This window comes from Amblyomma maculatum, chromosome 1, assembly GCF_055883805.1.
Source record: "Amblyomma maculatum isolate TAMU_Amacu chromosome 1, ASM5588380v1, whole genome shotgun sequence".
Lineage (NCBI taxonomy): Eukaryota > Metazoa > Arthropoda > Arachnida > Ixodida > Ixodidae > Amblyomma > Amblyomma maculatum.
Genome location: NC_139344.1, coordinates 7,204,365 through 7,276,453, shown reverse-complemented (window position 1 = coordinate 7,276,453; position 72,089 = coordinate 7,204,365). Strand labels below are relative to the sequence as shown.

At 44.9% G+C, this 72,089-nt stretch overlaps 2 protein-coding genes across 2 annotated transcripts in view; both read left to right on the top strand.

Annotated features, from left to right (window-relative positions):
• The window catches only part of LOC146201577 (endothelin-converting enzyme 1-like), a 13,063-nt gene extending 9,935 nt beyond the window's left edge, over window positions 1-3,128 (top strand). The window contains exon 5 of the mRNA XM_084598528.1: window positions 1,397-3,128. Within this exon, the coding sequence (XP_084454654.1) occupies window positions 1,397-3,128 (1,732 nt within the window). The remainder of the gene's footprint in view (window positions 1-1,396) is intronic.
• A 16,614-nt stretch (window positions 3,129-19,742) lies between these two features.
• Window positions 19,743-68,260, top strand: LOC146201576 (lysosomal alpha-mannosidase-like). The gene is made up of 25 exons (XM_084587660.1): window positions 19,743-20,131; window positions 29,014-29,116; window positions 33,421-33,594; window positions 35,051-35,244; window positions 36,007-36,112; window positions 37,476-37,573; window positions 42,101-42,172; window positions 42,617-42,733; window positions 46,792-46,992; window positions 47,693-47,759; window positions 49,093-49,132; window positions 51,396-51,465; window positions 51,563-51,685; window positions 53,068-53,184; window positions 55,954-56,113; window positions 56,788-56,855; window positions 57,555-57,770; window positions 58,746-58,870; window positions 59,929-60,030; window positions 61,145-61,232; window positions 62,768-62,854; window positions 64,029-64,259; window positions 65,145-65,297; window positions 66,482-66,608; window positions 68,001-68,260. The coding sequence occupies exons 1-25, from the start codon at window positions 20,030-20,032 to the stop codon at window positions 68,129-68,131; spliced, it is 3,072 nt and encodes a 1,023-aa protein (XP_084443786.1). The 5' UTR covers window positions 19,743-20,029; the 3' UTR covers window positions 68,132-68,260.
• The last annotated feature ends 3,829 nt before the right edge of the window (window positions 68,261-72,089 follow it).

Genomic DNA, 72,089 nt, shown 5'->3' with positions numbered 1-72,089 from the left:
ACAACATTATACAATATTAGACGACGCCTGGCGTCAAAATGAGCACTGGGGAAAAAAAAAAATGTTGAATGCTGCAAAATTGTTACGAATTCCTAAGCGACTCCGTAAATGACTCCACAGTAGAAGCCTCTGCAATATTCGCTTTGAGGACATTCCCTTCCCGCACAGCACGGGGGAAGAAAGAATTCTTGTATGTTTCAGTGCGGCATGAGTATTCCTTCACTTTTAAAGAATGGTAGGATCGTGTCGAACGACCCGGGACGAGCTCAATGTACTTGCTGCTGTTAATTCCTAATTTGTTGTGAACAATCATGAACATATATTTAAGCCTCTCGCGGTATCTCCTGAGCTGCAAAGAATCCAAATTTGCTTTCTCAAGTAGCATGGTAGGGGACGTCTGCCAGGTGTATGAATTATAAATAAATCGCACTGACTTTCTTTGAATATTTTCGAGTGTTTTAATGTTTTCTTTAGTATAAGGGTCCCACACAACAGAGGCGTATTCTAAAACAGGTCGGATAAAAGTTTTGTAAGCTAGTAACCTAATTTCCTGCGTAGAGTACCGGAGAGATCTTCTTAAAAAGCCAAGTTTTTTCATAGCTTTATTTTTAATATTAGAAATGTGTTTGTTCCACCGTAGGTCAGAGCTAATCGTTAATCCCAAGTACTTGTAGCTGTCCACGGTAGACAGGGGATGGTTATTAATAGTATAGGCAAAACTTAATGGCCGCTTCTTCTGCGTAATAGACATTGAAACTGTTTTTTTTTAGTATTAATACTCATCTGCCCCGTTGAGCACCAATCATGAATTTTAGCCAAGGCGTCATTAAGAAGAAGCTGGTCAGCAGGAGTTCGTATTTCATGATATAATACACAATCGTCGGCAAACAGCTTGATTTTGACAGGAATTTCTTTAACAATGTCATTTATAAAAATTAAAAAGAACAATGGCCCAAGTACTGAGCCTTGTGGGATACCGGAGCTTACCAAAGCTGGGCTCGAACATGCATTGCCGATTGACATGAACTGATATCGAGACGATAGATATGCTTGTATCCATGTCAACAGTAGATCGTTTTTAAATATAGTATTTAGCTTTAGCAAGAACTTTCTGTGTGAGACCCGGTCAAATGCTTTTTCGAAATCTAAAAAAACGAGGAATGTAGTAATTACATAGCATCCAACTACAATATGCCCTTTCAGGATGACTTGTATGACATAGGCGCATGCTTGCAGTCAATAAAATAATATCCGGTCTATTATTGTTTTTTTTTTCTGGGTACCATTTGGGCAGCTTATTTGCAAAAATAAACAAAAAAGGGAGAGAGCTCCATTGGAGTGAGCCGATAGACTCCTTTTAAAGCAATGGGTGACCGACGGCGAACTTTCTTTGCAGGTTCAACAACTTTCTCGACTCGTTATCAAATGCTACAGGAGTCATACCTACGGCCCTTAAGCTGCAAGCAATGTTCAGCGCTTGCATGACCTCCACCAGCGGGCCACAAAGGTCTGCTTTGCACATGCTTAAGGAATTTATGAAAGAACGGAAGATACCATGGCCCGATGAGCCTCTTCCAGATGCCACTCCACTGGGCGTACTTCTTGACTTCGCTCTGAACTGGGCTATAGACCTTTGGTTCGACGTAAGGATGCTGCGCAATGCCAGGGGCACCATGAGCATCACATTCGCTCCTGGAAACTTCTTGATGCTCTGGGGCAAGCCCCTAAGGGACGGCGTTCCACCGGACCGGTACTTAGGATACTGGAACGGCTTCTACATGGCGTTTGCTGTGCCCAGAGGCCAGCCTCCCCGCCCCGCCAGAGAAATTAAGAGAATCGCAGGCATTGAACAGGACGTGGTCACGACATTGTCCAGTGCATTCGAGCGGCGGAACAAAGTACCTATTCGAGTCATGCTCCAGGACATTCAGAAGTACACAGGCAACATTCCGTCCAGAGAGTGGAGGGAAGCGTTTAAGACTAACGTCCACCTATTGCCCGACCATGTGGATGCAAGCGATATTGCTGTTCTCGAAGCAGTCAACAAGTTGTTCGCAAAGTACAGCAGAGAAGACCTGTTGCGCCACCTATCCTGGTTTTTTGTTCAGGTCTTCGCCCCATTTGCAGACGTTGGGTCGAACGTGCTAAGCATCGATGCCGAGAGGGCTGTCAAGCAGCGCCAAGTCTTCTGCGTCACCCAAGCAGAGGGAGCTTATCGCGTGCTTGTGGCGGCGCTGTACCTGCAGCCGCTGTTGGCGGACGATATGAGGAGAGCAGTCGACGGCCATTTTGAAAGGATACTGCGAGTGACCATGCACAAAATCGCCAATATGTCTTGGAGTGACAACTTGTCTAAGTATATGGCAACTGTAAAGCTGCAGCAACTCCAGACTTTCCTGTGGCCGCCCTCCGACATGTTGACTGCGAATGGCCTCTCTTACCTGTACGCCGATTTTGCGTTTACCGCGGACAGTGCCTTCGAGTACTGGCGCGACGCCCATGACCATGTGCGTGCCTTGCGGGACAAGTCCTACTACGGCACACCCATGATGAAGCTTCCCGATGCAACATCCCTTCCCCTGGTCCGCTACGATTATCTCCGCAACACGGTCACCCTGTCCGTAGCAGCACTGTCGGCGCCGCTGTACTCCTCAAGCGCAACCCCGGCGATGCTGTACGGCGGTCTCATGTTCTCGTACGCGCGTGAGGTCGTGCGCGCCCTGGACAGTACCGGCATAAAGGTAGATCCACAAGGTGACGTGGCGGCCAAGTGGACGTCGTTAAACTGGGAGAAAGGTGTCGCCAGGAAGCACAGCTGCCTGGCGCCCGCCTTCTCGTCGCCCTTTCCGGAGATACCAGCACTAGAGGTGGCTCATGAGGCCTTCGAGATAGCCCTTACCAGCGCTGCCTCCAGTGGGAAAGCGTGGCGCACCACGGACGCCTTCAGCGAGCAGCAGATCTTCTTCATAAGCGCCTGCTTCACGCTGTGTCGTTTGAACCACACAGCGGCCTTCCTTCGTGGAGACTGCAACAAGGCCTTGTCAAACTCCCGGCAGTTCGCAGATGCGTTTCAGTGCGTGCCTGGTTCGCCCATGAACCCACTGAGGAAGTGCACTTTTTTTGACTAAGCTCTTTCAGTGTGTATCCTTGTCAAAAAGTGGGCATCAATGCCGGCATTTTATGTCTTCTCTCGTCACGCTTAGTCTAAAGTCGCAGTTGTGGTAAAACAGTTGATGCAGTTCTTATACAGAAAGCCTGCATTTTCGCTCTACAGGCTAATTTTACTATAGACCTTCTTCATACTTGCAAACAAACAAGACGATTGAGGTGGCGCTGCTTACGGTAGGCAAAAAGCACACAAACACACACACACACACACACACACACACACACACACACACACACACACACACACACACACACACACACACACACACACACACACACACACACACACACACACACACACACACACACACACACACACACACACACACACACACACACACACACACACACACACACACACACACACACACACACACACACACACACACACACACACACACACACACACACACACACACACACACACACACACACACACACACACACACACACACACACACACACACACACACACACACACACACACACACACACACACACCTGCCATTTTTGTCGAGAACAGCTCCCCTTTAGCGCATCCTCTTCGCCATGCAAAGAAAAGTTACCTGCAATGCCGCATGTTTAAAGCATATTTTTTTTCCTTCATTAGCACTAACACGAGTCACGCAGAGCACCACACACTGTCAGTGAGGATACAACTCACAGCTCCCAGAGGGCGCATACGTGACGATTTAGCATTTTTGGGCACCTATCTCTTCATCTCCGCAGCACGCACAATCGCGGCGCTTTCCGCAAGAAGTTGAAACTCTTCCTAGCGTTTGGTGTATAGATTATCGCCCATAGTCCTATGGAAGAAGAGGCTGCCGCTCGCACTATATTCTTGCTGCTGCTTCTTCTCGCGGCCAACTTCACGCTCGCAGTAGAGATAACAAATTCTTTATTAAAATATTTGTTTAGCTTTGTTTCGAAACCCTGAAGAGGTCGCTACGGCACAAGCGCCGGTGCCCCCTGTAAGCGGTCTTCCATTTGTGACAAGTAAAGATGCTGGACACCATGTGCGATCAATAGGTTAATATCCTCAGTTGTGAGGTACCGACAAGAACGCGGTATCAGCACTTTTGAGATGTGTATGAATACTAAACTCTGTATAGGCTGCGTAAATATATTGTCCTGCTCAAGGAGAAAACTTTAACAAAGCTAATGGAGACGGTAAGTTTTCCTTATTGACGCAGGATATATGTGTGCAACACAAATCAGTATTTCAGATGGCGCTTAGTTCAGGCATGGAACTCTTCACCGTCTTGCCGACAAGGCCGCTGCTGAAATCGACTCGGCCTAATCTCTTTATCTTCCAGCACAATTGGTTGGTCACTTATCGGAATTATTAACTTTTGCAGGCAACTTCATTGACGTTATAGTCGAGGTCGCGTGGGCTTGCTTCTCTCATTCCTTGCATACGGCACTCTGCGTACTGTCGTGCATATCTCTTGAATGTTTGCCATCACTCTGCCATTTCATTAATCGGGTAATGATTTAAATGATTAAAACTGATCAAGAAAGGAATAAACAGAGCTAACATCTATGAAGGAGCACGCGAAACCTGTCTCAGAAGCTACAGGGTGTGTGCTTTGGCGGAAGAGGTAAAGCAGGCCGAGCACTAGGTCCCAGCTTACAGCACGATGCCCTCAGCAGCCGGTGCCAGCGCGTGCCGCGAGCAAAGCAGCACAGTGCCGATGATGGCAATGTGGTGCTGCTGCAGTTACGTAGCTGTCGGTAGGTGTAAAATTTGAGCATAACGCTCCCGTCACGTAAAATCCCACCCAGCCTTAGCCTGGTGAGATGCTGATCTCACCAGGAGACCACGATAAAGTATCTGCATAGGTTAAAAAGGAAGGAAGCCTAAATTTTCTTTCACAGTGTTGTTGGGCTAGACTGCCAACTTACTAAGCTATAGGATGCATAAGAATGTTCTTGCGCAGCTCCCGGCCTCCCTGTTAGTCGCGTTCCACGTTACACTGGTGGTAATAGAGGACTACTACATCCACCGCTGGAGTTGAGGGTTGCACATGTGAACACTAAAATTTCGCTACACGAAACATTTATTCCGAAAAAAAAAAAAAAGATCGAGCTGCCGTCGCAGCAGATTAGTTGGTAAGAGCAACGGACGCCAAATTCGGACGCCGTGGGCTTGGATACTACCAAAGGCGCGTTGTTATCTGTTCTGATTTGTATTCAGTTAACTATATTTCACATACAAAATGATTACAGTACTAATCCATGTCAATGGCAAAAAAAATTAAAAATAGAAATAAACAATTGCTTATGCTTTGCTTGACCTCGCTGACGGTATGCTTTTTTCAGCTATACACGTGCATAGACTATAAAGTATAGACACCCTTGACAAAGCCCTGGCTCCGGCCTAAACGTCGATAACAAATATGTCTCAAAGAAATGGCCACTTTCTTCAACTCTTCCCTTCGGAAGCCAACGCAAATTGGGTGCACGAGGTATTTGAGAACACTATATTCCCTATCGCCAGAGACGCCAGCAGGCTTGCCATAGCTATCTGGGTGTGCGGCTTCTTGTTTATTGACGCCTTAGCATTCTTACTGCGTAGTTTGTTCCAAGATGGAATTGTACAGGTTGACATAGAAAATTAAAATGCCATCCAGTACTCGGCGCCCTGGTCGTGCCCCACATAGAATTGGAAATTGCCACGTTTTTGAATGCAGCGAAATATTTCGTTCATAAGAGGCGGAATGAACTGACGCGCTCTGGCGGTGACGTGGCATCAGTGGCGAAATTAAAAAAAAAAAAGCAGTCACCGGTTAGATGGCATCAAAACACCCTATTTTCTCCAGTGGCTGCAAGTTGTACTGCGTGAAAACTCAGGGAAGCTAATGAGCGCCATTGCAAATGAGCTCCAAGTCGCAGAGTAGACTGTCAGGCTCGCCGTGCACGAGGTCTTGACGTATCGTTCCTACGTCATAAGAAGGTGGCAATTCATATTCCGTAAAACCTGGGAGAATCGTCTGCCCCGGTCAATAAGCGTTTGCTAAGCAAGCGGAAGGACTCGATTGCTCTTTTTTTTTTTTTTTTTTTCTCAGATGAAAATAATTTTGACCAAGGCCAGAACATTTACCACCGTAATAACAGGGGGATTTGCAGAAACGCTGAGGAGGTGCCTTGAATGATGCACATAAAATTTCCGTCTTCTGTGATGGTGTTAGCTGTTGCCAGCAACGAGGGTGACGTTGTGTTGCCGTATTTTCTTTCAGGACTCCGAGTTATGCTGCCATGGTACGTGGAATTGCTTGCCATCTTTGAAAACATTGTCTTTCAGCAATATTCGTCTACAGCCCACAGCAACTGCGTCACCCAGGATTGGCTGGCTGGCAACTTTCACGCCGTTCCCAACTTGTGGCCTCCTAGTTCTCCAGCCTTAAATCCGCTCAGCTACTACATCTGGGGCGCCACATAAAACGAAATAATCGCTAAAGGCCACCACTGCTGACTTAATGACAAGCATGTCTAAGGACGACGCGATCCGTTCATGCAGCCGTTTCCGAAGCCGTATTGAATGGGCTATTGGTGCAAATGGCGGATTCATCGAGTGATTTTGAAAACACTTCGTTGGAGGCACTCAGATCTTTCTTAAGTGCGGTAGGGTGAAAGCCTTTACTGCGATTCTTTTCACTCAGTTGCTTCTTTTCTTCTCTTTTTTTTTGTTTTTTGCTCCTTTCACCATATTTCTTGCATAATTACGACGTATTTTGCACAATTTCGACATCCGTGGCTGTTCTGCGTATCCACATTACATCGTCGTCCCTAACAAATTTGACGTCTAATTGACTTATTTGGCTACAAATAATTAACTAATTCTGCACATCAACTAATTTTTGCACACACATTTTTTCACTCTATACTTCATACAACCATTGTTTTACTAATCAGTCAATTCATTTCTCGACGATGATGGTGTGACACCCTCCGCGGACGCACAAATCCTGTCCATACTCTTTTTTCTTTTTTTTTTTATTTCGCCAACTTGCCATAAGGCATACCATAGAATGTCATGAAACTCGTTTTCTGCCAGAAACTGGAGAAGGCTTTTGCTTTTAGTGTTGTCTATTTTCCACTTGGAGAAATTCTCCTCCCTCGTCGCCGACAGTCCCACTTCCCAGAGAATCCGTGTCCTTGACGCCCTCGTCCCTGCACAAGTCCATCTGCAGCCGGTGTAGAAAATTTCGGGCAGATGGTCGGTCCTATGTTTTGGGAGTCCCATGGACACTTCACCGACGGGTTAAGGGCCGCCCCAGCCCCTATCCTTCTAAGGGATACCTCCTCCAGTCTACTTAAGTTATTAGGGAGGGGGTAAGTACACGGCGGGATGGGGCACGTGTACTTATCCGCAAAGTGGATGCTAGGATGGGACAACGGAGCGGCATCAAAAGGTAGCTTGGTATGAGCCTATAAAGGATTTCGCCTTAATAAACAGTAAGGACCCCGCCGGGGTGGTGCACTGTTTACGGAGCTCGACTGCTGTTCCCAAGTATGCAGGATCGAATCCCGGCCTCGGCAACCGCTTTTCGTTGGAAGCGAAACGCAAGGCCCCCGTGTGCTGTGCGATGTCAGTGAAAGATAAAGAACCCCAGTTGGTCGAAATTTCCGGAGTCCCCACTAAGAACCCCAGTTGGTCGAAATTTCCGGAGTCCTCCACTACGGCGTCTCTCATAGCCTCAATCGCTTTGGGACTTCAAACCCCACAAACCAAACCAAAACCAAACCAAACAGCAAGGAAAGTGTCAAAGTTTGGTGAAAAGTTATTTGATCTATTTTGTTGTTGACTAAAGTTAATTGAGAAAAACAAATGATCTATTTTTAATTATTGGCTTGAGGAGAAAGATGTCAAAGTAAATGTTCTCGATAGACTTCAAAAATGGCTAACTACGTTGTTTCCATCTCGCTACGATTTACGCAGCTCTATTTATTCGCCTTCAAAGAAACCTGTCACGTGGCAAGTGCGTACTCAAAGCTCCATCGGAGAGAACACTGCGGAGAAAAGCGGATTTTAATGAGGCGCCACCAGGAATTTTTGTAGCGCCAGGTATGGTTTTCGACTGGAAAAAGATTACGTAAATGGTAGCCTGATGGAAAGAACGTAGCTAGCCGTTTTTCGAGAAAATTTGCAACCTATACAGTGACACTTCTTTCCTGAAGCCAGTAAGGGAAAATAGCTAATTATTTTTTTTTTTTACTATTCATTAAGTCTTGGTAACAAAAACTACTGCAGACTAGTCCAGGCGACTCTGAACAGCGCTTAGCTGATTGCCTTCAGCTAATATATATATATATATATATATATATATATATATATATATATATATATATATATATATATATATATATATATATTTTTTTTTTTTTTCTTCTACTTTGTGTCTAATTATCTTTCCCCTAAACAGATTACATTACTAATTTCTGTGATTATCCAAGTAAACGTTAAAAAAAAAAAGAGACATAAAGTACCATCCCCAACGCTTTCCTTGGCCTCGCCGACTGTTGGCTTCTTTCCTTCACACACACATATATATATATATATATATATATATATATATATATATATATATATATATATATATATATATATATATATATATATATATATATAATTTGGACAAAAACACGCACTGCAAAAGAAAGGGTACATTGACACCGAACATATAATAGTTATGCTTTCAGCTTCATACACTCGTAAAAAAAGTATAAAAGGCTCTCTCTCTCTCTCTCTCTCTATATATATACCAAAGCGTGGTCTTGTGGTAGAGCATCCTCGGGAGGTAACAGGTTTTATCCCTAGTGCCGCCGGGTACCCACCGGTTTTTCAATGGGTACAAGCTTTCCCCCGGCCTGGTGCTCGGCTCTTTGGGGTGAAATGTTTGGGAAAGGGGTCATAGTTCCCATATAGTTGCTCCGATGTGGCAGTGATCCGTTCCGCCATCGGACAACAATAAGTCCGCCTCACGCGGCAAAAGCCCAATATGTGGCCCTTTTATCTTCTTGAACCAACATTTTGTTTGGTTCATGGCCCCTTTTTCCAAGCATTTCACCCCAGAAGAGCCGAGCACCAGGCCGGGGGAAATCTTGTACCCATTGGAAACCGGTGGGTACCCGGCGGCACTGGGGATCGAACCCCGTACCTCCCGAATGCACGCTACTGACGACGATGAAGGATTGTGCTGGTGTGCCAGAAGAAGAGGAAGAAGCGTTGGTGTCTGGGGGCTATTAGACTTCACCTTGTCCCGCTGCTGCAGCACTGTAAAAAAATACGCCCTTTCTTATTTCACCGTAACAACATACATACATACATACATACATACATACATACATACATACATACATACATACATACATACATACATACATACATACATACATACATACATACATACATACATACATACATACATACATACATACATACATGCATACATACATACATACATACATACATACATACATACATACATACATACATACATACATACATACATACATACATACATACATACATACATACATACATACATACATACATACATACATACATACATACATACATACATACATACATACATTATAGCCTTTCATATTTTCGATAATATTTTTTATGACCGTCTCAATTCAGTCTACATATATACTTTCTTTATACAGTGCGTTTTTTTTATTAAATTTATGGATTATTTAGCTCTATCGACGTGTGAACGATTTAATAAGCGGTTAGATTTGTGTACACAAGTAGTGTCATGAGTATGCTTTGGTTAAAGGCGCATCTGTGCTTCCTCATTAGGATTTCATATAATGCACGCTACATAAATATACTAACGAGGAAACACAGATGCGCTTTTAATCGAATACGTTTGCGAAGGTGCTTTGTTCGCATCTGCAGCTTGTGGCATTATTTTTATTAGGGCCACACCAAGTGTGCGGAATCAAATGCCGTAGTATCCAAAATCATATCCATACTGCACGTTCTGTGTTAGAGATAGTGTGAGATGGGTCAGTCAAGGGGCCTTTTTTCGGATTAATTTGGCAAAATCTTTTGATAAGGTGAGTCATAATTTTTTGTTTCTGTATTTTCGATGTTTGGTTTAAAGGCATCAAACTATGCTATAAAGCGGCCGCTGCAAGCCCGATTGTGAATCAGAACTTTACCAAGCCAAACCTATTCCACTAACATCATCTGTTCAGGGCTGCCCAGTATCCCCTTTGTTATTCGCTTTATATTTTGAGCCTCTGTGTCGTATATTATCATCAAGAACACAGCCATTCGTGGCTTCTCTCTATCACGATGGGTAATCAAGATTTCGGCTATGCTGATGACACTGCCCTTTTCTGTTTTGAGAAAAAGAGCATGAACGAGGTTTTGCGTATAGCTACGCAATTTTCTGATAGTTCAGGAGTGTCTGTTATCTTCATAAATCAAAGGAGTTCTGGCTATCTCACTGGGGTACAAAACTTGGTTTCTAAGTAGCATCAGGTCGGACTTTGAAAATTTACAGTATCTGAGGGCTCGCTTGTTGCAATATCGCAATAGTGGGTCGGACACGCAGATCTCGACAGTTATGCGACAAACTTAGGCTTTGATGGGTATTCGCCGCGAGCTCGCCCTAGAGGTGGCGCCACCGTCACTCCGGTAGTGTGGATCGGCAGCCGGCGGCGTTCGCAGAAACGCACGCTGCGTAGGTCTGCTTCCGAGTGTACGCCGGGTTTGTTGGCAATGAAAACGTGTCTTCTACAGTATTTCTGCAACATTGCAGAAAAAAATCTAGGGATTTCGCCAATGCAGCAGAAGAAGAGCGGATTTTAGGAAAACAAAGCACGCAACCACCAGTCTTCTAGATTTACTTTGCACGTTTCTTGCGCTGTACCGCGCTCACGCGCCTAATGCTTGGGCCTGCCTAATGACAGCTTTTTTTTCTTATCGACTTTTAAACAGTTTGCGCGTGTCTCATGCGAATGAGACCGGCGAATTTAGTGTCAAGCCCACGCAGATACAAGGTTCGTGCTCTGACCTGCAGTAATTTAGATTGAATCGAGAAAGCCTGGTTCATTATATCGTACTTGACTAGCGGATTAAGCAGGTTAAATGTAGCATTGGCAGCGCACTGCATGGCGAGTTGCTTTAGTCTGAGGGCACATCAACTCTGGCCCAGACAACCACGCACAAGTATTCCCCAAAAATGAGATCACGCCGACACTATACAGGAAACATCGACGCACAGGAAAGCTGATTGTTCACGTGTACAGCGCTGAGTGGATTGAATTTGCCGAGATGCATTTTGCGGCCACTGTCATAGAATGTGATAGTGTATTAATGCATGCGCCCCTAACTGTAAATGATTTCCTGAAACCGAGGAAAGTATAAGGGATTTATGATGTGTGTGATATTAATATATAACGGTAAATTAGTGGTGTAATTATTTTGTTTTGCAATGCAAATAAATTTCACCGTGTGAGAGAACTTTTACGCACTTGACAAAATTTACAATAATCAGCGATTAATTTTCAGTAACGTTAAAGTGCAAGCTACGAATTACTCGCTGCGAAGACATCGTTATAAACTGCGCATGGGCATTGTCATGTTCTGGGAAGCAATTTTAACAGGCTGAAAATTTCTTTATCACTAATTATTTAGTAGTGACTAAATCTTATGCGAAGTAAAATATTAGGGTTGCTTCCAAAACAGATGCCGGATATAAAACTATTCCGAAAGAAATGGAGGTAATCCTATCATGTGACTATAGAAATGTATTTATTCCCGAACTAAACACTGATATTTAAACCCGCATGAAGCTGTTTTACTCCCCTTGTCAGAAATGACGAGTTTTGTCGGAAGACAGCACTTGGACGAAAAGGGATTATGATTATAATAGGTACATTGATCTAGGTGTATTATGTAATATTTAGGGTAACAATTAGGTGCAGGGAATATGTTCCCCAAACATTCGAGCATTTCTCTAAAGCAAAATGTGCTCACTAAAACTTTTACGGATGCACAGAATTGCCTTCAACAAAAAAAAAAAAAAAGAAAAGAAATGCATGAAAACGGCATCAGCTATGACGTATGATTGCAGAGGGTGGTTTTGGTGTCGTTTTTTTTTTTAAATATTAACACCACATTTACCACGTGGGATTGTTTATTGTGCAGTACAATCCCACAGCAGAGGAAGGCCTTTCGAAACGGTTGTGATTGAATCCCCCGTTCTCGAAATCAGCAGTCGAGCGCCCTTACCATTGAGACACAGCGACAGAGATTTAAAAGCAAAAAAAAAAAAAAAAAGTACTCACACAACTCTATCGTGCATACAGACGGCATAGTAGGCATAGAGTGGTCTGTTCAAACTGCATTCTGCTATATGAAGCAGTCTGCGGTAGCATATGCTTTAGTAGCTTCGGTATTCCAAACAGAAACGGGAATATGCGATTTCTTAGCGTTTGCATTAACTTTTATTGACGGCAACGACCTTTTTTGCTTTGACACGGCGGTAACGACCGTATCACTTCGTTTGAGACATTGCATGTCAAAGGATCTCAAGCGCCGAAGACCGCGATGGATGATGTCCTTATCCAAGCATGACATGCTCGACACGGACAAGTATATATATTTTTAATGAAGCGGGGGGTTATAGACTGTTCATATTTATTTTGCAAGAGGCACATAGGTAAGCAAAAGCTCGCAGGAACTGCGAAAGAAACAAAAGCGCTCCTGTACACGCCGCATGCGCGCGCGTAAATCACTGCGGGCTGGCACGCGACGCGAAAACGCATCCACACTGAGTAGGTTTCGCCGCTGAGCCGCAAGGTGGCGACTCTGCTCGATCTCGAGGCCAATAGCTGCTTTCTCTATTTTTACGAGCACAAGTTTGCGATGTGTTCTTGGTTTCGAAGCTTATATAGTCATGCAGGTGTTGCATTGTGGAAGGAAAAAAAAAGTATGGGCAATGCATATAATTTTTGCTTTTTGTATGGCGCTCTCAATGGGAGCATATTTGTCTGTACAATTTTTGTATGGCGCTCTCAATGGGAGCCTATTTGTCTGTATAATTTATTCCTCCCTTTGGAGGCTGATGGAGCCGGTATTCAGCACTTGCTTATTCATTAGCTTGTTTCAAGGTTTTCGTTTTTAAATCGAGAGAATCCTCTCCTCTTAGCTGTGTTTACCGGACGATAAAGTGCCCATTTGCCTATTCTTTTAGCGCTCACTGGTTATAGGAGTGAGAGGCCTCTGTAGGGTTTTATTTAAAAAGTTAGACACATTTCATTTCCTCGCAGTAGGGGATTCCGTAGAATATCTATACTGTCTATCCAGAAAACAGATGATAAAAGGTTTGGTTGAGACGTTAATTCCGTTACCAATGCAGCAACGGATGTATATTCACGCGTCATCCTTACCAGTCAAAACGTACTTCGTGCAGAAGGAACTTTTGTCAGTGGATCGTCAGTGGACCGTTGCCTGTGCCAACAGCCAGAAAATAGATTGTTGCTTTGTGTATTGTCATGATGCCCTGTTTTCTTTCTTTCTTTTTTTTTTTTTAGGGGGAAGTGCGGGGCGGCGATATTTTTCAACACACTCTCAAAAATGACATTTATATTGCGCAATATATTATAAAGTTTTACTTACAGTGGAATATTCTAAGATTTCATAGGACCTTTTTGTGCTCATGGGACTAGCTTGTAGAAGAGCGGCATAACAGATGGCCACGCAAATCCACCACGTTCATTGAAGTCTCTGTTCAGAAAACAGTGTGCGATGTTGCGGGCGATATGTGCTGCTCAGGATCGACCTCCTGCCTGCCTGTCTTTGCCCGATGAATGTGTATGTCTACCGAAATTTTGATGTGGGACCGAATTCAGTTGGATGCTGGTGCGACTGTGTACGACGCGTTGCGGGATGCAACCTCGTTCATTCGGGCGTAAAATCTGTCAGGTTTGGTATGCTTCAATGCAATAAAGAGAAGAAAAAAAAAAACTCCCCATTTTGTACAGTGGTCAGTATCCCCGCTTGTCTCGCGGGAAACCGGGGTTCGATTCCCCGATGGGGATTTTATTGGTTGGATTGGACAAACTTTATTATCGGCGTCTTGTAGACCTTGCTAGACGAATGTCAGTCGATGCTGGCGACGACTCCTTGGGCTCTGGCCACGATCTCGAGTTGAGTTTCCAGGTCACAGCTGAGTAGCAAGGTTTTTTTTTTTTTTTTTTCTTGTTGAAGTCCCGGGAATTAAAAGGTACAAGGTGTGCTTTTTTTTTGTGCCCAAGGGGGCTTCTAATGTTGTACGTCGCATTTAAACGAAGCTCGCAACTCTTGAGCCTCTTCTGCAGCCCGCTCTTTGGTTTTTTATCCCCTCTATACCTCCGGGTTCTTGAATTATCCTCGGCATGGGCATGCATAAATAGATGTGTGTACTATCATCATCAACAACAAGCCGCGTCACAGAGGTAGGCTCTCGTGCAGAGCCGCTCTACATGCACTGAAGAAGACAAAGTGGTGAAGTTTATATTCTTCATCACTTTTCCTTTTTTTTTTTTTTTCTTAAATAGACAGGGTATATTTTTCTGGGCCCTATATATATACACGACTCGTACATCGGGCGCCAAAAACACTCAGGCGGGTTAAGCTATTGCCTGTACGCACAGTTAACAGGGCCAGAAAAATAGCTGTAACAGATGGCACACACATTTGGCGCTGTGCGTGGTGTTTTGCGAGCTTTGACAGTGGAACGCTCCATCTCGTGTCGTCGTTCATTCGTGCTTCAAGAATTAGCAACCGCTGTGCGTTAGCAGACCTCAGGCTCATCTTTCGATGGACTCATAGTGGCGATTTTTAAACTACGCAGACGGCAGGCTTAGCCGCTACCGTCTGGCATTCAGCGAAGAGCCGCAGGGCACCAAGGGAGGAAATGACGACGAAGTCAACGTATACAAGTCATGTGCGGGAACTGGGAATCTCAACACAAGGCTGCACTGGTCCCAGTGCTGAGAGCGAGCCAGGCCACAAGGCCGGCTCTCCGCCTCAGGAGGGCTCTGAATGCCTGCAGTAAGCTGGTGGACGAGCGCATTACTATGCGTAGCCACGCGGGAGCTGGAGCGGCGACTTAATGTAAGTTGAAAATGTCGTACGAGTACTCTGTCTTTGGGTCCCAACACGTGGTTTGTGTGTGTGCAGTGCAGCAGATAGCGGTAAAAGAAGAAACACTTACGGGGGAAGAAAGAGCGACGCACAGGCGCTATTCAAGTAAAAAATCAGATTGTGTATGGTAAATGAGACTTAATTAATGTCCCAAAGCGACACCGGCTGTGAGGGACGCCTTAGTAAAGGGCCCTGGTAATTCCGACAACTTGAGGTTCTTCGATTTGCATTGACGTGTCGAACTGTACACGGGAGCCATCCTTGCGCTTGGCGCGGCCGCGATGGCCGATATGGAGCGCGCGTCCTCCAGATCAGCAGTAGAGTGTCATAACCACTGAGCCACCGCGGCGGAGTGGCTACTGGGTAATGAATTCTAAGTCACATGGCAAGACAATACAGCTGCCAAATAGGTATACAAGCACCTTTTCAGAAAGACATATAGAAACTGTATTCTTTAGCTTTCCATCACGATTCATTTGATGTGAAGCGAGTGACTATTACTTTAAGGAACTTTCGATAGTGTGGGGCCAGAAATGTTTGTGGGTTAAGAGAAGGCAAACCGGGAGGGTCGACGAAATTTCTGCTGTACGCTAGAGTGGTCTTGGACTATACCCTCCCCCATTACCCCTGCCACTAAGGAGGATTGCTTTGGAAACCGCCTCTGTTGGGTTTGTGATTTGCCGATGTCAATACATAGGCCAACCACAATATCCGAAATACCGACGGCAGAGGCGAGAATTTCGGTTACCCCGTGCGCTGACCAGTCACGATTGCCAATGGCACAGTGGGTGAGCGGCCGTCCGCTTGCGAACTCGTGTTGCACTCTGTCTCACAGTTAGTTCGCACTGAAGTATAAGCTGCAGCTCTTATAAGGATTGTGGCATGACATGGGCCATTCGTAAAAGTTGGAACACAATACCATTTTAATGATACGAACATAATATACGGACAGGCCGCCATTGGAAACTGACCCTCGCAACATTTAACGCTAAATCCTAGCTAGTCAGGTCAGTATAGCAGTGCTCTTCAAATAACTAGCGGGCATGAAATCGGATATCATAGGGCTTAATCAGGTTAGGAGGCCACGTGAGGCATATCTTCTATTAAAGAGTGGCCATGTATTACGTTAACGAGGTTTACCTGAGAGACGACAACTAGGAGTAGGTTTCCTTGTCAATAAGGATAAAGCTGGTAACCCATGAATTCTATAGCAGTAATGAGAGGGTGGCAGACACCGCAATTAAGTTTATTGAGCGATATAAACTGAAGGTTGTACAGGCCTACGTCCCTACATGTAGCCATGATGACCAGACAGTCGAAAGCTTCTACAAAAAGGTAGCATCGTCAATGGAAAAAGTAAAAATGGAGTATGCTGTACTGTACTTCAACTCCAAGGTAGGCAAAATGCAGGCTGGAGACAAGGCGATGGGTGACCGTGGCATTGATCCTAAGAATAACAGGGGGGTGTTATTGGTTGAGCTCGCAGAAAGCAGTAAACTTACGAATCATGAATACTTTCTTCAGGAAACGGAATAACCGAAATTGGGAATGGAAAAGCCCTAACGGCGAGACTAAAAATGAAATTGACTTCATACTGTGTTCTAATCCTGGCACTGTGCAGGATGTAGAGGTGATCGGAAATGTGCGATGCAGTGACCGCAATGTGGTAAAATCTCGAATTAGTCTAGATTTGAAGAGAGAACAGAACAGATTAGTAAGAAAGAAGTCAATCAATGAATTTGTGGTGAGAGGTAAGGTAGAAGAATTCAGGATCTCGCTACAGAATAGACATCTGATTTTAACCGAGGAAGACGACTTTATTGTAGAAGCAATGAACGATAACTTCAGAGATATCGTTACTCAGTGCGCTGTAGAAGTAGGCGGTAGGATAGTTAGAAAGGACACCGGCAAATTGTTTAAGGAGGAGACGAAATATTTGATTAAGTAACGCCAAAGTATGAAAGCTTCCAACTCAACAGAACACGCAGAGATATCAAAAGTAATCAAAAGGTGTAAAAATTCCGACATAAGGAAATATAATGTGGAGAAAATCGATCTCTAAAGAACGGTGGTAGCCTTGGCTGCGCTTGGGTGGTTCCCAATGAGTAATTACTCCCTTATTACGATGAACAAAAAATTTAGCATAGGCAGAAGTCAGACTGACGCGCTAAGGGGCAAGGCGGGCAATGTCATTACTGATATGGACCAGATAATCAAGTAGCTGAGGAGTTCTATACTGACCTACACAGTAGTCAAAATAGTCAGGACAGTAAAGAGATTGACAGTAGTGAAGAACACTCATACGTTTATTCAGTAACGAAGGACCAGGTGAAGAACGCTTTAGAAGTTATGAAAAGGGGGAAAGCAGCTGGGGTGGATCAGGTAACTACAGATCTGTTGCAGGACAGTGAGGATATCGTGCTAGAAAAGCTGGCCACCCTGTATACTCAATGCCTGATGACATCGACTGTATCGGAATCTTTAAAGAACGCTTACATTATCTTAATTCACATGAGAATGCTAAGGACTGCAAAAACAACAGGCCAGTCGGCTTACTATCCGTTACGCACAAAGTATTTACTAAGGTAATCTCTAATGGAATCAGGGCAAACTTAGACTTCAATCAATCAAAGGATCAAGCATGTTTTCGGAAAGGGTACTCTGCTATCAATCATATCCACACTATCAACCAGGTGATAGAAAAATGCTTGGAATATATACCATCCACTATACATACCATTTTTTTATTACCCGGAAGCATTTGACTGAGTCGAAACTTCAACAGTCATGCAGGCATTGCGAAATCAGGGTGTAGATAAGGCATATGTGAAAGTGCTGGAATATATTTAAATATCTGCACAGCAACCATAGTCCTTCCATGAAGAAAGTAGAATTCCCATAAAGAAAGTTTTCAGACAAGGAGGCACGATCTTCCCAGTACTATTCACAGATTGCTTAGAGGAAGTATTCCGAAACTTGGATTGGGAGCAGTTAGGGATAATGGTTGATGGAGAATACTTCAGAAGTCTACAATACGCTGATGACTTTGGCTTGCCAAGTAAATCGGGAAACGAATTGAAACAATAATTGTTGACGTAGACAGAAAAAGCAGAAAGGTAGGCATGAAAATTAATATGCTATAGACTAAGATAATATTCAACAGCCTCGGGAAGGAACTGAAGTTTACAATAGGTAGCGAAGCGCTGCAAGTGGTATGCGAATATGTTTACTTAGGACAGGTAATAAGCGCAGATCCTGACCACAAAAGGGGAATAACTAGGAGAATAAGAGTGGGATGGAGTGCGTTTTGTAAGTAGTCGCAGATATGACTAGCAACTTACCGGTATCGCTCAAGACGAAAGTATACAACAGTTGCATCTTACCTGTACTCACCTATGGGGCTGAAACGTGGAGGCTAACGAAAAGGGTTCTACTTAAGTTGAGGACAACGTAGACGGATATGAACCGAAAAATGTTAGGGGTAATATTAAGAGATAGGAGAAGTGCGATGTGTGTCAGATAAATGACTCGAGTTAATGACATTTTAAAGCGCTGACTTGGCTTAGCGTATGTCTGGGTTCTCGTTTACTACATGCGAATCAAGTTTGTTTTCCTTAAGCCACCTGGCCCTCTTGCCGACGCATGATAACACCGGACTGCCCCTCTCAGCAGATCTGAGCACTCGCAAGCACACGACCAACGACGCTTGTCAAGACAGCTGCGAAGGCGAAATATGATAGTAGCTGCGGAGTTCAACGTAAGACGCTGGCTTGGTTTTTCGACCTCAGCGTAGATCGCCCTACCTTTGGCCCCGCATACTTGGCAGCTATACGTCACCCCCAGCATCAAACTCTCTATGCCAAGCAAAAGAGGTGATGACGGCTTTAGTAAGGCATTTGTAGCTAATTCCGAGTCGTGGCTGCAGTAAAAAATCCTATATAGATGTGATAGTGATGACTATATGGTGATAAGGGCTAGCCTGCATCTCCCGTTCGAGATATTTAATACAAGAGTAGAAATGTACGTAAACGGCCCGGGATCTGTCCTCCAATGCGTCAGTTTGTACTGCGCGCTGGCATTATCAATACAGCATGCACGAAATGGAACAACCCTTCCATCATTGGAGTACTGCCGTCCAGGCATCGTCGATCGACACCGAGAGCGTATCGCGAACGCATGCACTCTCGCTCTCAACCTCCCCGCGGGAAACAATAGAAGCGTCCGATAATGCCTCCGGCTGGGCACGCAGGCACGCTGAGCAACACCCACGAGCACTGTCAATTGATACCAGCGGGCGCTGTCTCTTTTTATTATTAGTATTATTATTTTGCTTCCCAGTCAGCTCGTCGCTGCCCATTGTGTGAAAGGGCAGACGAGTTACCAGATAGAGCACGTGCTCCCCCCAGAGGACCGCGTTTTATCGTCGCGACATCTGATTGCGAGAAGAAACTTGAAGCCGCGGAGGGCCCGGTCGAGCGTTAGTCGCCTGCTGCGGAGTTCTGTGCCGCCCGCCTTCCTGCCGCCCCAGACACATCACCGAGGGCAGCGAAAGGGAGCTGCTCTGACTCCTCACTCATACTTTGCGAATTCTTGGTGGCGTCGCAGGGGGCAGCGGAAGAGTGAGCCAGCACAGGGAGCTGCGGAGGCCGCTGAAAACCCTCTATATTCCTCCTTCCGGGCTTCGGGCCTGACGAGAAGCGACAAGCCATGGGGCTGGTCCGAGCCGTCGTCCTGGCAGTCGTCTTTATGGGTGCTGCGGTATCTTCGGCGCCTTCTCCAAAACGAAACGAGCAGAAGTGTGGATACGACGTGAGTTCATTGAAAATTTGGTCGAGTTCACATGGTAAATACCTCTGATGACAACCACTGGTGGGTTCCTCTGCAGCGACTCGCCTTCACGCGTGGCAAAACAGGCGCGGAGCAGTAACTTATTAAGGTGACCGTTTGGATTGCGCTCGTCGTTGTAGGTGATAATTAACTGAGTTGTCGCGAACTGCGATCAAGCCCTTGAACGAACAGGACGGTCTGCTGACGAGGACATGGAATTGCTTTGAATATTGGCGACCAGGCAATGCGAGTCTCCAGGAACGCGGAAGTCGCACCTTTTGCGAGAGCGTTCGTGCTGGAACTCGCTGCGCTTGTTGAGATTCTCTGAGCGCAAGTAGCCCTCAAAATATCCGTCTGCACCCTTCTAGTGTTTAAGGGCTTTGTGTTGAGAGAACGAATCCCTTTTTTCAGCTATGAAAAGTCCTGATCTTGTTTGTTAGGGATTTCCTCTCCAGTGTTCTTTTTTTTGGCCTAGCCATGGAGATGCTTACGATGACCCGCCTTTGTGTAGCGGGAGGACAAAAATACTTTCTGAGCTGCCGAGAACAAAAACCTGTATATCCAATTTGAAGAGGAACGAAAAAAAAAAAAAGCGCGGGCGATCAATCAGAATCATGTGGCATACACTTGATATCGCTGCTTTTCTACAGCAGCTTCACGATTTGAACATCCCTGAGGTAAAATAAAACTGACAGAGACATTAATGTTCATTTCTGAATAATTTGTTATACGGAAGCGGTTTTCTTTTAATTCACTTAGACCACGTGGGATGTTCTGTGAAGGTTTCAGGTGAAGGTTTTTAGCTGAAAAGGATCATGATGACCTTGTGGTCAAGAAGTGGACACGATCATATGCTCATCCCAGTGGCATGCTGGTGATTCTTCGCAGGCTGCGAGGCTTAAAACGCTCGATGCCTATGTTGCCGCCGGACAATGTTTGCCGACGTGGGGTTACTAACACTATCGTTTTGAAAGCCTGCCAGAGGCCTGCCCTTGATTTGTCATGGCTGCGAGGTTTCAAACGGCTGACGCCGCCTACGACGGACAATATTTTTCGACAGGGGGTAACTCTTCCGAGTTAAAATTTGTTGCGACACCCTAACTGCAGTTTCTGCTGAGTTCCATCTTAAGTTTCGTCTTGATTGCTTTCATGCGGGTTATAAAACGCACGGTAAGCAAACTTGGATACCTTCGATTATTAATGCTTTCCGAGCATGGCGCTGTCAGCTGACATGGCTGAGCACTAACTGGACGTAGGGTTGCATGACGTTGTTTGGCAGGAGCTGCCAACTCGATGCTCTCCTTTCAAGGGGGAGGGTGATTCAGAATCAGCCTACCAGGGCCCTTGCATTCACATTACCCCTAGGTGGTAGCCTACGCTATCGCATCGTGCCCCTAAAAACTGAACTTAAGTGTCCTCCACAATTTTTGGTTCTGTATCGATTTTTACAGTTACTTAAGTGTGTGCACAGGCAAGCACTCGTCGTTTCTTTTGTTAAGGCGAAAACTGTTATAGGCTCATGAGTGTGCGTCCGTCTGCAGAAAGTGTCACACTCAACATGTCAATCAAATGACTGCGGGGCTCTGTTTAACCTTTAAGACAAAAAAAAAAAATCATCCTCCATCGGGAATCTAACTTCTATCTTTCCGATTACCAGCCGAAGGCGTTAATCGACTAAGCCACGCCGGACATTTAGAAACACATATTCGTTCTTGTCTAGCGTTCCTGCCGTCCCCGTGCAACATGGCATGGAAAAGGGGTGCGCTCGTGGTGACGTCATGCCAACGCGGTTGCCATAGAGACTGCCACTGCTGACGCCATGATGCATCCTAGTAACAGCGTGACATCATGAGAAAGAGCTGTGGAGCAATGCAAAAAAAAAAAAAAAAAAACTAGAAAATTCGAGCACGTCGCCTTCGCTCCAGGCGTCTTCGGCTTAAGTCAGAATGTCACGTGACTATGAGAGCGCCGTAGAGCCAATCTCACACTTGAATGAGAACTGCAACGAACGCGCGCCAAAGAAAATTTCCACTATGCGGCGCGAGCCTCGACCTTGCTACACTGTTAAGGTTCCACATACGTTCCGCTTATAAGTGGAACTTATAAAAAAGTTTCACTTAACAAGCGGAACTTTTTTAAAAGTTCCACTTATAACTGGAACCTATGTGGAACGAGAATAGAAGCTCTGCAAGCTGCGCGAGATATACCGTGTGCAGCAGCAATGCTGAGGCTTTAACATCTCTGCAGTGCTATCGCAATTTTTAAGAACAGCTATGTCAACTTATTGTGAAGCGTCGTAATTATTTCTTTGTGTTTTTTTTTTCAGTTTTATAAAATAGCACGTACGCGTGGTTAATCGGTCATTACAGACTTAGTATCCGTTTCTAAAATATCTGATAGGATGTATAAAAGGGACGTCATGGGCGCTATTTTTTGGTGCAGAGCACAGCTTCAGGAGTGAAAGGTGTAGGAGGCAATGATAAGACGATTAGATATGCCTGCACGATTTAGTCGTGCTACATGCAGCACAAAATGATCGTTATTGTGACGCAGGTGCATACTCTTTATAGGAGGACTAATTTCTTAATCTACAGAGAGCGTGCGAATTTGCAGTGAAAGCAACGCGTGTTCATTTTTGAGAAACGTTATATCTATATTCCGTCTCACAAGCTGTTTGCGGCACTATATACGAAAGGTAAGGGCAACGTGTGCCATTAATAAGGGTAGCGGATTTCATGATTGTGTTCATACGCGCCTGTCGACCACGGTGTAAGGATGTGATAAGAACACAATCATGATGTGCCCGCCATTCTGATTGGCCCAGGTACCCCTCACCATTCGTAGCGCTGCAAGGAGCTTGTGAGACGGAGTATAGGGTCTCTGTTTCGCTATGATTTCTTTTGTTTCTTCTCGCTTCATTCCTTTCTCCCCCATTGGCTGCCAGCGCCTGTGACGTCGGGGTCCAATCGCTGATGAGTAATAAAGGCTGCACTTACTATCTAAAAAAAAAAAAAAGAGCAATGAATGGGGAGCACGATCATCACAAAATGCGGGCCCGCAGTTTTGACACGCCGCGTTCTGGGTGAGTTCACGATGGCTTTCATATATATAGACTGGTCCCTATAGGTTGGGCGGCAGTCTTGCTTTGGAAGGGGAAGACGTGGTAGCCGAATCAGCGCCATATGTCCAATATGCCTTCGGCAACGTAGCCTCAGAAAAGCATTGCTTGTTGTCAATGCCGACATCATAGGCGACAGTCGCCAATGGGAAGTACCAAATGAATCTCGAAAAGATGATAATGATCATGTTGGCGCGCGTGAAGCTCGTCATCATGCCCTTCAAGTTGTTGCAGGTTTCCTACAGGGTCCAAATAATCCCCATCGAAGCCAAAGAAAACCAACTGAACCATAAGAAATTTCATGCCGTATGAAGACAAACGTGAGGAGACCAAGAGTACTCCAGGAGAACTTAAGAGGGCACCAACTAATTATGTCCGTCTCTCATGAGAAACGGGCTACAGCGCTAATAGCAACTTAATCGAACGGCGGGCCCCTGTGGTCACAGGGCACATCAAGCGAAACTCACTGATACTCTGAACTCTGTGGTCACTCTACGTGCGACAGATTAATGAAACAAAAATACTTGCAGCTTGGTAACTTGCATATAAGCATTTTTATTTTTCATTCATTTCCAGATTTCTATTGCATTGCGATTTCCGACATATATATATATTTTTTTTTACCTTTGCGTATGCCGCATCTAAACAGCTAACAAAGCCAATTCCATCCACTAGAGACATGTTTGGCTACAGCGAATAGCCTACGTTTTTCATATGGTCCTTTACATATTCCCATAATTATGCGCGCGTTACAGTGAATGCTGTAGATTGGTGTTCTGTCGTAGTCGCGGCCGCCGCTTAGCCGCCGTTCACCTGACGCCGTTTGACACCGTCCATCGGTGGAGACGAGACGTCTGCTCGCGGCGGCGAGAAAACAAGACTTCCTGTTTTTTTTTAATTATTATTATTTTGTTTTTGTGACCGCCGGGGACATACTACACGAATAAACTACACATGATCACATGGCCGTCCCGCCTGCCTTGCTATTACAGCAAGGCGCGGGTATGAAAGGGCTCCAAACACATTTACCTTTTCCTAGTATGAATTACAATAACACTTCCGACACCTAACAATAATTGCTTTCGCGAGAACCAGCCCAAGGATTTCGCCATACACCATTGTCGACCACAGAATAAGAGAAAAATCTATTTTTTTTTCATTAATCGATACAAAACCGCAGGAGGAGGAGACAACATTTAATTACGATGATATGATTTGGGAAGGGAGGTGCGTTTCATTGTGGAGCTGAGTGGCAGACCCTATTCCGGGCAAAACCGGTTTACTCTCCTGGACGGTGTCACGACTTGAGTTGGTCACATCCTAGGGGATAGCTTTTGACACCTTACTTTTCGACATACAGTGCACGAGCTATATATACTTCTTAAGGTAAATCGCACCAGCGTTCGTTTCCGGCTTGAGCGGCGTCGGCGACGCCATCTGCGTAACCGGTGGGCAAGTACATGGTGGCCCAGGGGCCGTCGTAGCATCGCACTGAACAACCTGGGGTGCAGTATTCTCGTCCTCGTGCAACCTGCCATGGTCATCCGTAACACAGACGTCTCGAACAGTGCAGAGAATGACAGCGCTGACATCGCGAGATACTCCCAACGCCATCACGTCCTACTATGATGTTGCAGGCATTGTAAGCTGCTGCAGGCATAATGAACGTTGCTACTGTGACGCCTGGAGAGTGAGGTGGGCAGTGACGGAAGAGGGAAAGGTGGAAGCGTAAGGTGGGAAGCAAAGGAGGAGGGTATAATGGCCGCGGTGAGCGAGAAATCTCGACCATGCATCTGGAATGTGGGAGTCGGCAGGTCACATAGACTGCAGGCATGGAGGTGCTCGTATAGGTTGCTACCCGAACGTCCAGCTGTTAACTCGGTAACGTCTGATGGGAAATTGACATGGGACTCTAATCCAGGACCCTTGGACCCTATAGTCAAACATGCAACTCCTAGGCCATGCAGGAACGTTCGGGAAACTTGGTTAACGAGTGGCTTTATTCCTATGTTGGACGGTCTTTAACATAACGTGTCAGTTTACGACGGTATGCTATGATGTTTGAGATAACGCGTGATACAACAGGGGAATAAATTAAGAGAGTACTGATTTAGCGAGAAGCAATGCGTGTGAACGGTAACGTAAACAGGTAAGGGAGCCGATAACGCGGTCGCATCAAGCCATTAAAGGCTTACTGGCACGAGCTACTTTCGCGCTTTCCAAGAATATCGCTAACGAGTGTCCCCTCCACAGTGAAAAATAAAGCACGCGGCTGGTCATCAGTGCCCGTCTTCCACGACGTACTCGCTTAACCTTGCTGATATCAGGAGCGGTCACCGCAAAGCGCAGTCACATGTTTCGCCCCAGGAGGCAGGGAGATAGTGAAAGCAGTGCAGGGCTGCGACCGAGAAACACGGTCATAGCATCTTCGAAAAGAATTTCTGCTCCGTCTTAGGGGTTTAGTACATCTAAACCTTTCGTCGGCAGAAGTTTTGGATGCGCATGAGTGAAGTTTATGCTAGTGGGCTCCTTCCGTCGAGGTTCAGTCTGAAAGGACAGCCTGCACGAAGGGAAACATGAAGGCCGAGGACACTTAGTCGGCTATAACTGCAAGGAAAACTTGCGACATCGTTCGATAACAGCTTAGAGCAGGACGCCTTGTGTTTGCTGTTAGAAACAGAACTTGTTGCTCGTGCGAGGGCTAAGACGGTTTCCAGGAGTCTTTAAATGGTGTTTCCCGGTATTTTAGATTTATAAGATGGCAACAAGGGCAGCTATGCACTACCAGTGACAGAAGGGAACCGAAAAGCTTAGGAGATATGACGCGTAGTTTTTAAGATTTGGTGCAGGCATTTGGGGGAATATAAGCGCGTGTATGGTCGTGGAACAAGTCCTACGGGACGCAGTTGCACGAAAAATAGAAATTGCTTTTTTTTTTGTCTCGCTACCTAGTTACTTCACCTTCATTCCAGTCATGAGGCATCGATGTACTCGTATCTTTCCAGGATTTTCGAAGAACTCGTTCGCGTGACCATGCACGCAGAAATAAGTTTGTTTTTCCTGCGAAACTCGTTCGTAAAGTTTTCGGCCAGAACGGATCCCCTATCCACCAGGTGCAGCTTATAATTCGAAAGTTATGGTACATCGTGAACAACCCCTCTTATTAAGGCGATAGATTTGGTACCTACCTGTAAAAAAAAAAAAAAAAAAAAAATGTCGGTCGGTGGCGTCAACTGTTTGAAGCTTCGTAACCGTGAAAAATCACCAGCATGCCTCTGGCAGGCTTCGAATACGAGAACGTTAGCAAACCAGGTGAGGCAGTGCTAAGGAACGAGGCGAGAGGGGACAAACAGCTAGAGCGCTGTGTTTGTCCTCTCATCTCACCTAGGCCTTGTGCCGTTGCGCTGTATCATCTGAAGCAATGTCTGACCAACTAGCCCACCGGTTCATGTTGTTAGCAACCCCATGCCGCCAAACATTATCCGGCGGCATCGGCGTCTACCGTGTGAAGCCTCGCTGCCTGGAAAAGTCACAAGCCTGCATCTGGTAGGTGGTAGTTGGTAGGTGACGGATAGGCTGGAGGTGCAGTGACGCGCAGAAGCTTATTTCTCTTTCGCTCATGGAAGTCGCCGGACGTTTGATTGGTCGGCGGGTTACGTGACGTCACGAGGCCAGTTAGCGTGGTCGAGTTGGAAGGAGTCTCCAACTCTGTAAGCTCCTTCATATGAAAGAGCGGGCTGAAACTCAAACGCGCGGAAAAGTCGCGTTTCCGCAAAGGGGTATTACCTAACTGTTCAAAATAATCAATAGGCCTCATCTTCAATGCGAATGAAACGCATGAGCGGAACTCTTCTTTGGAAGGCGCTGCGTGCTCATTATTATTCTTACATTGCTAGGAATGCAGCTGCACTCCTCGCTTCTGTGAAGCAAGAATAATGTACGGAGGCCTTTTTTTTTTCTTTTTTTTTTTTGTCTTCAAAAACTGATGCACATATGCAGCGCCTCTTTTGTTCGCCTTTACGACCGCGACGGGATGTATCTTAGTACGCCTGAAGGGTCGAATCATTCCCGTATACAGTCAATCTCGGATATATCAAACTCGAAGGGGATCGCGAAATAGTTCGATATATAGGTAAATTGATATGTAAAACACGCCAGCAGATCAGCTTATTTATAACCCAGTAGCGTGCATATGGTGTACCCACGCTAATAGCGCGCTTCCTGCTGCTATACACGTCCTCCTGGCATACTGTCATCCCACCACTTCTCACCAGTGCAGCTTCTCGCGAGGTGCATGCGTGCGCACCAGGGCTTCGAGCGTCACTTCGCGGCAGGAGTTAAAAAGAGAGGCGCATCTCTACGTGCCGTTCCGTGGACGCGAGCGCGCGCTGTCGGTATTTCATGGGAATTGATCGGGGTGTCAGGCCTCGCGTCTTGCTGCTGCGTGGCACAAATGCTTTCAGGGTTGTGGGTGGCATCAAGGCTGTTGCAGACGGTGCTTCGGGAAAAGCCACTACTGATCATAAGGTGTCTAGTTCTGTTAACTGGTACGTTATAAATGTAGCAATTACTACCTCTCTTTTAGCAGCGAAGTAGGCCACGTGAGAACCGCCGCAAGCTTACTATCAGCAAGACTGGTTTCCCCGCACAACAACCAGTGTACTGAACTCCGGCTTTCTCACATGGCAATAATGTCGCGTTGAAAACTATCACTTCTGATGGAAGGCCACTTTCAATTGGACTCGATGTTCAGCTCTTCCAGCGGTTTTAAAGCGTTAACGCTGCGCAGCCGAACCGGCTCTGCGTGCGAAAAAGTTACTGTCTAGCACCATTAGGAGAAGCGCTTCACGCAGGGGCAGGGCGCACAGTTCTATATATTGAATGTTTCTCAGATCGGGAGTTCGATATAGGCGAACACTACTTCTATACGTTTGCATGGAATTTTGAAAGGGCTATTCTGAAAAATTGATATAAGCAATAATTCAATATATCCGGGTGCGATATATTTGAGATCGACTGTGCTGCATTGCGTGGAACATTCGTACTGCGATTACGAGCATGCATATCTGTATAAGTATTTTTCCAAGTGTATCTTCATCTACCAGTCAGTTATTTCTCTATTTATTAAGGCGAAAGTCTTACTAGGCAATATCGGCAATGTCTCGTGAGCATCGCGTGCCAAAAATGTGCCAATAATATGGTTAGGTAAATAATTCAAGCAAAAAATGCGAATTTAAAATTGATCAGACGTCGAAATAGCCTTACGACTAATGTCGACGTCCAAGGAATGTGACGTAACGCTAACCGGAAGTGGCTGTGTTTCTGACTTAATGAGCCAAATAAATGCGTGATAGTGATCAGAAATGTGTAATGAGTGTCAATTAATCAAACAAAAATACAATCAGTGCTTAAAGGAGCGAGAAAAAATTCTGAGAGCACTGCAGAATCTGCACTGGAGAAATGCGAAAGCGTGAGCGTTGCTGTGTTGTCCGCGAGATGTCTCAGTGGGATTCTGCGAGTGATAGATACTGCTCCCTTTCTTTCCAATTATAGAACGCCAATGAACTTTGATGTGTTCCATAAAACGCTGGTTGTGGTCGAAAAGGGGCGTGCGATCTACCGTGCGCAGTAGCAATAACGCTCAGGTTTTCACATTTCTCCGCTGCAGATTCTACAGTGCTCTCGAATTTTTATTTATTCATGACTTTTGTGTGACACGAATATCTCGTACTTGATGATTCTGCAGAGTTGCCCGGCCACAAAGCCCGACATGTTGAACGTCCACTTGCTGGCTCATACACACATGGATCTCGGATGGCTGAAGACGGTCGACCAGTACTTCTACGGAAGTGAGCTGCGTTTTGTCTTTGTTTGTGTGGCAGACACGGCGCGGAGATGTTTACTCGGCTACAGTTTCAATGGCTCTACTCAGTCCACAATTAATTTCTGGGTTGTGTGTTTATGATACCTGTGACTCCAGTTTTGTGATCACGCAGATATCTAGGAAAAGCTTCCGCTGACACAGCTATTGCCAAACGCTTAAAAAATAACGGTGTCAAATTTATTTTTATCTGGATCATTTCTCTCATAAAAGCCTTTGAACAGAAAATATATTCCTTTTAAGAGCAGTGAAATCTTATTTAAGCGGCAGCTCTAATTCATTGGCTGCTCACAAGCGCTGGCAAGCCATAACTGCCAAAGAAAAAGGCAATCCCAAACTCCCGTACCCAAAGAAGTACGAGAGTTTGGGGAATCTTTTTGTAATGTGCAAAATACCTAATAATCACTGCGTAAAAGGGACGAAACTCAAGGACAAAATGACATGGGGTGCTTTAGTCCTGGCGTCAAGTGGTCACCCCAAGGATTGACTTCCTGACGCGCCGATGCAAACTGTGCACGAACGTTACGCCCAGCACAAGCGATGAACTGCGTCCAGCGCAATTTATATCCGGTTTAGCGGCGTATCGACTTCTTTAAGTACCAGTTTTACAAATGAGAATACAGAAAACAATAAACCAGTGATTTCGGAGCGCTAATAACTGCTAACGCAACGTATGTGGTGAAAGTAACGTTAAGGCAACGTTAGGGTAGCATGGGAACAATGTCTCTACACTCCGCGCCGACATTTGATACGGTATCCCTTCATGAAACAACGCGAGAAAGTCGCTTCCTCTCTCTCTCTCTCTCTCTCTCTCTCACACACACACACACACACACACACACACACACACACACACACACACACACACGCACGCACGCACACACACACACACACACACACACACACACACACACACACACACACACACACACACACACACACACACACACACACACACACACACACACACACACACACACACACACACACACACACACACACACACACACACACACACACACACACACACACACACACACACACACACACACACACACACACACACACACGAGTTCTTTTAAACAGCAGGAAACCAAACTACTAAATGGCGATGAACTAAGCTCTACTTCGCGTTGAAAAAATCTAGAGTCGAGAAACAAGAGAGACTCGCGAGCTGTGTTTCTTTTATGCGTCTTTATGTAAGGCTTTCTTTCACATAATGTAGTAGCTTAGGAGCGTATGCTATGAGTATGTGTAGCATAATAGAGGTACAAATTATTAGTGCTTGAGCGACTAGCAAAGTGCATGTATGCGAAGGGGGATCAGCAAGGGGAGTTGGCAGACGGGAGCTATTAATTCCGTCGCGTCATGCCGTTAAAGGCAGAGCTTACATTTTCTCAAACATTTTTTTTTTTTCGTTCACGACGCCGATAACACAGACGACGCCGGAGTTTCTTGACAACAGGGTCTCAGAATCGAGCTTTTAGTGCTTTTAACTAACCAATCGATCGCTACAGCCAATTTCATTTGTAGTGACTCGTGCTTTATGATTGGCTCGCCCGATGCGGTTGGGTTGCTCGGTTATAGCTTTTTTTGTGAGCATCCAGAAGCAGCACAAACTTGACGTGTTGTTAACCAGCTAATTATATTGGTGGGTAGTGGTTTATATGATAATAATCAAAAAGGAAAGAAACGAACGTCGCCGGCCGCGGTAAATGGCATCTAATATCTTAGCATCCGAGCTGCAGCCGGCGAGAAAGAAAAGGGATATGGATTGGCTGATTGCGTTTGTGTATTTCTTGGCTGCATATGTGCAGAAACTCAACAGTAGCGGCAGTGTTGCGTCTAGTTTAATACACGGGTACACGAGACGGCGCGCATTTCATTCCTTAGTGGTGCTCAGAGCTGTGCATTTCCCGAACAGATTACGATAAACTCACAGTGCGAAGGCATTGTCGGATCTGACCGGAAGTCGCAAGCTGGCAGCGCGGTAATTTGCGTCACCCGCCGATTATCACTGGCGACATCATTGATTATAGCGCATGCACGTTTCCACATGATCAAATTAACTGTCGGCTTCTAGAATGGAGGTCTCAGAGGGTGGTGCAGCGAGAGCAAACTTGTTCGCGCTTTGTTTTTATGGTTTATATCGTTATGAGGCTTCGTGTTAGGCTGGCCAGTAAATCACTAAGTCAATGCTTCATGTGGTGACATCGTACGCAGGAAATTATATTTCTTGAAAGGGCAAATGAAGGGCGTATTACATAACCAGGTTTCCCACCTAACCTCAGCCAAAGATTAAAAACACACGGAGGCAAGATAGATGGAGGCAACTTCAACAACTTTGTTGACGACTGTATGTAGTAAGTGAGAATATTGCTGCATTTCCTTCCATTGAAAAATTCAATAAATTGAAGGCCTTTAGATAGAGAACGTCCGGCGAAAAGTCCAATGCCAAATTCTAGAGTGTCTCCTCAAACGTTTAATGCATCACTGTTTACTTTGAGGTTTGCTACAGATTAGTTTTTTCCGCATTGAAAAGAAAGCGCGTGACATGTAAAGAAAACCAACGTTACCATACTGTAGCGTGCCGATACAACAGCAATCACAAAAGAAAAACCTAATGTGACGGGCCGAAATGACCGAAGTAGGCGTTTGCTGCATTGTCGAAAGTAACTCCGAGTGCTCACTCGGCCACGTTTAGCGGGGGACACAGCAAGTGCGCTGGTTTACTCTAAGTTGCATTCCTAGTCAGCAGACGGCGTTTCGCGTTTGGCGCATTGTATGTGGGACCTTTTAATTACAAAACTTTTGCTTTTCTTATGAAAATGGTCTTTTTTCTCTGGCCTGACAGAAGAAATGCCCGACCAGTGACCAGGAACGCTGCTTCGCGCTTCGGTCTGCGTATAAGGGCTGCCGTGTGATCAGCGTGTACCCTTTTTTCTGCAGTGGACTTGGCCAGGCCACAAGTGCTACTTTCAATTTTGACGCCGTGAGCCCGCTTAATCGTTTCCACCCTGCCACATTCGCGGTACCATCCAACACTTCAAGAATGAAATACACGGCGCACTGTGGTTGCCGGCATCGACTCTAGCTAATAAAATGGACAGTGAACAAGGCTGCTAGCTTCTAAGCTCATCTCTGGCCACTGTCGTGGCTGGTTATCTCTGGCTATCGAAAGCGGCGACGTACGCGAGGGCGCCGGGTGACAACGCGCACCCTCACTCGAAAGTATATTGCCGCGAAACCTTCAAAACTGTATTTGTTGTTTTTAACAGCCGCCTGCCTACGGCCTTATCACTCTGATTCTGGATCGCATATCAGTTCTGTATTCTTTGTTTGTTAATGCTCGATGTCGCGAGTCGCACCTTATCAGTTTCGTTGTAGCGTAAGATGCACCGAGATCTGTCTCGAAGATTCCGGCCACTCGTGCGTCTTTCTATAATGTTCCAGCTTGTGCTGGTAGCTGTTTGCGACGTTATCTAGATTGTTCTGAGCAGCCTTTAAATTGAGCGTTGACGAGTGCGACGGGCATTCTTTGTTCGACGATCGACGAGCACGTTTGTTGCTATCGCCGCCGCCGAGTTGCTTAGTTCTTTTGCGGGCGCAAGCCAGCCCAATAGTTTCTTCAGTGCAATCACCGACTCTTCATTTGTGTCATCGACCTTGTCACCACCACATGACAATATTGAACGATATTAAAGAAAACTTACTATCCTCGTCATCATTGCACAAAACGTTAAAAACTATGTTCCATAAACTTTTGACGGCGAGTGTACATGCGAGCACCTTTGTGAGCTCGTCAGATATTTAGCTGACGCGACCTTTAACATTCCTAACGGTTTATGGTTTGAGTGTGATGGATTTGCACCTGGGATGGTATTAAATATTTGTTACCTAGGGTGACCGGAGCTGTCACGATCAGTCAGCGAAAGAGCGCTTTTTCTTCAAATAAACTGCACTCACGCGTATAGAGCCCGTTCCACGGTCCGATGCTCGCAACACCATATGGAGCTGCGATGGGTCTTGGTCGGGTCGGCATCCTAATGCCCTGCTAACCTTTCCTGTGGAGAGATCGTCTCTCAGTCTGCGCCATACATTTAGGGAAGTCTGCTGGATAGTGGCGCTTTAAGTATATTTTTTATTTGTGCGGCTTTGCATTGATTTTTGCCCATTGCTGATGGCGCCAACTTTTGGCGGCCAGCCTCCGGTCCGCGCGTTACTTTCTCATCCCTACCCTAACTCTGTTTTTTTTTTCCTTTTTTTTTGCAGCAAAGAACGGGAACGCAAACGTGGGTGTGCGTTACATCTTTGAGAGCGTGATGAGCGAACTGGAAAGCGACGAGCGCAGGCGGTTCATCTTCGTTGAAACCGGTTTCTTCAACCTATGGTGGAAGAATCTCAGCGAGGCCAAAAAGGAACGCTTCAATGCCCTTGTGCAGTCCGGTAACGTCTTCCTTCATGTCGCATTGCTTTGTGCATGCCATGCAGTCTGGTGTAACCTCGAAAGGAAAACTCTTTTGCTTGTCCAAGGTGCGGCGTTAACCCTTTATATTACGATAAAATGTGTAATGAACCAACATCACTTGAGCCAATTTTTCAGATGAATAAATTTTTCGGGATATATTGCCGAAATGACACTGCATCCAATTCGAGAGAGTTTCAGTTGAACGTATTCTAGATCACTGCAGTTTTCTCTTCAGTAAATATCTTGGAAAGCACTCGTACTGTGGTCGGGTTAGAATGAATTACTTCGTAAAGCATAAGACTATTTCCATCCACGAAGGTGAAAAGGGTGGAGTCTTCGATACTCTAAGGCGCTGCACTTTCCATTAATAAAGTTAGAAGGTCACATTTCTTTTTGGGTGCTGAGGTCGCACGCCTGCCTTGTACCCGGAGGAGAAGCTCTACCGCGTGCCTATAGCGCACATGGCCTTAGTCATAGTCGTGAACAAGTGACCAACGACATTTTACCGGGAATCGCAGCAAGAGAGGCGCTAACCAATGTGTCGAGAGAAGTTGAAATCCTCTGCCACTCATCACGTGCCGAAAGTAAAAAAAAAAAAAGAATAGTCGCACAATTGATGACAGTGGGAACTTTTCATGCCAAAGTTCAGCGAAAAATTGCCGCATGCTGTAAGAGGTGCTAGGCTCGCACTTAACGCGTAAACCTAAATATTGTGCTACAAATGCTTTGTGAAACCATTAGTTCTTGTCATGCTCTTTGCTTGGTCAGAAAAAAAAAAAAAAAAAAAAAAAATATATATATATATATATATATATATATATATATATATATATATATATATATATATATATATATTTCATCCAACTTTCACCTAAGTAAAAGTTTCGCACCTGAAGTCCGTTCAAGTATGTTGAAGTATTTACTCTAAGCCTGGAACTGCGGGTACTGCAATTAATATAGATCTGACGTGTAAGAAACACTTCGCCTTAGAGTTTTTTCTTGTTTTTTTTTATTAGGGAGAAAAGGAGAAAACTTTTCAACTCCACGAAATAGTTTAACATCGTCCTCCTCACATTTGCTGCATGTGTATCCGCGCGTTTTTCTTGTGCATCATTGATTTGGTTGCGCATTAACCCTGAGTGTCCCGGGCATTGCGTTTTGTGCAGTAGGACGTGCGACGACAACAAACATTCCTCTTCTGAAGTGTTTAGACAAGTTATCTTTCGTTTACAGAACCTCGCAAAGAGGACGAACGGGCAGGGATCAATCAGTTATTTCCCGATAGCTGTTTATGGGGCCTTGATGTAACCGCATGGTGTAAACAAAATTAATCTTTTTCAGAGCAGCGAAAAGTTGTGTTCAAAACAGCATTCGCCAAAACGCATTTGCGGAAACTCCCCAAACGGCACACCTGTGCACTGTCATATGATGCAGGTCTCATGGAATTCATCAGCGGTGGCTGGGTGATGAACGACGAAGCTTGCGTCCACTACTCGAACACCATCGACCAGATGACCTACGGCATACGCAAGCTGAACGACACGTTCGGAAAGTGTGGCGTGCCAAAGATAGGGTGGCAGATTGACCCGTTCGGCCACTCCAGGGAATACGCCTCTCTGCTGGCGCAGGTAAAAGCTCTAACGGGGCGAAAAAGATACGCCACCCGCTGCAGCCGTTGCAAGAGGGGCAAATCAGGCTCGTGATATCCCCTATGAAACTGCATCGCCGTTTAATTTCCGAGTATTCTCCCAGAACAACACTTGCTCCATATATAACTGATTGCCGTGCTTCGTTATTTCCTCGTTAGGTCAGTGTACGTTTGCGAGCTTTACTATTGGCGGAAGGGCTTAAAAGGCAACAAAAATTACTTAGAGAAAATAAAGACCAAGAAAAATAATTTTCAAAAAATTTAGTCTTCGATATTTCACTGCTAGAAAATTAACGTATTTATTGGTCTATACCCACTGAACAACAGACAGGCAGTGCCTGCAGGAGGTATTTAAAGTATTTTCGAAAAAGTTTCAAATACTAGTAACGGGTTTGAGGCCATCAATTGTTGATCAATAATCAATTTCGCGTTTTGTTGCGATGAAAATTAACACTTCTTGCAAATTGTTTTGGGCTCGGAAGTAAACATGGAATAATCACTTGGCAAGCCTTTTAAAGTGTGGCAATATTAGTCTATGAGCTGAGGCTAGGGACCTTTCGGCCCTGCTGAATGCCTTCCTATTAAATGGGAATAACTGATCACTTCGTAGTATATTGTGTTATCAACAAAACTGTAATGCCCATAAACCTCGTCCAAAGATTTTTATTCTGGGAGGCACTGTGCACTTTTCTTAACCTTTAGGAGCGATAGAATGTGAATGTGATTTTTGTTTTGTCTACAGATGGGAATGGACGGGTACTTCTTCGGGAGACTTGACTACCAAGACTTCAGAGCACGCAAGAAGGACCTGCGGCTCGAGTTCATTTGGAGCGCGAGCGAAAACCTCGGTAAGCATGTTCTGCCGGTTACCGGGCACCGCGTGAATTTAGGACTGTGTAGAACAGGAAATTCCCGCGAGGAGAGATTGCTGTTTGTTATTTTTACATCGTCCAAATAGCATGGGAAAATCGTATCAAGCAGTGTGTAAGAGTGCAGACGGTTAGACATATTTAATGGATAGTTCAGAAAGAGCACACAGAATAGCAAACATTGGTGTTTTTCTGCTTATTGTGTGCATCGCCTCTTCAGGTAGTAGCAGGAGCGTTGTAAGCAAGCAGCTAACTTTGCATGTAAGCGAAATCATGCGATCATTGTACAGGAACCACTGGACTGAAAACAGTCCTCATATTAAAATAATAATCAGCGCCTGATGTAGCCTAATGGGTACCAATAAAGCTTGATGGGCACACCAGGAACATGTTTTTTCGTTATTGTAAATATGTAAAATGGATGTTAGGGGGTCTACTATGTTTGTTAACATGAAAGCCTAAAATTATTCTTAGTCTAATGTAGGATTTTTAAAGTCGTAAATTACATGTTCAGCTTGTGCTATTAACTCAAATTGACATAAATTGAAGCCTTTCAGATTTCTCACCTGAGAGAGAACGTTGTGTTTCTTTTCTAGCACAAAAATTGCGCTTATCCCTTCAGCAACTTATTCCGCTTATTGCTTCAGAAATTTCAAAAATACCTGCTTTAAAAAAAAAAAAGAGAGAGAGAGACCCGATTAGTACGGGAAACGTGAGCGCGTTCGTCTACCAAACGATACAAACTCGAAATCCAATGCCTTATATTTGCGAGCGTTAATTCGCCACAGTGAACTCAAATCGTGTGCACTTTGTCTAAATTGTATTCTGGCAGACTTAGGATCCTGCAAGGCTGCAATTTAACTTCTGCCTCATTTAGCCGACTGCCACAGGTGACTCTAATGTGCATACATGGGGTATTGCTCGCATTTCTGTCCAATCAGCTGAATTAAGAAGTGCCTGCTTTGTGCAACAGAAAATACGATCTTATTCAGAACGGCAGAGCTGCTTCCTGGAGCTGGAACAATTCCTGGACTTGAGATATCAGAAAAATGTCTAACGTGATTGCTCCTAAAGGCTTTGAAAAAAAAAAAAAAAAAAAGTGTGCGCCGGATAATAGTAAATGCTGTACGGTTTGTTTGCATGCGCAGGAATATAAATAGTCTTGCGTGCTGCATTGCTTAGAGGCTACAAAATAAGCGCATGCAAAGTCGCCAGCGAAAGTTAAGCGCCTGTTTCATGATCCTCGTTCTCGCAAGATTGATGCACTTCTCGTTTTCACCGTTACGGCAAATAGAAGCCAATAGGTTTTTATTTCAAGACCCTTTTTTGTTCCGTTCAACAGGAAAAGCTGCCGAAATCTTTACTGGTATTCTTCCAAACAACTACAGCCCTCCAAAAGGATTTTGCTTCGATATTTACTGCAACGACGATGCTATTGTGGCAAGTACCTTGATTTTCAGCTGTTTCTTAGCGTTGAGAGTTGGAACGATACATATTCAACGAACGGGTAGAGTTCCTCGGGATGCATACTTCGCCGAAAATTTTATTTTTAAGAGCATTAGCCACATGATATCACCTATCCGGTTATAAGACTTGTGCAGATGTGCTGTCAGTGCAGGTAGGAAAAGTTGCATGCAGTCATTGAAAGCTCACGCATCGAAGACGTAGTGCGTGCTGCTGCCGCATCATTGCAGCATACTGAGAACGAGTTCAGAGAGTTTTATAATCTTGACCAAACGTTTAAACATATATCCTTGAAATGTATCTTTAGCAACTTGCTAAGGCATGTAGACTGTGCGTACGGTCTTACTAAAAAGTTCAGATCGAACGGGTGTGCTCCTGAGCCGCACAGTGCGACTCCTGACGGATTCCCAGTCCTCCAAATCTCTTGAAGGCAAGTGTATTTTTGCTCTACCGTCTCCAGTATAGTACGACTCCCTCTGCACGGCCTTCAAGCAAAGCCCACGGGCTCTAAACTTTTCGCAAAGCCTGTACTACATGGACTGGTCAGGCAGACATAGGCTATAGTGCGCTCCTGAAGAACATCCTTACGGGTGCGCGAAGGTTACACGCTTCGGCTAAGAATCGAATAGAAATAATCAGCTTCCAATGTCTAATCGACAACAGACATTGCAGTGGTGATGCGCTTTTAATTTTGTTCAAAAAGTAAACCTATAATTCTTAGCGCGTAAGCGACAGCTCGAATCAGTATAATAATAGTCTGAGACATAATCTTTGTTTGCGACAACATGACCATCTTTTAATTGTACAAGGCCTTGATGGAAAGGAGAGAAAACGTCACCGGTGGAAGTACGGTAGCTATACCTGCAAATATGAAATCAATGTTCATTCCCGAGCCATGGTCACTATACCAGTGCACATCAGCATCCCCGTGTCTCGCCTCAGGTCCCTACAGACCCTGCAAACGGGGGCACAGTTCGCATACCGGGCCAAGCGGGGTCTCGGCTTATACCGCTGGTGCAACGCGGAGGCAAATCCTCCTCGGGTCCAGGGGTTATTACACCACAAGAGGCAGCCCGGTGCTAGGTCTTATAGCAGGGGAACCGCGGTGATATACACCAGCGGCCACCTATCCTCACGTATGTCGTCACCGCATCACTATGGGAACACTTGTCAGAAAACCCACAGATTCCATTCGTGCCAGCCCCCGGGGGCTCATCGCCACGAGCCACAAAGGAGAAATAAAAAGAAGTTTATGAGAAATATTAGAATGAAATGTCATAAGCTTTCATGAACAAAGATCTTGTAAGAATTTATTATGTAAACATTTTTGCCTACAACATGGGGCACATAGCCGCCATGCCGCTGCTATTGAAGCTCTCCAAGCCTTGCACGCGAAATAGAAAACAAATGGTTGTGAATGCACTCCTTGATTTTTTATTCTTTAATGAAGCTAAAGGAAGGTGGAGCCTTGGAGTCGAACACGGATATTGATGATATAACTTGACCCGTGTTGAATTATTTTTTTGAAAATACTCCCACTTACTCAAGTCCCTCCCGCCTGACATATTGATCACAGTTGGCTTAATAAAAAATGAGGTAAATAACTCCGAGTTCAGGCAATACGCTGGCTCTGCCGTCTGACACGAGTGTGAGTTGTTGAATGAGCGCTGACAGTACAAATTACTTATAACCGGGCGTTTCAAATTATTCGATATAGCTTTGTCTTTTCCAAGTAGTGCAAAATGCCTCAGTGCAGTTTCTTCACGTGGCTCGTTTTGCAAGGCGGACATTTTATATGTTATAAAGCTCAATTATTGCCGATTAATAGCTGAAATGAACCTGTCAACTTTTCATTTTCGATTTTCAATTTTAAGGGGTAACTATAGATCAAGGTATTAAAGGCCGTTGGCATAGAAGGTGAGCCCCCTTTTTGTATTTTCTTAACCGGAAACGTGGCTTGAAATATTCAACGTCAAAAACGCGCATCTGAAATCTCGTTGTTTGGGCTTTTCTGGATTGCACATTTATAAAATGACGTCATATGCATTTTTTTATGCATTAGGTAGAAACGCCATTTATGTGTTTGATGATGTAAAAGAATATAAATGATTTTGGCGGCAATATCACGCTCAGCGGCACCCTTGCGTTATTGGGAAAGATGTGAAAGGTAACTCAACGAGCTTTGACACGTTTATTTTTGACGCTCGATATTTCGAGTCACGTTTTCGGTTAACAAAATTTAAAATGACTCACCATTGATGTTTGCCCTCTTCAATTTCTCAATATAACATCGTCTCGAAAAAAAAATTAACGTTTTCTAATCCATTTTAGTTATTTAATTGCCCAATCATTAAGCTCTATAACATGTATAATGTCCGCCTTGCTGTACAAACTAAATGAAATACCGCACTGGCGTATCGTTCAAAGCTTTAGAAGAAAAAAAAAATGTATCGGCAATCTGTTTTGTGCAATACCGATTCGTGCATACGCTTTGCTGCAGCCAGAACACAGCAGTAGACAGCAGGATTCCGGCTTTCCTGCACAGCATGCCTGTTAACAAATTTGCTATTAACCGTTAGTATTGCGGATAGCACACTAACGACGTACTATCGGATAAAAAAAATGGCGGGCTAAACAAATTGTTTATTCGTTCGTTTTTTGTTTTTTTTTTTGTTTTGTTTTTGTTCGTCACAACACGACTTACACATTGTGAAAGGGATCAAGAAGAAAATTCGTTTCATTACAACTTGAAACAAAAAAAAAAAAAAAAAAGAAAGAAATTTGGTCCCTTTGGCATTGACAGTACAGAAGCAACATAATTTGAAAACTAAAAGAAAGATAGCGCAGACTTAAGCGAACAGGACAGAGACAAGCGATCACAATACAATCGAATAAACACATTCCGTTCCTATAAAGGCTCTGCTAATACGGCATTTGCACAATTTCTGGACAGGCTGTGTTGTTTTTAAAGCTTGTAACGTATGATGTTATCATACGATTGAATCACTGAAGGAAGAAGCGCCTTAACGTCACAGATTTGTTATCACATATATCACAGATATCCATACCTGTGCCATACCTGCTTTCAAGTGTTCATTTAGCAAACGAGGCAAGTTATTCGTAAGCACGTGATAGTTGAAATTGGTATGGCATTTTTAAACTTCCCAACGGTCAGACCTTCTAGTTATATACACAGTGTTATAAGGCTGCATTTGCTGTATTAAGTACCCCAGAACAAGAGAAAGAGTACATAAATGAGTTTGTGGCATCTGCATATATGATGAATTTAGATCATGTGATACAGAAACGATGCAATATATGTTTTAATTATATAATAAGGGACTAAGAATGTTCTCTTATAGTTTTATGACCCCATATTAGGTGTCTAATTCGGAGAAATTTTATTCACTGAGAGAGAGATAAGAAATAGCACACTAAGGGAGTGTTCTTGAATGCTGCAGAGGGAAGAGAAAATCGATAGCGTTGGTATTTACCTTCCTTTAACTGAGATTTATTTCGCTGCTTCGATTTCACCTACCTCTGAGCATACATATGCACCCATCGGCTGCATACATCAACCTGACTGTCCACGTATTTCTTTGCAATTTGTTTCCTAGTCCGTCTTTTTCTTTGTACCACTGGACGCTTTGGGATCAAGAGTTTTGAATGGAGGAATTATTGTATTTGCCAGAGGGGACCTAGAACTCATGAGTGTGCGTAGGGGGCACCATGTTAAAATATTCCTACGTAATGAGGATAGCGTAGATAACGGCGTAATTTGTTGGCTGGATTCCTTGCTCCGCATTGAAAATTATTGTTCATATGTAACCCTAAGAGCAATCAGTGATGTGTCGAGTGCTTCAGGATTAAAAAACTAGCTGGTATATCATTTTTTTTCAGTGCAAGCACAAGGGGCTAGCCTAGATTTATGCCATTTTAATCCAGCCTTTATGTTGTGAAAGCAAATCTTAACCTTATTCGACATGACAGAATTTCGTTGCTACGAGACAGATCATAATTCACTCTTAGCAGTTGATGGACGAGTTGATTAAATTTTTTTTTTTACTTAAACACTTAAAAGTTGAAGGGAATAATAATTGGTTCACAGGAAGGGAAAGGCGCAGTATCTGTCACACTTGCTCTGTGGACACCTGAACCGCGCCGTAAGGAAAGGGATGAGGGTGGGAGTGAAAGTAGAAAGAGAGAAAGGGGAGCCGTAGTCGAGGGCTAAGAGAGGCTAGTAAACAAGCTTTTGTCCTCTGTGATGACCTCTGTGTTTTACAAGAACAGTTTTTTTCTGTGCAAAAATACAAAACAGAAACAAATTGCATTTTCAGCTATTCTCCACTTAATGTTCATCCTACAACTCTATCTATTCAGTTTTATATATACTTGCTGTGTTGAAAGACAATTATTAAGAAAAGCAGTTACAAATAACTTTGCTGCATATACGTACAGGTGATTAAAAATTGCTCCTCTCGACTGCTTGTTTTTTCATTACAGGATGACCCTGACAGTGAGGAGTACAATGTGAAATACAAGGTGGATCAATTCGTCACCTACGCCAAGGCACAGGTATACAACTACAACTGCGTCAGTGCTCTTTTCTTGATGAGCAAATACTTATTTTTGTCTCCATTCTCCGCACTGTTGTATTGTTACATGTAGTTTCGCTGACAGGTGCGATCAGTAGTATCAGTTTCTCGAGACAAATAACTGCTTGTTACGAATAACTTGAGACAGACTGGACGTTATTTCACTCGCAGATTTTCAGCTGATGAGATTCTTCACTAAGAACAACTAACGCGAATCAGGTGATCTCGTAGGAAGTAAAATTCTACCCATGCATACACATAACGAGAGAGGCGGCTGGTAGAGTTCCAGAAGTGCAATTGTTGAGAGGCCGGTGCGTAAATGTCGAATATATCCTGTCACCTTATACTGCACTGCTGGCCGATAGCGACTGCTTGCAAAATCAAAATATATTCGCCCCTTTTTTTTTGCGCCTGCATTTGACAGGCACTGTTCTACAAGACGAACAACATACCGGTCACTATGGGCAATGACTTCAACTACCAAAGTGCTGGCCACTGGTTCACCAACTTGGACAAGCTGATTCATCACGCCAATCTGGTGGTAAGATGCCTCACGTTACAGAACTGTGTGCCCGAAATCAAAACGATCACGCTGCTATAAAGAAAACATTGATTCGCATAACCTCGCTCCCCTGAGCTGTAGATCCGGTGTGCAATATCGAAAGCAACGAGGACGTACACTGCGTCGAGCGGATGCAGCAGCTGAGCTGCACGGTCTAAGGATAAGACTTCCGGACATCCTCGTTGCCTTTTTGTGATATCGTTGTGAGGCGCAGCCTGCGTTACTGGAAGGCAAAGAAACTCAATGCTCATGTCCTCTCCTGTGGTGAAGACAGTCGCGTCCTCTACTGCGGAGTCCGTCATGTTTGCGCCCACTCTTCGTGCTTCAGCAGCGCGCACTGGGGCCGACAATACGGCTTCGCAAGAATGGCGTTTCATTCATACAGTGCTACGGATATGCAGCAACGAAAAATCGGAGGATACAAAGGATCAACTTTCATACTTTACAAAACCAGACTCCCAAGCTACACATTCCATGGCAGTCATTTTGTAGGAAAAAAAAATCAGGTTGCTGAACAATATTTTGCACGTATTGGCATCAAACGTAATAACATAATTCGCGACTTTTTCGTGTAAGTTGGGCGCTCTAGCAAGCCTGAAAAACGTTTCTGGCGTTTTCTGAACTGGCGAAAAAAAAACGTTTTCTCTATGAGAGTCATTCAGGTTAGAAATACAAAACCTCCCGAAAAAGCAGAGAATAAGTGTCTACCGAGCGTATGTTGGCGGCCTAGTTGGCTCTGCGTTTTAAATTGATAAATACAAGACACTATCCGTCTTTGCGCCCGGTCGTTTTTAACCAACTATCCCGGCAACGTACGTTATTGAAGTACGTTTCTAATACTGGCGCCTGTCCGTCGTTTCCTAGTCTTCACCTGTGCCTACATGCATGCGCTTTGTCTTTTTCAAGCTGTCCACAGGGTATACTATGTAGCAAAGCGCACGTGTTGCATCGATGAAATATTTTTAGCGCGCACTTCTGGCCGCAATCACGGATTTCGTTGGTGGCGGTCCGACGCCTGTTCTCTCTCTCTCTCTCTCTCTCTCTCCGTGAGCTTGATACGCGAAAGAGACGGTGGCGACGCCTAAGTGGTATTGCGCCGCGTCACGCGTTTTAGCTAATGAGAAGGCGGAGCGGCATCACAGCTGCAGCCAATAAGAGATGCGTCACGCGCGCATCTCAGGACACAGGTGCATTAATAAAATTCTACAAATATGGAATAGCTCTAAAAACCATTTGCCTCCAAGTTCTCAATATAAATTTACACGCTAACTTCAGCCAATAAAAAGGTTATTATTGAATTTTGGTTAATTACTAAGTTTACGGCGACAATTAACACCCCAATTTGTGTCCGCCTGGCCGCATTACGAATGTACAAAAACGGCATAAGCGTACGGCATTTTGCTTTTTTTTTTTTAATATTAAGTAAAGTCTAATTTTGAACAGTGCCCTGTATATTTAGGTCAAAAACACCTGCAAGCAGCTTCGTTAAGACGAACAATGGAGAGAAGGTTTTCAAAGCAGTCTTGTATTATCCTGCCAATCACGAAGACATTGTAACCATATCCGAGCATAAGAGAATGTCGTGCAGGCGAAACACAGTTCTAGGAGTGATTAAGAGATCGCTTTCATTGAGATGTGAAGCCCACATTCATACCTTCAAGCTGAGTCCATTGATGGGAGGTGCGTTTAAGTTGAGCGCAGTGTTGCCGACGTTCTGCAGCGAATGTCCGTTTTAAGTCCATCATGCGACACAGCGCAAATGACACTAGCCACTAGCGTCAGCCGCTGAAAAGGTCATCACACTTGGCACATAAAACTTGCTTTTCTCACAAAATGACGCGCAGAAGATGTGGAATATTGACCACTGGGGGGTCTACTTTCATGTCGATTTCAATTCTTAATAGAGGATGCGCGAGGTTTAGACAAACATATTGCAAACAGCAGTGTACTAGATCATAAATGCCCGATGGCAGCTGCAACATGTACTTGTATCTCATATTTCCTCTGTTTAGATCGAAGTCGTTTGCACCGTAGTCTTCTGCTTGTACGAAAAAATGTCCTTGCCGTGCCACGACTATATGTGATATATGACTATAAAAAAATTAGTCATGTTATTATGCGTGAGTGAGATAAATACACGGAAAAGGGATGACGTCACTTATCTACTAGGGTGGGTATTATTTTAAAGGGGTAGACTTAACTTCGGAATACTAGCAAAGTAAAGAAATAATGCCTATGGTAATTACACTGCATACCCGTGAAGTGTTGATCGGCGGCCACTTGTCTCGTTTTATATTTACTGCCTAGAGGAGCCTTCTTTTGGGCTCTCTTCGGAAACCGAACATTCTGTGATTCGTGAATAGAGGCATGCAACACGTCGGCATGTTTTCAATCATGCGGCCAAGGAAAACAGGGATCTAGCAGACGCAGGTTGTCGCACGTGCGATCGGCACAGGCGAGGAGCAGTGCAGGAGTGAGTGGAAATATGTCGGCCGCTGCCGCGAAAGTGGTACTGATTACTTTAAAGATGGATGACGCCACCCTCCAAGGAGGAGCGATTTGGCGCTCCCATTGAGGCACTAGGGCAGGGGGTAAGTCAGCGCCTACGCTAACCTAGACTGCTGCACTTCATGATATAGGGAAAGCTGAGTTCCCTTTGGCAATGATGCCACATCAGGCCACACTCTTGGGCAGCCGCAAGTCGAGGGGAAACACAAGAGAGCTGAGTTGAATATGAAAAAGGATAAATATTTCAGATTTGGTGCTTGCGCTCCTGATGCGTGTTTAGAAAAATTTCCTTTCGGGGTGACATCCTTTGTGAGGTGTCCTTTGGTCCCTAAAGTGTTTTTTGTTAGCACCAAAGAGGTGGTTCTTCAGGGACCCTGTACCAAATGATCATTTTTGTATTTCATGATACGCTAGTGCGGTAACAAACCAAACTTTATTTACTTTTTTTCACGCCAACAAGAAATGTTTTTTTTTTATTTCATATATGACCACTGTTGTGTTTTAGTCTGATTTCTTGCCATGTGACGAACTCAAAGAGCAGTTGGAAAGGGTTTGGAATTTTGGAGAGCTTAAAGGAGTCGAATGTCTGAAAGTTCCACTTAAATCATGCAAAGTCTAAGTTATAGCACACGAAACTGTAACGTGGGCAGCGAATAAAGACGCGCTGAATTTCAGGCTTCTCCACAGCGCACAGCGGTGGATGGCGTAATGCGTGATGACGTCATATACAGTGGCGATACATTTACAATGCTGAAATCTTTCCTTCGGGAAGAAAACTAACGCTACAGAAAACGCGCAGCGTTCTTTGGCTGCACCCAAAGACTCGCGACAGGGTTTGGGTGTAGGTAGGTATTTAAAATTTCACTGTCCTTGACGTCATTAGTGAGATCATCGAGCTTCAGTGTCATTCAACGCTGTGAGAAGCCTCAATATTTATTATGTGATTACGTCAGCATTTTAAATGTGAGTACAAAAAGGGTTCGCACGTTTTGCATTTAACTTCATGGATTCAAAACCTTGAATCTTGTGGAAGTCCATCTTCTCTTTAAGGGACCGCTGAGAGCGCTGAAAGCTTTCGTGTCGGTACCATTTGTTGCCCCGAGAACGGAGGTTATATTATATGCCGCGTTCGCAGAACACTGTGTCGGACTCTGCGAAATAGCACCGGAGAAAATGTTAGTTTAATGAAGTTAGTTTAAGGACTATTAGGTTGAGAATGATGATTGCGCTGTATTTAATTTTCTCCATTCACAACTGGGAAATCTATGGCACTCATCGAGGGGGACAGTCTTGACGACGCTGCAGTTTGGTTCATAATTTCAGCATCATTTTCCCGATTCTCTGTTACGCTCATATTTGTGCTTTCCAGTCCGTTCGCTAATTATCACCCCTGCTTAAAACGCATCGTTACAACATCGAATCCCATAGACGCGTGGTTTTGCAGAGTTTTGAATTTCTTATTCTGAATGATTATTGAACCGTTTTTCTGCGCCGTCTGCTTACACCTCACATCGTCCCTCTCGCTTCAGTCGAACAAGACTAAAGTGAACCTACTGTACTCGACCCCATCGTGCTACCTGAAGGCGCTGCACCAGTCCAAAACGTCGTGGCCTACCAAGACAGACGACTTTTTCCCGTACGCTAGCGACCCGCACGCATACTGGACGGGCTACTTCACCAGCAGGCCAGCGTTCAAGTTCCTTGACCGGTACACCAATAACCAGCTCCAGGTGCGTGATGTTGTGATGTTCGGTGGACCGGATGTTCCTTAACTGATGTGCCTCGTTCAATATTTTGCTTCCTGTCATTTGTGAGCCAAATAATTGACCTCAGACGCCGCCATCAAACGAAAACTGGATTTCTTCTTCTGTAAGGAAGGCTGCCCAGAATTTTGTGTTGGTCTCTGAGTGTCTGTTGAAGAAGCGTACAGCGTAAACATGAAATTTTATAAATATCTAGAAATAGCCTTCGCGCTTTTCCGTTGTCGTCAGTACATGATTTCGTTGGAGAATAAAAAGTCACCTTTTGCTTCTTAAGTTCGGCGTGGAAGCCTAGAGTTTCTTGAGAACTGAGGCAGATGTAGTTGAAAGGGTAGCTATCATACGGGCATACATGTAGTACACGATCACCGTCATGATTTCTGATGGTGAACAGGGAGGAAAACAGAAAAGGAAATGCAGACAAGGTGCAAGGGCACCGCAAAGCGCCATAAATAGTGCGGGAATCAAGACAGCTGACGCGAAGTCGTTCAGCATGATCTTTTTCTGCGTGAATTCCTGCCTCATGCATAGCCATTTCGCGAAGACAATGAGCTGCTCAAGTTCTAGTGCACGTTGCTCATATGCTGGGCGCTATTTCAACTGGCTACTCGAGTGCAATGAAGCTTCGTATCGAAGTGCGGGCTAAGTGCCCCAACAAACCACGTTTCAGGTTGCCAAACAGCTTGGCGTCCTGGCTGGCCCCAAGGATGTTACAGAGGCCTCTCTCAACGTGTTACGTAAGTTTTTTTTTTTTTTTTGAGGATCCATTAAGCGTAAAATGATTGCACGCAAAGGCCATCCATCATTCAGCCGAGTTTTCATAGTCTCGTTAAAATTGCAGCCAACTTAGCTAAGCTTCCCAAATGCGAACTTTGTTCATGCCTCACGCTTCAGTAATATAAGTGCGCAACAAAGATGTGACAAAGAGGAGAAGTTGACAACTTGTCCACTTCTCCTCTTTGTCACGCCTTTGTTGCGCACTTATATTACTGTCCGTCATGGTTCGCCAACTCGCCCAATCAGCCGTTCTACACGCTTCAGTTCGTTTTCATTTCGGGACCAGGGTTTCAAGGTCAGCCTCAGTGGGAGCGCACCGTAAAACTTTGGGACCTCTTAATGCCCTTGATTAAAAGGGCAATGCGATAGCGGTGTATTCTGGATCCACTGCCTACAAATAGAAGTTGATGAAGACGACGACATGCAACGCAGAGCAGACAGAAAGTGGAAGGTAAACACGCAGGGTGATCGGCTGCGGTGATGTGTCTATGATGTTCCGTACTCGCCTCCCAATTTCGTAATTGAGATGCTTGCTTCGACATTGGTTTTCAGGCGCTTCTTGATCCAGAGACGCTGCGCCGGCACTCATGTCAAAACGGCAGCAATCCGTCCCGCTCGGAAAGGATGTCGGGCTTTTAAATCGACTGACGGGAATATTTTAAAATCCTTTTGTCTTCGCGACAAACGCGTATTTTGCTGCCGCACTAACGTCAGCACAGTCCAAAAGAGGCAGAGAATGAATGTCTCTTAGGAACAGCAATTGCATGGAGCGGTTCTCGGTGTCCGTTTAAAGGTGTGTAACCTCTACAATGGAGTGTGTGAAGCGGGCGGCTAACCTTGTACTGATCTCTGCGGCTTGACCTGATCAATGCGCTGTCAGCAGAAGGAAAAAAAAAATGATGCACCCTAAGGTAGAAGACTTTTACCCGGCAGGGCGCCGCCGGGTTGCAAGTTAGGTTCGGTTGGGAGTGCGAAGTGGTGAAGGGCGATTCAATTCAATTTATCTATTTTTCAGAGTGTTGTGATGGATCACTTAGCCTAAAGGCTGTCACTGCTAACTTGACGAGACTCGGGGCGCGCTTCTGTCGTGATATTGCGTGGGAATTTTGTTCACGCAGATTTGTTGTTTTCTCAAAACCTTTTGCTCTTGATCCTACGCTGGAAAGGACAAGGAGTCGCGGATTTTTCCAGTTTTCTTTTCATTCCGTAACTTAACATCGCCTGCAAGACTGCTAAGTATTGGGAACCTTTGCGAGACAGTTCGTTAAAAACAAACACTTGTCTCTGTTCCAGGCGAAGCGTTGGCGGTCGGTCAACATCACGACGCGATCACGTACGTATACATTACAAAAGCGAATTTTTCAGGCCACTGACCAGCGTTGAACTTAATACCCTTAGCTTCCACAAGGTTTAGGGGGTAGTCTGAACCTGGAAGACTTTTGCAGCCCCCAAAGGGGGGGGGGGGGGGGGGACTTGTCCACTTCACAGCCGGCGTGGGCGTGATGTGTTAGTGGTCAAAGGCTACCGTGTGGGGCGAAGAAAGAATGCATTGGCAACTCGATGACAGCATAATATCTACAGATGGCAGGTTGAACTGGTTGAGGTTTGGCCGCGTGAACATACCCGCACACTGTAAATTAACTGATATGTTAACTGATTATATGTTTATAGTTCTACATTTATTAATGCAATGAAGTGTTTTACTTGAATTGTGACAAGCCCGCTGGGATAGTATTTCGTTCTAGTAAGCCCGCTGAGATAGTACTTCGTTCTAATCCCAATGTCGGGATTATGAAGAGAGCTCTCGAATAGCACGTGGTCAATCATGTGTAGAGAGAAAAAGGGAACTCCGACAGCTATTGGCAGGCTCTAAACGGGATGGTGTCTTTTAACCGTCTTTTGAATTCCCTGCAACCGCGTCTGTGTGCAAGCCCTTTCCCCGAAACCCGACAAATTCAAGGGAGTGATGCTGTTATAGTTCTTCACCGCACCGCTCGTGCGCTGCACAGTGAAACCCAAGAGTGGTGTGGAGGGTGCTATGTACGTGCGGGTCTCTCCATTATTGAAAGGAGCTGTCAGCTTAATCACAGCAACGAATTCTGTGATTAATTCCATTCTGAAGCTGAAAATATGTCATGGGGGTTATCCATCCAGAGGTTAGAACGAAACAATACTTATGGATTGATTGCATGCAATCCCCTTTCCGTAATGGGGTCAAATTGAACATACCTTTCTTCAGAAAATTCGGAGTTATATCGCATATTCCGCTTTGCTGCAAAAAATCAAGTACAGGCGTGTGGGCTGCTGTTTTCATCATTCCTCGGTTCCGCGTACGCAATGCGTACATGGCGATAAAAAACATCGAAAGAGAAAAAGTTAATGTTCTCATTAGGAAATAATAAGCAGCTGGTATATCAACCGCGAAGCTACTAGCACCAGGAATACGCAATATTATTGAGGGACTAATGAAAGTACTTCTTGTCTCACATATTTATAGGGTGTCGAAAGAACTAACCGGAAGGAAAGTTTTGGAAAAGGTTCGGATGATGCCTGTAGAGCAGAATAAAAAACAAATAAGAGGCAGACCTGCCTAAAGAACTCAGTGAACCAATCAGATTCAAGATTCAATCAGGCACTACGAAACATGCACCCCTAATAACAGAAAGAAAGCATAGCAGAAAAGGCAAAGCTCATTCACAGTAAGTGCGCAAAAATGTCAGAAGTCGCATTTTCGGATTCAGCAGATGATGAGGACAAAAAGGCCACGACGGAAGTGGTAGCAGATTAGGAACATCAGATCAAAGCAGGAGCAATCATTAACACTGCTAAATTTGAGGAAGACGAGGAGATTGCGGTCGCGATAGCCATAGCGATTGCAGACAGGCGCCCGCAGAAATGTGATCAGAGGGAAAGTTTTCACGAGTGGGGCGGCAACGATCTTGAATTGATATATACATATATTGCTCACATACATACATAGCAATTGCTCACATGCAAATTACCAAGGAGGAAGAGGCAGCGTTAGACAAGCTCCGAACTAGTACGTGCCCACGCATTCGCATTTTACATTGCATACATTTTGCGTTTTACTCAGCTGAGTATCCGCTTTGTGAGGAATATCCCAATCTATATTATATGATGTGGGCATGTAAGAAAAGTAAAACAAAAAATTGAGCCTATTTTTTCGAAAACCCAAAAGTTGAGCAGTGCGGTGTAATGCTTGCTAACTCACTTCCGCGGAACCAGAAATCACTGGTGCTAGGGGCAAGACAGGCAGCCGTCTCTGTTGGTGTCCTGGACTGCGGACTACACCCACAATTCCTTGCTAAACAATAAAGTTTTATTCATTCAGCGGTGGCATCCCCTGGATCACTAACCAGCTGTAACAATTTTCGTCCCCATTGTGCTAATGTATATATTGTGAGCGCAGTGCGTGAACTTTCACCTCTTTCATCTGTATAGATCCATCATCATCATCATCATCATCATCGCTGACTGCTGCTCGGAGCGTCGCGCTTTGTGTGCCAGCTGGTTCTGAAAAAGAACAGACGTTTGTGCAAGTGCTGTCTCACAATATTTACATTTTTTCCACTTAGGGGAACCGCTAAGCAAGCTGTGGCCAATGATTACGTCAAGCATATATCAATCGGACAAAACGCCGCCGACGTAAGTCCTCCACTGCCTCCCGAGTATGCTTGCGCCGTTAACTTGTGCTTTGATGAAAAGTGGTTGGGTTGCTCTCCTCACCCTTTGCGTTTTTCAGAAATACACGAACTATGCCTTCGAGAAGCTACTGCCCAAGCATGCGAAGGCTCAAGTCCCGTTGCTCGTTCGCTGCCACACTTTGAACGTCAGCGCGTGCGAAATCACGGAAGCATCTGCTCAGGTCAGTTCTCGGGAAGCGCCTAGCTGCCAAAAATATTGACTCGCTAGAACGCCGATAAAGGGAAAGGAGCAGATTTAAGCAACTAAGGCGCTGAACCATGTAGCACTACTGGCTGAATCGTTGAGATATGCGCTTGTCGAAAAATTCTTGGCGTTTACCTTTTTTGTATTAATAAGGGCATAAGATTTGCGCGAATAAAATTTACTGCGGCGTTAGCACTCGATCAGTACTGCATTTAATCGACCATTTATTGAACAACTAGCTTTCTCTGTTCTCTGTTCGCTGTTTTCTCGGCTGAAACGTGACACTTTGTGGCTTTGGAGCAGCACTCTGTAGCAAAAGTAATGTCCAGCCGCAGCAATTTTACCGTGGCTAAAACATGTGACAGCGGCGGGATACGTATACAAGAGTAGTATATTGATTGCCTCAGCAGAAGTCGCTGCTGCGTCATCACTTTCTAAGCAATTCCGTTACTTATTTGTTCGAGCAGTAAGCTCTTCGAAGTGTCCCCTTTCTTTGTCACTGTCTTCTCTTAGGTTACAGTTCGCATAGCACAGCTTTTAGAGGGCATTCACCACCAGCAAGATCTACGTTCTACTCTAAAAGCAATCTGAAGCGAACCTGAAAAAAATAAAAATCAACTTTGCGTGTCATGTCTGCTTAGAGCTGCGTATGACGTAACGTTTGGCCGGTGTCGGTGGTGAACATGAAGTGAAGTGAACATGCTGTGTAATTCGAGAACAGCATACACGTTGCTCACTATCATAGAGCCTTGTTTTTTGCCCTGCTGTCGTGGTGTTTTCATAGCTGCCATCGCCTCATCGCTGCTTTAAAGTTTTGTTCATTGTATCGTTAGTGTTGCTGTGGGCGGTCTGCTAGTTCCCCGGCCCTGAAGAAGAAACTACCAATTGCATTCCATTCAAGGCATTCCATTGAAATTAGCGCATCATTTTGAATAAATTCCAGTTTTTTGTTTTTTTAATTTTGTGCCTCGATTTAATTAACAACCGACAATCACAAAATTACATGCGAAATGTGTTGCAAATGAAATCGTAGCGCTTCGTGGACTGGTATCTTTTTGAAAACTCGCACCTATACTTAGCCTCCGTATGCCAAACAGCGGGAGAAATAAATTACCAGCCGTCTGAGGCAGTGCCGGATTTTCGGGATTCCGGTAATCTCGTGGCCACATTTAGGAAGACAAGACCTCAGCGCAGTAAAAGTTCCCAGCCGAAGGAGCATCCCCGTAGTCCTCGGAACTGCAAATTTTGAAACCATTTCTTGTCCCTTTTCCTCCTATTTCATTTATCTGAGTCAATGTTCCAAGTTCTCTACCTGAGTTCAGCTTCTCCGCTTTGTTACCTTTCTCACGCTATCTCCAGACTCCCGTGTTGGTGTACAACCCGCAAGCGAGACCCGTCGAGACTTACATCAGGATACCAGTATCGGGCGAGCGTTGGCATGTTCTCGATGCCAGCGGTTCCGAGGTTCCTGCCCAGGTAAGTCAACTTGCGTTAATACTTGCCTAAATACTTGTGTTTCCATACGAACATGTGCTCGTTCTCTGCACGTGCTTGCGGCGCAGAGTGGCTGCAATCGTGTCTCTTGCTTTGGCATTGCAGTCCTCCCTTGCTCTCGCGCCCACTCCCTCTTTTCCAAGTGCTAGAAATGACTTTGCGTAAAGAGCGCTCGCGATGTGATGTAAAACGTTTGTCCTTGCACGTCTCGCTTCTGGCACACTTGGTCTGTGCAGCGATCTTGCGGATCCCACTAAGGCTACGCTTGTGCGTTCCAAACATTAGCATGGGCGACTTCTAGTTTTCCCTCAGTGATTTTCCCGCACAAAAATTGCATTACCAAGGTGCCGTCTCCGTGCGAACATGCATGGCATTGCTTTTAATCACAGTAGAACTCTCGTGGAGCTCTGCGAACGTAAATAGTGCAATTGACGTTCGAGCGTAATTGCGAACGTGTCCTTCAGATGATTGCGCTTACGCGTTTAAAACTGCCATTAACGATTATGAACGTGTTCCTTTGTGCCGGACGCTGCACATAAAGCTGTAGATGGTTCTGTTATCCCTAATCGAATCTGCTTTGACAACGCACGCTTCCAGGAACCTGTAGAGAGAATGCATTAAACCACGCCAAATATAGCGTCTTTTTGAAAGCATTGTGGCCTCATAAAAGGGAAATTTCCGTGACTGCATGGCTGCCGATATCAATGCACAGCTGTGTGCGGCGCGTCGCTATCGGGAATCTAAGGAAACTGCAGACAAAAATGACTTCCCTAAGAGGACTGCGCCTGACGAAATTAACATCCCCTTCTTTGTACAAATCTTCGCAGCTTTCCCAAATTGTAAGCATCAGTCTGGAAACATTGAGTAAGGTTAACTACGAGTAGTTGCATTTTTACTCCTAGCAGTGAACTCTGTCTTTGTATGAAAAGCGCCGTATGCAAGTGTCGTTAATTCTACCTTGAACGTTATGAATTTTGTCCTGTTGTATGCCTGTGGTGAAGGCCACATGATTTATAACGTATGGTAGGAAGTAAATGAAGGTTTTCAACGCCTATGTGGCTTCTTCTGGAATCTGGACATCACGTGGACGCAGTGGATCGATTAGGAAGCAAACATAGAGATTTCGCCTGTTACAATGTGCGTGCGCAAGATATCGATCGCTGTAATGAGCCAGGCTCGTTATGTCTAACTATTCAGGCCTAATCCATGTTATGTTATGCCACGTCAGTATCGAGCGATTCTAGTAAATATTCACCGTAATTGTCGCCATGCAAAAAAAAAAAAAAAAAAAGAGACCAATCATATTAAATTTGTGTTCCCACAAATTTGACAATATATGTCTTCACCTGACTACAACTTTCTAACTGAGACTGCTCGCGCTCGGTCTGTGGCTTAAAAGTTATTTTCCTATTCCGCCTTCAGCCTATCCCAGTTGCCTAGTCGCAGTAGTAATGTCAAGAAGTCAAAAAAAAAAAAAAAAATAAAGGGGGGGGGGGGGGGGTGTTAACACCCTTCATCAGTGTTGACAAGGAATTTGAGGCTCCCCGAGCTAGAATGTGGGGATGCATGAATGCGAAGCAAGCGCCGTTCAGACTCTTGCCGATTTCACCGGTTGCGTCGGAATCTTCGGCGCTCTCGCGATTTTAATAAAAAAAAAAATGGGTGTGTGTGCCTGTCATTTGTCAAGTCTCGAGGTCGCCTCGTTCCTGTCTTAATTCTTAAGCGTTTGCTTCTCTCACTGGAGACGCAATTTTGTTGTTTATTATTTTCGCCCGTTTCGCTGACTTCTCGTTTAAGGGGTAACTAAATCTGCTCTTTTTGTATGAAGTGCCCTGAAAGCACATTTATTGCAATAAATTTGTTTTTATTTATTTACATTTACTATGTTCTCGTCACAGTAGCCCGCCGAGATTGTGTTCACAAACACTACCTTTGTCCTCGATGCAAAGACTGCTGTAAAATAACGGTGTCGAGAAAAATATTTCATACGCGATAATTCCGACCCTTTGGTTTACTGCGGGCATTTTTTCGCCAGGTATCATCGAGCACTCTGGCATAGTGTGAGGATCGCTTGTTTTAGGTCTGTGGCATTAAATGAGTGAAAAAGCCAATTAGGAACGATTTCTTCCCTTTGCATAAAACTACGTGTAAAACAGGCTGTCAGTCGCTTTCCTGCTTTCGCTTTTTTATTTTTCTCTCTACCTGCTCTCCAATCGTTCTAGAGCCCGCCCCCCGCCCTCTCCACTTTAGCTTTCGGTACTACCAGACTTGAGGCACTGCCTAGTGGGATCGCTGTTTCTAATCGGCGTCTGAAAACAGGGTGACACATTGTTTAACTAGGTTTAACAAGTAAAATAAATGCACAAGGGACATCGCGCTTGATCTATTAAATTCACTTTTGCTACTAAGCGTAGAACTTTGGTAACTTTAGATACACAGAAGCCTAATGCATCAACTAGCTGTTAATTCTGTAGCCTTTCTTAGAATCGAAGGCACGAAAAAATGTGCGACACGTTAATAGAAGTTATTCCACGTGGAATAAAAATAGTTTTCAACTTTTTTCTCCGGCTTAAAGGAAGGAAATGAGTGCCAGAATCACACCTAACTTCACTCTACCGACCCTGAAAAGCAATGCTCAAATGAAGCACCATGGAATCCTAAGGCACGAAAAATTTCTTAGGTTTCACTTCTTATCGTTAGAGCCATGATAAGATATGTTTATTTTAATTATTCACACGGTGCGCTCCGCAGATCGTAAAAATACCGACCGGAGTAACAGTCATTCCCGAAAGGGTGAGCAAGGCCGACCAGGAGCTCGTCTTTCTGGTGAGTCTCCCAGCTCTGGGCTTCACGACGTACTATGTAGAAGCCATCGACTATTTCGGACAGCGGCCTCGGCACCACAAGAAAGGTACGCTATGAGAATTGAAAGAAACCTCTTTATACCTTTCTTTAGTTCATCAGTTCAATGCCCCTCCCCCCCCCCCCCCCCCCTCCCTTCTTTTAAGGTCGCAGCAACAGGACAGCTTTGTTGTACTAATAACTTAAACTTTTATGGGCGTACATGAGATCGTGCTATATAGCTATAGAACTGTGATCCATTGCTCTTGAATAAGGAAAATAGCAAGAGGAACTTCACTCGGACTTCAAATGCTGCATGTACTACTGTGATGAATTCATACCATGGCAGGCACATGAAACTTGTGATGGATGAATGAATATACTTTGGTTTAGAATTGCGTGCTGTGCGATGTCAGTGCACGTTAAAGATCACCAGGTGGTCGAAATTATTCCGTAGCCCTCCACTACGGCACCTCTTTCTCTTCTTTTACTCCCACTTTCATCCCTTCCCTCATGGCGCAGTTCAGGTGTCAATCGAGGAGTACGAAGTTACTGCGTTTTTTCTTTTCTACAAACTAATTTTCAATGTACAACTTTGAGTTCTTGCTATGAATTTTCCTAACAGAAATAACCCTACTGTGGGAGTTGGGCAAACCTAGAAGCAGTTATTACAACTATACTAATTCGCGTCTGAAGTATTCATAACTAAATAATAATCGACTTATTTTGTGTTTTCTCCGCAAGACCTTTCGATGGCCAACGCCCAAACATGTGACGATCCTGGCGCGAAACAGATGGTCCTGCGAGGCAAGGTGAGGCCACTGCCATTGGGAGTTTAGCCACTCGTATCATGCTTGAAGCGATCCGACGGGTTCATGTGTCGGGCAACCTTATCGAGGGATTTTTTTTTTTTTCAAAGGCATGGCGCTGCCGTTTGTCAGCGTTCTGTTGTAGATGACCATACGCTCAAATTGGAGCAAATATGCACGTTACGCGTGCGTAGTTTTCAATCCGTGAATGTTATGCTTGCTTCGGTAGTGACTTCATGTATAGAATCTTTATCCTCAGTCTCTCATACTGTTTTATTTCCAGTACAGTCTGGCAACTTAAACTGTGTATGCAGCATCCGAGAGAGTAGATATTAGTAGAGAGTAGACAATATTTCCGGTCTGGGAGCTAGGAGCTGGTTATCTCTACCGTCTTCTTTTCCACCGGAGGTATGATTTGTTGAGCATTTGCAATGAGTGAACGCAGCGTTTCTGCGCTTGGTTAGTGCGCTGTTATGAAGCTTGCAAGCTGTATATTGCGTTAAAAGAATGCAGTGCATCAATTATCGAGCGGAAGGAACGGTTCTGATAGCCTAGTGTTCGTCTCCGATAACCTGTCCAATTCCAATCACTGCAGTGCATTGCTATATTTTCACATTGTAGTATAGCATATGCAACTAAACTTCGGTGTGATTAACACTGTGAATTAGCTTGATCAGACGCCCTGTACCGGTTGAAATGCAGGTAACAAGTGCTACCATCAACTGCACCACCGGCCTGCTGAGCGCCATTTCTTGGAAGGACACGACTGTTTCCGTGAATCAGTCTTTCTACTGGTACGAAGGACATGCTGGAAACAACAGCCAGTTCCGTTTCCGGGCGTCTGGCGCCTACATCTTCCGGCCTGAGGAGCAGGAGGCACTTCCGGTGGCGGAGAAAGCGGAATTGGTCCACATTGTGGTCAGTTTTTCCTCTTGCTTCATCATTTCTTTTATTGCGGTATAGAAACGCAGCAAGATAATAATTACAGAGGGGTTCATATTATTGGTCTAGAAAAATGCATCAAATAATCGAACTACTCTGGGAAGAATTTAAGTGCACCTGATGGGACATCGAAAGTTTACAGCGATACGGAAATGACCGAACCATACCGGCTAGTTTATCTTGTATGCAGGAAGTTAAGGCGATGCGGTGTCCAGATTTCCTGAGATACTTAAAACAATAACGCTGCCAATAACACAAGCCTGAAGTTTTCATGTTTTCAACGGTTCAGGCCTGTAGAGAACAATAGAATGGAAACAAGAGGGAAAATAAAAGAGAGCAGCCAAGGACGGAGTCGTGATTCCAGTCGCTTCCCTTGGGATTCAGCTTGGTTAGACTGACGAAATGAGCGAATGCACCACTTGACCTCTCGAGTTGCCAGCGACACTTGAAATCAACGGTATGTGATGTCGACAGCCCCTACCGCAAGCCAAGGAAGGTGTTTTCGGAGTGGGCATCTTTGTCACACTGATCAACACCTCCATATTTCTGACACTAGAAAGTTTCTTGCTGGTACATTACAACCTTTTCGCGAACATAGAACGTGTTTAGCTGGTTTTTGCATACTCCCCATTTTCATTCCCGGAGAACACTCTATGACTGTATTTCCATATGCCTTTATTGTTTAAATTGTGTTCACTGGGGAAACAAAGTTATAGCCGCGCAAATAAAAACGCCTGTACAAGAAGGTATACGGCAGGACTTCTCCGACCCAGCTGCAAGCGCGCGATTAGCTTCACAGGCAAGACTCGCTTATCCTATCGAAAAAATGCCGCTCCAAACGCGTCTGCTTTTCTTCAGAGGCAGGTATAGCTGACTTGAGTGCATATGTATTATGTTATTGTCGATGACTGACATTTCTAGAACATTTTTCCTATCGTGTTGTCATTTCAGAAAAATGGATCCATTGTTCACGAAGTCCACCAAAAGTTCACAGACTGGCTGACGCAAGTGATACGCGTCTACGAAGACTCAGACTTCGTGGAATTCGACTGGGTGGTGGGATCAATACCCATTGAGTAAGTAACTAGAACTGACTATTCCAGAAACGCATATGTGTGAGCTAGTTAGTGCGGCATGCCACTTAAGGTAATTGCTGCGACGGAAACGGAACAGAGGTAGCGAATAGTTCCCACCATGAGCGTTATTCGCGACATCTGGCCGTGATTAAGAACATGAGCACTTTGATCTGATCGCATGCTTTTAATACCCACCACTCTAGTCGACTGATGGAGCATAGTGAGGGGGGGGGGGGAGGGAAAAACTGATGACGAAGGGCCTTTGCCCTGCTGAAATTGCCTCTGTTTACCGGGGTGCATTTATTGCTTAGGGTAATGAGCAATTTACATCGAATTTACGCCTTATAATGAAATGAATGAAATTCCGAAGCAAAATTATTGTCGAGGGCAGGCGTCCTGTTTCGAGGAAAATGTGTCATTCACACAACGGTAAACGCTACAAAATAATACGATATGCGCGATACCGGGAAAGCGCCGCGCTTAAAGGCTCGATACAATTTGTCGGGACAATGAAATGCGTCTTGTACATAGAGAACGTTCTCACCTGCTCTGTGCGGGAATTCTGCCCATTTCTTCCCGTACGATGTAAACTAGTACTTTGTATTTCTCTAAAGACAATACTCAAATTCAAGTGCCGTGCTGTGTGAGAATTTATTTGAAAGATGTGGCTCACCTTCTGCACAAAATGTCTATAAGTACGCCTGTTCTAATGCTGTAGCATCCACCCAAAGTGCCTCACCTGGAACATGTGACACAGTTAGGCAGTAAAAAACAAAAAAAAAAACAAAAACAAAAACCAAAAAAATCTAATGCTTGCGCCGGGACGCTGATAACAGCCGTGAATTGCACACCGTACACGCTACGTCATCGCAGCTGCTACGCGCATGCTTACGTGTGGCGTAATGAGAATTTAAAGACTTCCCTAGGACAGTCCTCTTAGTGCTATTCCTCGTGCATGCTTAGTATCCGAGCTTTGAACGACTCGGATGCATTCGTGAAATGGATTGATCTGTGGTTTAGCACACATTAGAGCAGAAATTTGTTCCTTGTTATTACAGCGATAAAATCGGCAAGGAAATCATCACCAGGTTCGACTCTGATCTTCAGACCAACTCGCTCTTCTACACAGACTCAAACGGTCGAGAAATCCTTCAGCGAAGGTAAGCTCATAACTCCGAATCTTTGCCCAGTCGCGGTAGCGAAACTTTCAGTGGTATGCAGGACTCCCTCGTTAGTGACCTGGTGACAAAGGCATTAAACAATTTCTTGCTGAACAAAGCGGCGGTGGTAAAAAATATAACCTTTTAATTCATGTCGGATGAATAGGGACATCTATGGTGCATTTCCGGTGCTAATAACAGAGCAAGCATTTGCAGCAAAAGCGAAGATGAAGTTTCAAACGACCAGTATAGGAAACAGCTGTTAGCTTTTTGGCATACGAGCGAAGTAGGTCACACCGTTCCAACTATGCTGAAAGAAGCGAACTCCAAGAAGCAGGGTGCAACCATGTTTCCACGCTCGTTACGCACGATATACCGCAGTGTGGTACGGCGTGAAGTCATATCGGGCAAAGCTGGGCTTTTCACGAGCAGGTACATTGCGGAAGGTGGGGGCGAAATGTCTGGTGGTCGAAACAGACTAAAAATCATGAGATTGTCATGCCTTCAGTGGTGACACTGCTACGCTACATAAAGGATGCAAACGACCTCGATATTTGCACAAAAGCATACATTTTAGTAGAGGGAGGGGGAAAACTGAAGTGTTCTAGATATAAGTAAGCCACCGCAAAGATGAGAAAAAATCTGTCAGAAAACTAATGAACAGGAATGTTTGCGCGGATTCTCATTGATAAAATTACCATTCCCCGCTTTTGTGTCCAACCACGACGCTGGAAGTCCGCCCTTAGCGTAGTTCATTGGTTCATTGCTACTTGAATATTTCGTGAGGGGTAAGAATACTTGGGGAAGAGAAGATGCGTGTTTGATTTAAGAAGTTAACTCAAATATCCTCAAAGAAGATTAAATAACTCATGGTGGTCAGACCTTTCTTTACATGTTTGCACTGGTTTTACTAATGCCGACATTGCCTCATAACAGCAAAGTTTGTCAGCAAGGTCACTTCCATGATATACTTGACTAAACACTTGCCATCTGAATGTTACTTATGTCAGTTCTATTATAGGCTGCATGACAGACGAACTTCGCTTCTTGATTTGTCTGAGCTCCTGTAACCTAATCCTCGTAGATGTCTCAATGAGCTTCTTTCACTTTTTAGCCGCAACTTCAGGCCGACTTGGCAGGTGGATATCAAGGAGCCGGTGGCTGGAAACTACTATCCTGTCAACAGCAGGATATTTCTCAGGGTGAGAACAAGCCTATAGCAGAAGAAATTGATTTCGTCTCTTTTTCGGAATCAAAATAAGAGGCAAAGCTTCTACCCTTTCTCCTGAAACGACAGCATTGTTTATTAGCTTTGTTGGCAGTTGCCAGAAAGCTACCTTCATCGGAATCTTCACGCACTTGAGGGGCGCTGCGCTCCTCAAAGGCAAACGTGCTGGGCGCCATTTTGTGTGCATGTAGAGAATGGGAGAAGCCCAGACGACCTTGAAAGATTGATTGCGATCTAAAGAACAATGCGAATAGGAAAACGCACCTTCAATTGGCTCTTATTTTCATCCTTGTGCGCAAATGCCACCAGCATGGCACCCGCCCGCGCAGCTGTTTTGCGACATAAGCCACCATGCATGTGATGAGCAAGTCTATCACGTTTTCGAGCAGCAAAGTTAACTGAAGGCTACAGATTGGGCGCGTCCCTTGAAATTGAAAAGACATTTTCGAGTTATAGAGGCAACCACTTCTCTCAGTGACTACTTAGCTCAAGGACAGGAATGTTGGCCACCTAAAGAGTAAATTTTAGCGTGCTGACGATGAGCTTGTTGAGACCCTCGAGCCGGTTGCTATTATGCATGCGAATAAATAACGCATCCAATTCATCTGACCGCTCCTGTCGGACATCACATCGATTTGCCGTTTCAGGAGCGCTGCTTCATCATGGTAGCGGCCGGCAAAACACAAAACGCATGACCAATCGCCAGCCCATTGTACAGCCGGCTATTTTTTGTTTTAATGTATCGCTACAGTATCGTGCGAGCGGCGACTGCCCATCGATTCTGAACCGGAAGACGAAGGAGAGGCGAAAGCGCGCGAGGGTAAGGGTTGGAGTGAGCGCCATCTACTAGGCTGTTCTGATATTATCGGCTGTTATTTTATGCATCGCAATCCCAAGAAGCTACGACCAACTACTTTTTATCCGCTGCGTATAGTGCGGCCGGAATCTCTAGGAACACACATTTGCAATAAGCATCTTAGCTTGCCGAAACACCCAGTGACAGTTGTTTTACAAAACCTATTCGCCGCAAACATGACCAGTACCTAGCGTCGGTAATGGAATATTACCTGTTTGCACCAATCCAAGTAACAATTACGAAGAAGATTGAACATGGAAACAGATGTTCTCCTGACTCGGCCATCGATCTTGTTTGCGGGGCTGCTTCGAACGAAGCCAAGCAGCCAAGCAAATGACGTTGGTTCCAGCAGCATGATCGGTACGCATGCTCGTTTCATCTCCCACCTTACCCTCTGCTTCGCCTCGGACCCGCCTGGAAATCGCCGCTTTCCTGATATAAAAAGTCAGAATAGCTTCTCCAATTTGAACACTGTCTGTTAAAAGCGCCTTCGCACTGACATCGAAAGGCCCTGGTTAGATACACATTGCGAGACAATGTCGTCGAAGATGCGTGCTTTGCAATTCGAATTTTACGTGACCTCCATTTATTTTTTTTTCCCCACGGGGGAGCAATGACGTCACTTATTCGGCTGCGTCTTTCCCTTCTTTCAGGACCAGACTCAGGACGTCCAGCTGACTGTGCTCACCGACCGATCCCAGGGTGGCAGCAGCCTGCGAGATGGCTCCGTGGAACTTATGGCACGTAGAATTTTACCACTTTGTAATCTCCTGTTGCGGATGTGATTCGAAGGAGCGTACGAGCACTTAGTGTTGCTGCCGTCCATGTATATACCAAAGCTTGTTTTTCTCGCAGCCTGCTGAGCATACGCTTTTCGTTATTTTTTTTCATCCTTGTTTGACCAAGCACCTGAGCGAACTGCACTCTCATTAATCAACCTCATTTTAAAGAGATATTTAGTTAGGCAATCGACTGTAGTAAATTAATTTAAGACTTCGTCGGTTCTTTTTTTCCCCCTATACTTCAACATGCGTAAATATAGGAGCACTGAATGCAGTCCGTGGAGACCCCTTCCTTGCGTACAGTTATGTCTAATATAGGGCTGGCTGGTGTGCCATTTGCAAACAGCAGCAGCAACAAAAATAGCTGCGTGCATAGGACGAAAAGCCCTCTTTCTTTTCTTTGCCACCACGCGGGATGCTTCTTTGTTTATAAGCAGTAATACTGATTCATCATCATCATCAGCCGGACTATGCCTACATCAGGGCAAAATGCCTCTCCCACATCCCTCCTGTTAACCCGGTTTTGTGTCAGCTGCAGCCATCTTGTCTGAACAATGTTCATGACTTCATTCGCCCACGTAACTTTCCGCCGCACCTTGCTGCGCTTGCCTTCCCTTGGAATCCAGTCCGTAACTCTTAGCGACCATCGGTTATCTTGCCTTCGCACTACATTCCCTGCCCATTCCCATTTCTTCTTCTTGAGTTCGACTGAGGTGTCATTAACTCGCTTTTCTTACCTGGCCCACTGACGCGCTCGCTGAGGATTTAAAATCATTAGCGTCTGCGACCTCATTCCCTGTTTGTGTATTGTATATATATATATATATATATATATATATATATATATATATATATATATATAATTTATATGTCACTTCTATTCCTACTTAAATATTTCACTCACTCACATATACAGGCGGCTGTCGCCATACTCCTTCGCATTGATCCTTTTAATTATGCATAAGTTAAGCGTGACGTAACAGTCGTATTGCCGGTAAAAGTGGCTTCTTTGTGCCAAACCAGGTAATCTGAGGAACACAGGAATCCAGATACGGCACTAGTCACTAGTGACAAGGAGCGATTACATGTTAGCATCAATACCATGACGCGTGGCGCTAACGTATCCTCACAGGTTCACCGGCGCCTGCTGTACGACGATGCGTTCGGCGTGGGCGAGGCGCTGAACGAGTCGTACTTCGGTGGCCGTGGATTGGTAGTGCGCGGCACCCATCGGGTCACCGTGAGCCCCGTGGCCGAGGCGGCACTGCTCCACCGGCCCCTGGCGCAAGGCGCGTATGCGGCACCTGCACTCTTCTTTGCTCCCGTCGACGCCGCCACCTTCATGGAACAATGCAGCACCACCGTAAGTGGACGCCTAGTTCCTTGGAGGAACTTATATTCCGCATGGATTTGCGTTCGAGTAACACTTTGGTGCTGAAAATAAATAATAAAAAAGTACCTATTTTCAGCGCAGCTAGATACATCGCTAGGCTCGTTTCAAGTTTCGCTGTATTACGGTACGTTTGGATGGCCAGCAGTGTTACTAAAATTGATACCAAGGATAAACTTCATACTTGAAGCATTCAGTCGTCAGAATTGCATAGAAGGTATTCATCTGACGTAACGGCCCATATTTAGTCGTGCTGACTGCAGCTTCAGCAGCGCAAGGCAGAGCAGGTGGCGATAACGGGATTAAATATACCACCAGCCTTTCGCCGTGCTCCACCACAAAATAGTGACCCTTGTAACTTAGGTGCATACACATACGTCGGTGTATTGGTCGGTGGGTATTTTGTACATAGCCCGTCCTCTCATTCTTGTTAGGTGCGGGAAAAGGAGGGGAAAATGTGTGTGTGTTGGGGGAGGGGGGGAGGCAATGATGAGTAAATTTTGTGCGAAAAGATTGCATTCTTTGAGCTACAGGGCTTTCAATACGACCGAAGTATTTAGGCGTCATTTGCAATCCCATATAGGGCTTTTTACTTCAGAAGAAAGCTTGTAATTACTGATGGGTTCTATTCCTGCATCGTTTACAGAATCCGTGACATGAGCATAAAATCTGCATGTTTCGAGATCTCCTACACATGACTGCAATAACATTTACACCGTATAATTTCGAAAGCGACTGGCCATAAAGGCGAAGCCTTGTGCTAGAGAGCTAGCTTGTCATGACAGTTGTGTTGCACACCCAGACGCCTCCTCTGCGGTATCGACAGTTTGTCTCTGACGCGACGCTACTTGCTCGCAGTGTTCCGCCCTCTCTGCTCCACTACCGCCCAACGTTCACCTGCTGACCCTGGAGCACTGGGGTGACGACAAGGTGCTCCTGCGTGTGGAGCACTTCTACGAAACGAAAGATCAGGCGGGAGAGCTCTCCAAGCCGACGAACTTTAGCTTGCAGGTGAGAGCCATCACCTGCTCAGTTGAGGAATGGTTTGTGGCCTGGAGCTTGTCTTGACAGTGATGTGATGCGAGTGGGGACATGGAGGAGTTTCATAAAGTTTCATTACCTTTACAGAAATTTGAATTTTAACGATAGGCTCGTTTCTATTCCTGAGTGAGAAGTAGCGTTAATTATAATATCTAGAGAGTAAGGAAAATCCATAAGCATGCGTGATGGCTTTGTGCTATACTTCCGCCACTTATGCGAGGTGTGCAGTGCTATCTTACGTGTGCCGCTGGGAACTCTAGAAACTTTTAAAATTAGTACACAGACGTATTTACCGCTAGAAGATTAGCTTTCTCAAGGTTGATGCTTTGAGACCGAATAGCTGTTTGATTTGGTTTATGGGTTTTAATGTCCCAAAAGCGACTCTGGCTACATGAGAGACGCCGTAGTGAAGAACTCCAGAAGTTTCGACAACTTGAGGCTCTTTAATATGCTCTGGCATCGTATAGTACACGGCTGCTTTGCTTTTCGCCTCTGCCGAGAAGCGGCTGGGATCGAACCCGCATCCTTGGCTTGAGCAATCGAGCGCCCTAACACAGAGCCATAGCTGTGTTTACCGGGGAGCTAATCGTTAACAAGCTTCGGTGTCGTGCGGAATGCCTAATACAATGAATATGAAGCTGATAAATGTCTTATGCTGTTCTTTAAAAAGAGGTTTGATAAAAAAAAGGTAGGTAAATTTTAGCTGTTTGGAGGATGCAAGCAGTCATCAAAATCAAGGAAAGCATAGGGAGACTTTTTCATTTCTTTTTGCTGTGGTCAGGGAGAAATTAGTGAAATTAGTAGTGTAATAATTTTACTTGCAAAAAATATCAGATTAAAAACAGCAGAAAAAATGACCACACACCGTCGGTGGGATCAGAACACACGGCCCGTATATCGCGTATATATGGTGCTCTACCAATTGAGCTGTGGCGGCAGCTGTCTAACCTTCTACTTTCAAGTATATTCGTGTTGCATGTATCCTAACCTAGTAGTGTTCTCCGGCGTACGTAGAACGTCCTGTAGGACGGTATCAAGCAGAACATTTCGGAACGGTGAGGGGGAATCTGCACTATATAGAACTTTGTTGCCACCTACAGAACCGGGCTCTGTATGCTAATATTTGTCTTTATTTTTTTTTTCCCACGTTTTAGGCTGTTTTCGTGCGGAACATTGAAAGCATAACGGAAATGAACCTGGCCGTTACAAAGACGAAGGAGGATTCTCCGCGTCTTAACTTCCTAACCGAACAAGTCAACAGCTTGCACTTCAACCCTACAGGTAAGCGGGGAGCCATCTCCCAGAGCGTCAACCACTTGTCGATACCTGACTTCAAATTTTCTGATATTAAAAGAATATGTCAAGAAAATTCACGTATGCGAAGTAATGAACAAAGTAATGTGTCATGAGGTTGTCGGAATGTTACATATATGCATTCTAACTACATGGCTTTCGGCGTGAGGGCGTTCACTTGAGATAGACAGGCATGCATAGCTCTGGATATATGATCGCCTGCTTATGCATGTGGCACATGTTAGTGCTAAGTAGCCAGGCTATATATCACATAATTCATTAGAAACAGGATTTGTAAACGTCGCTGTTTCGCTCAATGCAACACCAATTTACGATAACTGCAGTCAATCAGATCCTGTGAACGCTAGCTCCTGAAATGATCTTTATAAGCTTTCGCTAGGCTGTCGTGATGTGTCCGACACAAAAGTGGTCTTTTTTTTTTTTTTCGGAATGCTACGTGAGAGGGTGATTGACGGGCGCCTGATAACTGTGGAGCCTTGTCCATAATATTTGATTTTGTAGAACTGAAGACTACTTTGTACGCATTTCCTTGCCCACTGCAGGCCCAACAGAGGCCTTTCCCACTGGAGGTAGGAAGTGGGAAGGGGAAGGTACTTGTCCTACTGTGAACGTAGTTAAGATGACACTGATGCTTGTCGAAGCTATTACTGGTTCGAGCCAGTTGCCCGTTTGTACGTTGAAATACACTTGGATATATATACTCCCTTATTTACTGATGCCATCTGCCGCTTGCGTAATGCTGGCTTATTTGAACTAATCTTCGGGTTTCCGGAGGGAAGCTTCTTAATTACCGAGCTTTGCAGCCATCTTGTAGTCGAAAGGAAGCGTAGACGATCAATATAGCTATAACCGTATACATACAAGTCAGACCCGTGGGTCTATTAAACGCCCCTCCAGTCGATTTAATTGCGGTTGTTGTCCATTTTTTCTCTTTACTGCAAGGCTGCTCGCACTATAACTTCCTGAACCTTTTTAACATATAATTAATTGCGCGCAGCTAGGTGCGCGCAATTATTAGGAAGCCTAGATCAGGATAATATAATTATTCCATTTTATTTATATTCCTTCCCGTCTTTCGTCATTTACTCAAGCATCGCCATGCCTCTGCTGCCGCTCGGATTGGGGGGGATGGAGCTGATGATGATAAGAAAAAAACAAAAACAAAACAGAGTTAACTGTAAAGAACCGTTACATACCCTGCCGGTCCAAGTCTGATGTCTTGTTAGTGCCTTCGTACCAGCCCAGTACTTATTTAAACAAAACTTGATTTGGCTCCACTTCGTCTCTTGACGCATTTTACTGAGAGCAGAAGCCAAGCGTCAGAATTTCACCTTTTTTTTTCTCCATATTTCTATACAGGTGGCGACAAGGAAGCTGCGTTAGTGTTCGGCCCAGAATACTACGTGCATCTGACACCGATGCAAATCAGGACCTTCTTGGTCACTTTCGCCGCGGACCCCGTGGCACACATGACGTGTCTGAATCTTTAATAGTCTTGGGAAGGCTGCATATTATGCTTAGCGCTTGTGCAGACTTGGCGGCGTTGGCCAGAATTTTCTACCCTCGAAACTCCGAAGAAAATTTCGTGGAAAACAAATAAAAAGGTAAAAAAAAGAAAACAACAACAGATCTCTCTGACTATACATTTTCTTAAAAACGTCTCTAATTCAGCTGCTCTTGTTGCACTCTCTTGCCATCCGTTGAGCGCACATCAGCGCCGGTACGTTTTACGAAATGTGAGGGAAGCATACACACGGGCATATCATGATGAAAGAAAAGTCTCAAGAAAGGACGCGGCAGTCATGGAAGGTGACTGACCAGCGATCATTCTTCTTGACAACGCTATACGCTGGGTCTAGTTTTGCAGCTTCCAGCTCTTTTCAAGAAGGTTAGTATGGCAGTCGAGTCTCGGCGACAGAGTGGTCTGTCATGAAAGGATGCTTTACGGCTCTAAAGTGCGTACTCTACCTGGTGCAGAGCTTTTTCTGCGGAGTGCCTCCAGTATTCGTGGCCGGCATGTTAGTTTCTGCTGCCTATAAACTGGCCGCATGCAGTACTGGCTGGCACATCAGTAGCCATTTGCCGCCCTGCATCCTCGTTTGCTTGAGTACTGCTTGCCCTCGATGGATGCCGTGCTTATCACCGACAGGAGATAGCCACCGCATCTAATGCAAACATGTGAGATGGCAACAAGTCAGTCTAGAGCGGCGTAGTTGACGGACTGTAAGTTGCTTCGGACGAGGAACTCAAGTTCAAAACCATTGCGTAAGAAACGGGACGTAGAGAAGAGAGGCAACACGAGCGGCCCTGTTGTCTCTCCTTTGGCGCCTGTTCCGATTTTTTGTTTCCTAAATTTTGTAGTCAAGGAAAGCCAAGGAGCTCAACTTCATGCGCTGACAAACGCATGTCTTTCATAAAATAAAATACCCCGCCGGAAGGAAAGTCTTGTGCAAACTTTAAGCTGTAGTGTACGGTATAGTGTTCATGGCAGCAGAAAATGTACGGTGTGGACGGGGCTTCATTTCGACAGATGTACTGATCACGTGCACAATTGCCAGTAAGGAAGAAACATGCATGCTGCACACTATTATTCTTCCTCCCGACTGAATAATTAACCATACTAGTTTTTAAGCTGGACTTCACTTCCTCCATTACCTGCGCCGCTTCTGGTCAAGCAAGGCATGCGCTAGTTCGAAGCAGCGAAGACATTTTAAACCATCAGTATTTAAGCAAAAAAGTTAAAGTTATGTCATATCCAAAAAATCTGGACAGCTGTTTCTTTTTTTTCTTTGCAATGGAAAGTTGTTTATGAACGCAATTTTTCGCATATCGTCAAAATCAACTATGACAACCGATACCCCTGCATACCTCCGCTCAGGCGACTCATTATTTTTTTTGCTAACAACGCTTATCGTACAGTCAAACATTTTGCTCGTTGCTAGCCAGTCGTAGTCCTAACAACTCCGTGCGAGCGAGAGACAAACTTAGAAGCAAGAATTTGCTGCGCATCTTAAGACTGGATCAATTTTACCACAACAGCTAGTACCTTACAACATGCGACTGGTTCCTCAGAGTTAAAATTTATTTCCAAGAAAGCTGCACTTGAACTGCCTTCGAGCACACCTCGAATTGTCATGCTGCAGTTTCAATTTTGAAAGTCAACATGCATAATTAGACTCTTCCACAGTGCACATGTTGCAACAAGTAGGGATGTGAAAGCCACTCACTATTTCGCAAATAAAATGCCCGCTTCGTGACGTTTAGGAATTCGACTGTTCGTAAAACAGATTATAGGAACGTATTTCACTGTCACATTATCATTGAAGAACAACATCGTTTTAACAGATGCCTGCGAATAAGGCACTTTCGGCTTGACTGCCATAAAATTTGGTAAAAAAAAAAAAGAAAGAAAGCTCTCTACTTTCTTCCGATCACGCTGCGCCCACTCAAAGCGGTATTCTTCCTTGAGAGCTCCCCGGTGGACACTCAAGGAACTCAAGGTTGCTGCGGTATAGCTGTGCTCAATAGATGGCGCCACGCATGTTTTATTCCTTCTGTGAGCAAAAATTGTGTCGTCTGGTCGGCGGCCGAGCGCATGGGCTATGGCGTTTTGTAACAGCACAGCTTGAGGCGCGTTGGTTTATTCAGCAGTGTAGACTGACATATAGTCGAACTGACTTTTTTTTTCTATTCCTGCATTGATATTTTAAAACTTCAGACCACCTAATATTCGAACTGAAATTTGGTGTTAGCAATGTCAAACGGAACGAAAAGCCCTCTTAAATTCGAGCTCCGCATATTTCGAACTGGTTTATAGCAATTAAATATATTGAAAATGCAGCTCAATCTCAGGAACAAGGGTGTCGATGCGTTGTTCGAGTTTTCACACGCAGGTCAGCAAGTGGCGATAAGTGCTCAGACGTGCAGTGCTACAATGCTTATATGTACGATTTGCTGGCGTGATAGTTACAGTTCATGCCAACAAATAAGGCCAATTTTTCAAAGCACCTCGCACGTACAAACGGTTTGTGATCGACGCGAATGGCTTGTGTCTTCTATAATAATAAGGGCCGAGAGTACGCGATACTGAAGGCACCAAGGCAATCACGTATGGTTCCAACGCACAAACATCTTTGAGTGCTCGGTCCATGAAAGCGTGGCCGACGACAATCGCCCAAACGTCCGCATATGTGACAACAGTGCCAACAAACTGTACGCCAACGGTGCAGCTCTGAGGTGCAGTGGCGCTCCTGGCTCGGTGCATTGAAACTACTTGAGCTATATGTACAGTCCAGCCCATTCATCCGTGTGACCTTCACGGACACGAGATTCTGTTCATTGTATCTGAAGTTTCGTAGTAAGTGGTCTTGCCCTATCCCAGCCAGAAAAAAAAAAAGGAGGGGGGGGGGGGGGTGATGTTCGAGAACAATCCCCTTTATTTCTTTAAAAAGTCGCTTGGGGACGTCTGTATCTTCACTGCAGACACTATCGAGCCGCTTCCTAAGCTCTCCAGCATGGTCATATGCTCATGGCCGAGACACTTTCCGGAGACCACTTGCTTTGGGAACGCGGTTATAGCGTTATCAATTTCAGCTTACACGGCATATATGGGTACGTCGCCATCCACGCCTTTAATTCCTGGCATGGAAGCAGTGGCGAAGCTCATGCGCACGCACCCGCAGGATGTACAGACTGCTGTACAGGCTCCGTTTTAGTTACGCAAATAGATGATGCAGGGTTGATACCAGTAGCGTGTGTAGCGCTTCACACAGTGATGGCACTGCGACGTCCATTAAGTACCTGTGTGCCGGTCACGTATTTTTTAAACTATGTTTTCTCGAACTTTCTCATCTGTGGCGGATAAAAGCGTTGGGAGAAGTTGAAAAACCATCAGTATAGTTTTGATAATACCGAATAAGTACAATACGTTGGCTAGTTTCTGTGCGATAAAGTCAAGTGCAACCGGGAAAAAAAAAAAAAAAAAAATATATATATATATATATATATATATATATATATATATATATATATATATATATATATATATATTGTCGCGAACTCTGCGATGATATCACAAAGACGAGGATGAGAACGATGAAGTGCTGCTCTGCGCTGCTCGAGCTCGCTTGTGTGTGCCTAGACTTACTGTGTCCTTGTACGGTTCGCCGGGCAGCTTAGAAAGGGCTATTGTCCCTGGTTAAACACAGTAAAAACCCCCTTTCACTTGGTGGAGGTGAGGATTTCCTGCCGCCCTGGAGCTCCGCAGCCGCACACTCCCGACACCAGCAATGACCGACGCTGCCACCCCTAGTCGATCCAACCAGCCCCTCGTCCCCCGTGTCCTGCGCTGGAGCTTTGCGCCAGCGGGATCCTCCTATCTTCAGCGGAACCGGTGACCACTGCGTGGAAGACTGGCTGGCCTCATATGAGCGGGTCAGTACTCTCAAC

Coding starts and splice junctions, on each gene's coding strand:
- LOC146201576 (XM_084587660.1), top strand. CDS start 20,030: ATGGGGCTGGTCCGAGCCGTCGTCCTGGCAGTCGTCTTTATGGGTGCT. Junction 61,233..62,767: donor ACAGCAGGATATTTCTCAGG/GTGAGAACAAGC, acceptor CCCTTCTTTCAG/GACCAGACTCAGGACGTCCA. Junction 62,855..64,028: donor ATGGCTCCGTGGAACTTATG/GCACGTAGAATT, acceptor GTATCCTCACAG/GTTCACCGGCGCCTGCTGTA.